At 32.7% G+C, this 72,089-nt stretch overlaps 1 protein-coding gene and 1 long non-coding RNA gene across 2 annotated transcripts; both read left to right on the top strand.

The window, feature by feature from the left end:
• Positions 1–37,353: 37,353 nt before the first annotated feature.
• LOC127711797 (uncharacterized) lies at positions 37,354–38,852 on the top strand. The gene is made up of 2 exons (XR_007986885.1): positions 37,354–37,441; positions 38,527–38,852. It is a non-coding gene; the product is annotated as an uncharacterized LOC127711797 (long non-coding RNA).
• Positions 38,853–49,776: 10,924 nt separating this feature from the next.
• Positions 49,777–56,793, top strand: LOC127711772 (toll-like receptor 8). The gene has a single exon (XM_052217895.1). The coding sequence runs from the start codon at positions 49,853–49,855 to the stop codon at positions 52,103–52,105; it is 2,253 nt and encodes a 750-aa protein (XP_052073855.1). The 5' UTR covers positions 49,777–49,852; the 3' UTR covers positions 52,106–56,793.
• Positions 56,794–72,089: the final 15,296 nt, after the last annotated feature.

Below are 72,089 nucleotides of genomic sequence, written 5' to 3'. Positions count from 1 at the left end.
GGCATATAAACGTTAAAAATATGCCGCACAGCCCTATATGTTGTCCTTTGATGAACTTTCCATTCTAGGTTATATTTTTTTTCAAAACTCCATAGTAAAAGTGGTACAGTTTAAGCCGTAAAAGGAGTTTCTACAGGAGATTGCATTGTCGATATTTAAAGACATGCAACCTATAAGGCGTAAATCATTTTAACATTTTAAATGATAACCTATAAGTTGAATTCCAATGGATTCAGTACTGATGTTACTCAAAATGTTTGAATTGCATATTCTTATTAATCGAAGCTTTCACTTTAATAATATTTAGGTTAAATTTGGCAAGTTTTCAAACTTTCTTCCGTTAGTTTAAGTCCGTCTGAAATAATTTCAAGAATCGATTGTTTATTTACATTGTACATTGTACAAAAAAGAAATGCTAACTGATATTTCTTTTTTTTTTTTTTTTATTCTTTATTTTGATAACTGTTTCCCATTTCATTAACCGTTTTCAACACGTACTTGCAAGAATCAAGCCACAAACATGCTTTGCATCTCAAATATGACTAAAGTATAGATATATATTGTTAGTATAATTATAATAAAAACTATAATTATCAAGTAAATTAACTGCATATGATTTATAACAAATGTAAAACAAAACGTAGTATTGCATACAAACATAATCAGACAAAAGCTTGTATATTTAACGAACAAATGTCGGGTTATTAAACCCATGTTAAAGAGTGTAGCACGATTGGTTTTGCGAAATGTACCATCAATGGCAGCCTATACATAAGCTGTCCATCATCAAGGTCCACTTTACTGAAGGAATATGCATCTGAAATATGACACTGGACGTTACAAAACGACAATAAATAATTTAATTAAAACTTTAAAAGTGACATATAAGGTTATCCTTATCGTCTTTGTTGGTATTGACAACTGGTGCTTATACTTTTTTCTGCAGGGTAAATTGCAATGTGTATGTATTAATAATTTGTAATTATCAGTCGTATGTGTTACAGCAAAATTTATTTTTCTATTGAGTGCTAGGGCCGGCCTTCAACTTCCATTTCAAGATGAGATATTCATACGTGTTTTATACCTCACTGGGACAATGAAATACAAATATATTGACCGGCTTTATTTATAAGTGCGTGAATGTATTCTTGTCTTTCGTATTTGCTTAATATGTGCTTTGTCTGTATGTTTTTTTTTTTATCTTTGTTGACATATTTGTTTGTTTTTATAGTGATTAATCATGTTAAGATCATAACACTATGTTGAGATTTTTACCTATTGTTTATGTTTATTTTGTTCACACATCGTTGTCAATATGATGGAATTTTATGTGGCTGTCATACAATTGAGACATTTATCTAGCTATAGAACCAGGTTTGATTCACCATTTTCTACATAATGAAATGCCTGTACCAAGTCAGTAATGTGACAGTTGTTATCCATTCGTTATATGTGTTTGAGCGTTTAATAAGTTCGGTATTTTTGATATTTTATTTTTTATTTACATGTATTACTTTTTTTAATTTCTCGCTGCATTGAAGACCTGTTGGTGACCTTCTGCTGTTGTCTGTTCTATGGTCGGGTTGTTGTCTCTTTGACACATTCCCCATTTCCATTCTCAATTTTAATGATAAAAGAAGTATGCAGGTACATTTTGTATATGAGCGTTAATGTAAGCTATTGTGTGCATCAAATAAATAGTACGTATATTAGGGCTTACGTAAGTACTTCGAGACAAAAATAAAGAATAAAATGTAATTACTTTTTTTCAGAATAATGCTCATTTACAATTGGTAATCTTTATTGAAAATGCTCTGAAGACTTTGTCATTTTTTATGTGCCAACAACCTTAATGTACCTGTTTACACTTGTAAAAACTTCATTAAAATGGATTTGAATACATTTTTGTCAATCGTTAGGACGTTCACATTAAATGCGCATCTTAAAAATCAAATGTATTTGACCTGAACACAACCCGACTTAATGACTAATTAAACATTCGTACAATAGGCTGGTCTCTCCGGATGCTGAATACTAGAACGTATTAATAAAATGTGTTTGTATTTAACATTTGAAAATTATAAGTTCAGACGATGATATTCACAATAGTTGGGACTATTGTGGTGTGTTTGTTTCCTGTGGTAAACTTGATGTCATCGTCCGAAGTTTTTCAGTTGCTTTTTAACAGATCCGACTTGCACTGACCTGTGACATGTGATTCGTACATAGAAGAGTCAGCAATCATGAGCTGCTGTGTGTGTCATGAAGAAGTAATAGAAAAGACTATGTCAACATTAAATGTAGTGTATGATAAAGTCTCGGATGAGACTGTTATAAATGAACCAAATGTGTTGCATGAGTTTTACAAAATACAACATAATTTCGACGGAATTCAGAAACTTCCTAATAATTTAAACAATTTTACAGGTATTGTTGAAATTTATTTCTCTTTTAACAAAATAGCAAACATAGATACTATTTCATGTGTAAAAGAATTGGAAATTCTGTCAATGTATCGGAATGAAATAAAGTATTTAAAAAATGATTCATATTTGGGAATGAAGTCTCTTCGCTATGTTGATCTTTCATATACTAGTTTGAAGTATATTGAACCTGGACTTTTTATGAATATAGATGACAGTCTTTTAAGGTTTGACGCTAGTCATAATCTACTGACAAGTTTGGACGTAACAAATATATTGGGGACAAAACAGCCTGCTTTTTGCAGAGCAGATTTCTCCTTCAACCAAATATTTAAGTTAACCAACAAACTTTTCTATGTTTAGTGGACCATTAAATTGGGGTCAAAACCCTTATTTGGCATTAAAAGTAAAATAAACAGTTGCGCCATGAGCGCATGATACACCCGTCGTATTTTCAAAGAATAAAGTTCTCAATGTCATATCAGAAATTTATAAAAAATCAAATGGAGGTTATCTTTATAGATATCAATCAGTCACCAAAGTCTAATGAAAACTGCTCATAGCACTTTAGAGATATTGTTCGAAAAGTTAAAAATCACCCCTTTTTTATGAATAAAATCCTATAAGGCGGAAACGTAAAATCTAAAATTTATAAAAATCGACTGAAAGCTTACAACAATAGATGAACTGAACTAGTATATATATTTGTTTAGGGGCCAGCTGAAGGACGCCTCCGGGTGCGGGAATTTCTCGCTGCATTGAAGACCTGTTGGTGGCCTTCTGCTGTTGTCTGTTCTGTGGTCGGGTTGTTGTCTCTTTGACACATTCCCCATTTCCATTCTCAATTTAATATAAACAATTCACCAAAATGTCAGGAAAACTGCTCAAATCATTTTCGAGTTATTGTCCGAAAACTGGAAAATCCCCCTTTTTGTAATGAATAAAACCCCATATCTCGGAAACATAAAATCTAAAATTTATAAAAAAAAAAACGAAAGGGGGCTCACGTCAATAGATATAAACAATTCTTTGAAGTTTCTTGCAAATTGGTGAAAGCATCTTTGAGTTATTGTCAGAAAACTGGAAAATCCCCCTTTTTGTAATGAATAAGACCCCAAAATTCGGAAAACGAAAAACCTAAAATTTATAAAAGACGAAAGAGAGCTCACGTCAACATATATTAACAATTCACAAAAGTATCATGCAAATTGGTTGAAGCGTTTTTAAGTTTATGTCCGACATGTTGACAACGAATGGACAGACGGACGGACGGACAGAAGGACAACGATATACCATAATACGTCCCTTAAACGTGTGTATAAAAACCATATTATAGGTACAAGTTTCAAGTTGCTTAGACTTCAACTTCATCAGAAACTATCTTGACCAAAAACAATAACTGATGCAGGACAGATGGAAGGCTGAAAGGACAAACGAACAAACAGACGCATAGACTGAAAAAACATAATACTCCTAAGTGGGCATAACAAAGCCAGCTATGATTGTGACATATGTTTATTTTATACGAAGATATAGACAACGTAAAACAAGTCATTAAAGTATACCAAAATAGATGGTAAGATTGTACATTAGCCTTAAAAAGCAACCTCTTGTTTTTAATTGAATGCATTCTCATTCAATTGTACATTTGTGTTACTAAAAATATCACAACTACATTTATATATTACGTTGCGGATCACTACTGTAAAACCCCTTGTACACAAATACTTTCAAACATGTTCACATTTTAAAAACAATTCTGCAAAACATGGTGCAGTAGGAATGGGTATTGGTTCATAGGAAAAGACTATCACTTTAAAATAAAAATTTGTCTGTTTTATTAGAGATTTTGGAATTGTAACATATCATTACTAAGGACATAATTTTCTCAAATTGTAACCAATCATAATTCTGTAAAAATCCTGTTAAATAATAAAACAATCAATATTGGGATGTTATTTATATGCCATTGAGTAAGTTGAAGCAGAAAATGACAGGCAAAAGATAGATGCTAATTGTGATGTGCCTAGTGGAGACCCAAAATCTCTTGTTTATTTTTTCTACCTAAGACTGGTAACAGTTGTTTTGAAATTAACTTATTTATAGAAGTAATATTATTGCATTTTCCTTTTTAAAAGAAACATTGCATTTATTTATGATTTTAAAGTCAATTATCATGGTTCATTGTTTTAAAGCTATTCGTCTCCTTAAATATTTTTTTGCATTTCTATGAATTTAAATTGATACATTAACCATTTGTTAACACCAGCAATAATAATCTATTTGTAATTATATTATATTGTAAGGAAGCTTTTTGAAAGATACAATTCGTTATTTGATTTCAAGACTTTTCTTGTACATATTATTTTATTTCTTAATTTGCCAAAAAATTGCCAAAAAAAACAAACTGAAATTTTATGCACCATATTTGCAGGAAATAAAGTTTATAGTATACCAGGTCTATCACATTATTTTAACATCACAAAAACAACAAACTATTGGACGGAAAACATGTATTTCCTAAAAAAACTAATATCTGCATAATTGATATGCATTCCTTTATATAGTGAATTTAAAATATCTACAATTTGCTGTAGTCCCCCTTTAGTATGCCTTTTTTTTAAAAGATGTCCTCAAGTGCTTTGAATACAAAATCTGTGACTCTTTTCACAAACAATCTTACGATTAAAAGCACTTGTTAGTCGTGCACATTTAAGTGTAACATACGATCAATTTTAGTCAGGAGATTTTTTTGTGAACAGAGCCCCTGTTCTATAAATAAAAAAAAATATTCTGTTCTGTTCCTTGGAAGGAAAGTGCTGAAGGAATAATTAATGTTTACAATTATCATTATTATTATTCTGAGTACACCTTTAAACACATATTTACTGCTAATTGTTCTTGAAATTTGTTAAAATTAAAGACACTTAACTCAATACATGACTGGAGCGGCTCCCCCTTAGGTCAGTCAGCGGGACCCCCTCCCCCCCTTCCTTATGAAAAGTTCTGGATCCGCCATTGACTATTGAACTGTAATTAACTCATTCATAGACTGAGGGAAAACTTTACCAAGAAATTAAACTCTTTCTGTCTACAGAATGTAAATTATAAATTCGTCTTAACATCAACTGAAGAAAAATAAAGTATAAACATGTAAAAGCTAGTAACTTTTTCTGCCCTAAAAATCTAATTTAAACAGGTTCTTAACTACATGTAAACTAATTTGTTTGAGGCAGACAATGTGAATTTCAGCTAGTAAACTCAGTTGTGAAACTTATATAGGCTATTTACAATATCATGTATATTTATGTAAATATGATATGTGGAAATCAAATCTGGAATGTACTCAAGAATAAATAAAATTGTGCAATGTTCAACAAAAATACGGGTCAAAAAGATTAATATAAATAAATTCTTTAACTGAAATTGAATAATATGATAAAAAGTGAATAAATATGAGCCCCATGTGAAATCCGATAGCAAAAAAGTATAGATTCTGTAAAGTAAGGTAGCGCTTAAGAAATGACCTTTACCAGGATTTTTTGTTTTATTATACTTGAACTTTTTTCCTTAAGTATACAGATAAAGTTAAACATAGGAAAAGATTCAATTTGACTGCATTACATGAAAATAAAGATGAAGTTGGACAATTACAAATATAAATAATTTTCATATTATTTTCACTTAGAAATATTCTCTGCTGTATACATTTCAGGATTGTCTCAAATCATCATATTAATATATTATAGAGAGCATGAAGACAAGACAAAATTAGAAATTAGTCTTGATTAAACAAACATTAGCAAAATTTTCTCCGCAAATATACAGGCATATTTGAATATTCAAGTAGTTCAACTACTGTATAACTAGCCCGTCAACACTGAAGTTGTGAGTTGGAATCGCAAATGTAGCAGGTGAATTTGTCTCAAGTCTAAAATGACTAGGAATATCAGTTTTTATACTAAGGTCGATGGTTCTCTCCTGCTTCTTAGCTCTTCCATCAAAAACTGGCCGCCACAAAAAGACATTGTGTTGAAAGTGTCGTCCAGCACTACAAATCAATCAATGAACCACTCGTTTATTATACAATTATAAGTAGAAGAAGAATAAACTACACATTGACGAAAAGAAAAAAAGATGAAAGTCGACAAAATGCTGTAGGTTACTGCAAATTAAGCAATACGAACCAAACTACAGAAAGCAATGAACTCAGATACTCGAGAAAGGGAAACATTTTTTGCTTTTAAACCAGATTTAATCCACAATTTTCTACATAACAAAATGCGTGTTCCATGTCAGTTGTATGAACGTTGTTTTGCAATAGTTTGATATATTCGAGCTTTTGAGTTTGACATTTGATAAGGGACTTTCCGATTTGAATTTTCCTTGGAGTTCGGTATTTTTGTTATTCTACTATTTGCTAGTGTTAATGTTTGAAACACACCTTGAAGATGATGATATCTCGGTGAGTTATAAATCGTTAAAAACATATTGACTAAAAGTACATTCTACCTTGAAGTCTACGAAACGTTTTAACAATTCACTGTTGTCAATTGTCATTAGTTTAAATCAATACTTTATTGTTAGGTTTTATTACTTTTATGCTCTTGATTGCTCTCACAGACAGCGTAGGATAAACGAAGATCATTATCATTAACTCTGGAACATAAAGATATGGTACTTTGAAATGGTTAGGATATTAATTCTCTGATTATTTTGATACTCAATAAGTTATTATGTGATTGCAATGAGAAAACAAAAAAATATCATTACGTTGTTTTAAAAAGTCTTACTTTGTAAAGTAAACATTAATGACTTTAATTCCAACATAAATCCAGGTGGTTCAAATAGACAACATATAGGTTTTAAAATAATAAAAAAAAAGAATAAACTCTAAAGTATTGAGATCAAATGTGTCGACAGGTTTTTATTTTTTCTAAAATAATGTCATAAATCCTGGTTCAAACAGACAAAATATGGGATTAAAAGTAATCAAAAAAGAATAAACTCTAAAGTATTGAGATCAAATGTGTCGACAGGTTTTTAATTTTTCTAAAATAATGTCATAAATCCAGGTTCAAATAGACAAAATATGGGATTAAAAGTAATCAAAAAAGAATAAACTCTAAAGTATTGAGATCAAATGTGTCGACAGGTTTAACAATTTTCTTAGATGATGTCGTGCTATCTTTGCAAATCAACTGATCTAAGATGAACGGCTGTTTAACGTCCAGGTGCAAATTAAATGCATATTAAGGACGAGAACATGCTAGTTCTATATGAATATTAACCCTGTTGTGTACTGGACCAATACACTGAGCCAGATTTGTAACTTGCTAGTTTACAAGGTAGCAGTCCACACCTTACCAGAACACATTATTCTGACTATGAATCGACCAGTCATTGCTTTTGCTCTTTTGCTTTGCATAGAAGCAGCAAAAAACAATTACACCATTTTTCTTTTCTTTGTTCCGATCGGGATTCGAACCAACGACCTCATGCACTCGAGGTAAAAAGCTTTCATGAGACCACCGATGCGATTAACTGATTAATTGGTGACCAATATCATTTATTCTATCATGTCAGGTAAATGCTCCTAAAGCACCGATCGTTCGTCTTTTGGGGGAGGGCGTGTGTTTTACATTTTGGTCTTTTTTTTCGAAAAACTGCCGCGATACTCGTGTAAACATTCAATATTGTAGACAACAAATCCCGAATAACTGCCATGCCATGCGTGTGAACATAACATACGATATAGCATACAACAAATCCCCCGAAAAAATGCTGCGATACTCGTTATAACATACGATATGACATACAACAAATCCCGAATAACTGCCATGACATTCGTGTGAACATACGATATGACATACAACAAATCCCGAATAACTGCCATGACATTCGTGTGAACATACGATATGACATATAACAAATCCCCCGAATAACTGCCATGACATTCGAGTGAACATACGATATGACATACAACAAATCCCGAATAACTATCATGCCATTCGTGTAAACATACGATATGACATACAACAAATCCCCCGAATAAATGTCGTGATACTCGTGTAAACATACGATATGACATACAACAAATCCCCCGAATAAATGTCGTGATACTCGTGTAAACATACGATATGACATACAACAAATTCCGAATAAATGTCGTGATACTCGTGTAAACATACGATATGACATACAACAAATCCCGAATAAATGTCATGATTCTCGTGTAAACATACGTTATTACATATAACAAATCCCCCGAATGAATGTCGTGATACTCGTGTAAACATACGATATGACATACAACAAATCCCGAATAAATGTCGTGATACTCGTGTAAACATACGATATGACATACAACAAATCCCGAATAAATGTCATGATTCTCGTGTAAACATACGTTATTACATATAACAAATCTCGAATAACTGCCTGGAATATTCGTGTATGCATAATTACGATTTAACATACCATAAATCCCGAATAAATGTCGTCATACTCGTGTAAACATACGATATGAAATACAACAAATGCCGAAAAACTGAGGCGATAATCGTGTGAACATACGATATGCCATACAACAAATCCCGAATAATTGTCGTGATACTCGTGTGAACATACGATATGACATGCAACAAATCCCGAATGACTGCCTTGATATTCGTGTAAACATACGATATGGCATTCAACAACTCCCGAATAACTGTCGTGATACTCGTTTTAACATGCGATATATTTGGAGGATAAATGTTACCCAGACACATCATTCTGACTCCCGTCCGACTAAGTTTCGCTTTAATTCCTAAATGCCGCGTCCTTAGCAAGTCTTTGGTTTGACCTGGCGGGGTTGAATACACGAACTACCACAATTGAGGCGAGCAGGCTACAACAAGACCAACGTGGCGGCTGAATTGAATAAACAAAAAGTTGTAACACAAGTAGGTACCGCAAAAATGTGTAAAACAAGATAGAATCAGTTTCATAACAGCGTGGACATGACCTTTTCTTGGTGCGCTCAGATTACAATGTATCAATTAACTTGGTCAGATTAGGTGAATGTTCGTCTGTAACGCCCAGTTGTCATATCGTACGTGTTGTAGACATTTAAACTATGGGGTCGCCAAAGGTTCTAAAAGCCTAAATCAAATAATACGAATAACTAGCAGAGGACTAAAGCTTGTGTGTTGATTTAAATTTGGAATACTTAAACTTTCTTTTTTTCTTCTCGTCCACCTGCATATACTTAACTCTTTTATTCTATTCAAATTCCTATTGGAAAGCCACTGACAGACTGAGTGATCGTAAAATCACTGTTATCGATAGCCGATGACAAACAAGTAAAAGGTAAATGAATCAGTATTATAACCATGATAAGTATTGCGGTTGTCCATGCTGTCATGAAAATGATTCTATGGGGTATTTTATTATGATGAATAACACTATGAAATAGTTTTCAACTTCCACCAAACTTCCGATTTGTTAAACCCTTTAGCATCATACCTTTGAGGTCTAGTGGAAGATTTCAGTTAAATAAATATGAATTCATAGTTATTCCCAGTTATTGAGTGTTAACTAAATCACAGGAAAATATTGGTGTATGTTGTTAATTCCCTTAAAAAAAGTATTGTTAACAATAATATATAGGATGGTTTTATGAATTTTTTTTCAAATTTTCTTTTCGCTTTGATTATTTCCCTATGGTCAAATTCGCCAACAAATCTGGAAAAGAAATAGGTAGATTAAAGACTATGTGATAAACAGGACAGTACAACTTAACTTCAAAAAAAACAACACTTTAAGATAAAGCAATAGAAGGACTTTGACGAGGTTCTCCGTCAGGAACGTCAACGTATGCTTTTTGGAATACACACATGTAATGTCAAATATGAGAGGTGCTGGGCATTTGGGAAAAAAAACACATTTATCTGCTATCGATAAGACCGAAGTATTACCAAACAGAAATAGAAAGTTAAAAAACGGGGATAGTGTATAGCCTGATAATGATAATGGTGAATCAAGAGAGAAAAGAAAAACTTTTAAGTGAACTTATTTCAAATTTGTATTTAGAAGTTGGATTATTTAATATAAAAAAAAAGAACATTTAGTATGATTGCCAATGAGACAAATGTCCACAAGAGACAAAATGACACAGAAATGAACAGCTATAAGTCTCCGTACGGCCTTCAACAATGAGCAAAGCCCATACCGTATAGTCAGCTACAAAAGGCTATCTAATTCATTTACAAAAAGGAAACGGAAAAAACAAATATGAAACGCAACAACGAACTATAAAAATAAGTTGAAAAAGGCTTAACTCATCAGATGGATACAAATAAAAATACAAATAACAAAAACACAGAGTGGACGTGGGTGGATAAGTTTAAGTTGTATATAAATTAAAGACTTTCTTAAAATTATATGAAACGCTCATTATTTTTCATATTTCTTCTTTTAGACTTCCATCATATTACAATGCTTAATATTACTTCAAACAATAGGAAACTACTATTTATTATATTACCCTGTATTTATTTATTTACTTAATGGCCGTGCTGGTTTGTCCGATTTCATTTATTCAATTGTGTTTTGTACTTTTATATCTGATATTAGTAATACCTTTTTAAAATACGTCATATCTGAATAAGTCTTCAGTCAAACAAGGAAATAGCTTACAAAGTGTGTACTTTTGCCTTGCTTCTAAACTATTTTAAAATTATACTAAAGTGCTAAACGAAACCTGACATGTCACTCATGGTACACAAAAGTATATCAGACTTATTGATCGAACGCAATTCAAAGTCTAACATTTATACAAGTTTGAAAGATGGGACTGAATCAAGCCTCCTGGTCACAGACACTTGTTTCTATCCATTGGAAGGTCGAGCTTTTATTTATATGGATAGTCGACCTTCCAATGGATAGAAACAAGTGACTGTGCTCCGGGTGTGGGATTTTCGGTGGCATTCGATTGTGTTCTGCTCTTTGGTCGGGTTATTGTCTCTTTGACAAATTCCCCGTTTCCATTCTCAATTTTATTTGTGACAGTCTTTTGTTACTACTACTAAGAGTCATATCTAGTAAAATTATTTCTGTTAAATAGGTTGCGTCTTCCTCAATTATATGGGACACAACGAAACAGAGTAAACTCCGCCATTACTATTGACTCATAATTGCCAATATGATGACACAAAGAAAGATAACTCTAGCTGATAGTTTGCCTCAACATAATTTAAAAGTGAGTTTTTCTTTACAAAATTTTAAATTTCAAATTTAGATCAATTGTTTTATGAACTGAAGTATTCAAATTCCATTGAATACCCATAGATTTCACACTTATATACATGTACAATGTACATGTCTACATGCATATGTGTAGACATCTTCAATCTTTTAATTACCATGCTAAATGTTTTGTTAACATCTGAACTATAATAACTATTCGTCTTTGATACATTGATAAAAGAAAATCTGATTTGTTCCTATGCGAAAAAGACAACTCAACAAATTTAAAATTATAAAAGTATCACCGTACTCTACTGGCAATGTACTTGAAAAAGTACTATTTTCAAACCATATATGAAGCTGGTTTCACATAGAAGACACAACTTTTTAAAAGCATCAGCCGAATAATGACGATATTATTTTGTCTGGAGGATAAAAAAAACCTTACACAGAAAAACTAAAGACTAAACAATCGAAAACCAGATATGTATTTATATCATTCATACCTAGCTACAATGTAAGTATTAAGGATTGATATTTTACTGTCCAAGGTGGGTGGTTTTGTCAGGGTACCCTGTCTTCTTCTGCTAATTAAAACTGACCGACCGCCATAGTGTAGCTTAAGTCGTTGCAAAGGGAGTTTTATATTAACTAACAAAAGAACAAAAGAACAAAAAACCAAACAAACAACACGTTTAATTTTCAAAAATATACTTTGCAAAACGAAATACAAATAATTTTCGAATATGATTTCTTAAATCCAATGGACGAGTAGATTTTACAATTCAAAATATTAATATGAATTGATGTAGAATTTCGCCATCTCGACACTTATATCATGGTATACTCGTAGCCCGTGTATATTGGTAGTAGTTGCTAGAAAACATTGGTACAAGTAGCAGCACGTTAATGTTTTTGTTTTATTTGAAAGAATTTTTTCAATTGAAAGGCTCAGAAAATTTTTCAAAAAGGATGTTAGGATTGGAAGCCATTACAATGCAAACCAGATTAACGAAACCTATAAACGGTCAGTGCAAATAATAAAACTTTTGTATTCAATAAAAATCGCATGGAACATTTATTCATTCTAAATAATTCTAAATTTTAAGTCATTTGTATTCCCATGTCAGCCTGGTACAAACATGTAACTTTGTCGATAATATTACAATTAAACTATTTATGTATTATATAAAATTCAATAACGGTGAACTTTAATAATTTAATGAGTTTTTCTCACAATACAAATAATTACTGAATCGGAAAGGAAATCTTTAAAACAAAGGTGAATGTAAACATTGTAAAAATAATTGATAATTTTTACAAGTATATACTGACGGACTTAAAAAGCGCCACACACATGTTGGTGATATTCCCCACAAATCATGTGTAATCTTCATATCAATGCTAGGCATGCATACGATACTTCTTACCGTTAAGAAAAATTCAATACCTAACTTTCCTGAGGTAATTGATTTTAGAACAAAATTCTTTTGTCTTCGTGAAATATATCTTTGAATCCCAACCATACTTAAATCAATGAAAATCTTAATCATGCAATTAGAATGTTGCAGATGAGAATAACTAACGATAGACAATTTTACATCAGACATTTCCACTTTCAAAATCAGTCCTAGCAACAATAGACAAGGCAGGCAGAAATGTCCATTAATAACCAGGTCGACTTGTAGTATCACAATAAATACGATACTTCAATACAATTTCTTTACGTAGCGCTATTTGAAAGAAAGATTAACGACTGTAAGTTAAAAATCAAACCAAGTCTTCGGTTGTCATTGTAGATAGCTACAAAGTTACCTATTTTGAACAGTTTAACCATTTAAACCGCATTGTTGCCTAAACAAAGACTGTAATTGATACGACTATGGTATAATCACAAAGTGAAAACCTGAACTCAAAACACCCTCAACAGAACTACCCAGTTTTTTTGTCAATGAGGAGGACCATTGATCATGATTGGATACAAAACAAGCGAACTCCGAAACAGCGGTTACGTCCTCTTTACTACGCTACGTTGACGTTAACGATAGTTTAGCAAAGCAACGTCACCACTGTTTCGGAGTTTGCAAAACAAGGGCGCTTTTAACAAAAATTCTTACGAAAGAAGAAATTGATCGTAGGTCATACTGCAGGAATGGTCATGACTTATGACCATGGCTTCCTTAGATTTTTTTGTGAAATGAGTCGCAGATTTTCAGTGCACACTACATGAATTCAACCATAAACTTGACGAAATTAATTCAACTTTAGAACTGTAACTTCTAATAAGACGATGAAGTTATGAATACAATTTATGTTTGTATGTGTGTTTTGCAAGAATTGGATGATTCAAAATTAGCACAAAAAAATAATAATGTTTTTAAAGTCTGTCAGTATATTTATTTTATGAATAATCTACAAAGTTTTTTATAAGTTATAGAGTTGGATCTTGTTTTAACTTATCTACATACAAAGGACATGGTTTTGAAGGACAGGTGATACAGATTCGAGTTTGACATTCGTTGAGGAAATGTTACAACCAGTACACTAGGTACGTTCTTTATATTTTGTTATTTTATGGACAATTAGATAAACATTGTACTTAGTCAACGATCTTTCTCACTAGGGCGTTGAACCGTTAAAAAATCTATACTGCACATAATGAATGAATTATTTATACATTTAAACAGTGTACCAAAAAGTAAAATCACAAAAATACTGAACTCCGAGGAAAATTCAAAAAGGAACGTCCCTAATCAAATGGCAAAATCAAAAGCTTAAACACATCAAACGAATGGATAACAACTGTCATATTCCTGACTTGGTACAGGCATTTTCTTATGTAGAAAATCGTGGATTGAACCTGGTTTTATAGCTAGTTAAACCTCTCACTTGTATGACAGCACAAATATTAAAAATAGAAACAGTAAGAACAAGTATCAATAAATATTGCGGATAACATATACTCTTCACTAGTATGATCTAAACTAGATTCTACTAAAACAATCATTTGAACCTTTTCATTTATGGTTTACTTAATTTATATGTATTAGAGTTTAGTGTGACGTCCATTTTCGCTGAACTAGACTAAGTATACTGGTACATTTTTTAAGAGGCCAGCTGAAGCCCGCCACCAGCTGATGCGGGATTTTCTCGCTGTGTTGAAGACCCATTGGTGGCCTTGTGCTGTTTATGATTTTTGTTCTTTGGTCGAGTTGGTGTCTATTTTGACACATTCCCCATTTCCGTTCTCAATTTTATTTTAAATGGTCTCATTTAAAATCATACCACTTTTAGACGTCTTTTTATGTTATACAAATTAAAAACCGAACCCTGCTTGTATAAATCAAATGTCGCAAGTTAAGTATTTACAACAGCGACTGCGTAGTTATACAACAAAAACGAAAAGCACTGTGCTATTTTTAAAATAAACTTGACGTATGATTATAAAATTTCGAAGTATACAGGTAATGTATTTATAACAGAGACAGCAATTTTTTAAAACTTAATCTATTAGTATTGTAATTATGTTCAAATCTCGTCCGCTGTAATTTGGTGTACATTAAAACCATTTCATTGGTGTTGAAGCGAGGCATCTGTCATTTTGTAATTTAGAATTTTCTACTACCATAACATGCATACAAATTTTGTCAAACTTTCACATTTCCATTTTTGAATTTCAGAAAATGTTCCTTTGCAAGGACGTGATTACAGGAATACGAAATATACGCATACTAAAACTATTTTATTCCTTATTTGCAATTTAAATTTTACTCCTGGTTGCAATCTATGCTATTTATGGACAAATTAGAGCGTTGCAAACAAACTGCATTAATCCACCAGAGATAGCAGATATTTCAAAGGAGAAATCTTTTAAGCATAACGTACCTTTCAGAAAGAATTTCAAATACCCATTGGAAATAGACGTGCTCCAATTATCACGTTAAATCCATTCAAACAACACGCGGGAAAACGTTAAGATAATAAATCCACATCCGTTAAGCTACACAATATTACCAAAACGTAAATGCAATTTCATATTTATCAGAAATCCTGGTTCTATATGTCTTAGATTAATGTATGAAAGGTCAATATTGCGTAAAAACTTCATTCCGATAAATGTATCGTTCCTCAAATATTCTATTCTGTTTCTATGCATGTTAAGAGTATCTAAACTTCGAACACAAGAAATATTGTCAATTATTTTTTTATCTCATTGTAAGTAAAATCTATTTCAACAATTCCTGTAAAATAACATATGTTCACTGGAAGTGTTTTCGTCTTTCTAAATCTGTGTATTATCTTGTACTGAATGTTCAACACTTTTGGAACTTCTATTGTAGGATATTCCGTTTCATTATTGTGCACAATATTTAATGTCAGTAGATTTTCTGGTGTTTTTTGTACATGACACATGCAACAACTGACCAAACGATATCCATTACAGAATTTGGGACACAGTAAGTCTGTTCGGTTGAACATAACTTTAAATATGTCGTCAGTATCTAACAAATCCACGACATTTACAAGCCTCAATAATATCAAATTTAAGCAAATGGACTTCATCATTAATTGTTAACCCAGTGTCCTCAAAATGGATTATGCGTTTGATAAGTATATAAGATATCACATGTATATTAAGTATATTATTTAACATCCGGAGAGTTCATTTCCCCCAGACACCTATATGACCTTATGACACCTATATGACCTTATGACAATTACTTCTTAGACTCATACTAAATGACAAACTCATTTCAAACAGTTAATCGATCGTAATAATTTTATGTTACAGTAATATGAGTACTTTGTTACTTGTTATTGTTTGTATGTCCATGTTGTTGTAAGATAACATATTTTACATCTACTGGAAAATGCAAAAAGTCTTATTAAAACCTCACATTTTTATTGCTCTGAATAGGCTAGATGGTCCGAGAACACAATTATTTCGTAGTGCATTTCTTTTAGACAATAAATGAAAATGAAAAACATCCCGCCTGCGTTTTCTCAATAATATATTTACAGTGTGTTGTATCACTTTTGAGTCAAATTATATCGAATTATAGAAAACTTCATCGGCTTTAACTCAAAATATGGACAATTTTATGTTAAGAGGGTCTTGAAATCTTTTGACAGCTTCCGAAGTGCTAATTTTTAACCTTTTAAGGTGACTCACCCCAATAAGGACCCCCGGTAGAATTTTTTTATTTTCACTTATTTTGTAGATTTTTTTATGCTAAATCCAAAAATGCAAAGAAAAAAGGGGGTCACCAGGCTCGTTTTCCCCTCAAATGGAAGCGAAATGTGCGATTTTGACCCTATTTCCAAACTGTTCCACCCTTTCAACAATAACGGCTACATCAAATTCAAAGACTTTTAGAACCATGTCAGTATAATTATTATGTGACAAAACAATTAAATTTGAAATGTAAACGTTCCCCTTGGTTGTTTTAGGATTAAAAATCCTATTATTTTCAGATTTATGTCTAAATTTTGCATATTCTAATTTCAGTTTAAGGCTAAAAATATTGGTTAAATCGATTTTTCGTAAAATTTCCCCGGTAGATTTTTTTTAAAAACGGATATGTCAAAGCTATGAACTTTTCGAGCATTTTAAGGTACACTAAAATGGGGATCACCAGGCTTTAAAAAAAGTTACGAGCTTTTGTTTAACCCCTCTACCCCATGAGGTCTGATTTCAAAGCACTCCATTAATTACTTTCTTGTGAATTTTTTATTGATGTCTTTAGTAAAATAATGTTTGTAATTATATCAATGGACGATAGCTGAGTATAAATGTGATTACCATTTTACTGTTTGTTTTAAAAAAGCGAAATTTTTATTATTTTGGTGAAATACGGTAATTTTGTCTGGCGCGAGTTGCTTCCCTCTATTTTGGCGCCATAATCGGACAACAGAAATTTCAGGGTCGCCATTGTTGAGCAGCATACTGCACTGATAAATACGACCATGTACATGAATAACAGACATAGTGGCGAATAAACAACGATGAAGGTAGAGTCATTACATAAGAAAACATAGATTTTAATATATGAGACAGCCAAATGTTATCAGTATCACGTAAAATACAAAGTGGGGGGTTATCTCAAAATACTCGCTACTGTAGAAAATCACTGCTGAAACCTTGCATGAACTAAATTTCTGTTCTATGTATAATCGTTATGGCTGGTATCTTATTTATGTGTTTATTTGATCCTTAACTGTTAAGTTGTAAACATGTATAGCCTGTTTTGAAAAATATCCGTGTCAAACAGTCAAAGAGGAGGGGATGGTCATTTTCAGAATCAACAGTTACAATGTCCTTTATGCGCTACCGTTAGCCTCAAATGAGTCTTGATTTTATATCGTCATTCGTAAAATCTAATTTCGTAGCCACGTTATAGGGTCAAATGGAGTAAAATATTTATCGTTAACGTCTAATGACTAGTAATGTGGGGTACTCCATAACTTCCCTCGGACGGGGGTCCATGATTCCCACTCCCTATCCCCATCTCCCATCTCCCTTCCCTTTTACTGTAAAATTTTCTCCTCTTACTTCTACTTCCATCCCCCTTGCTCCCAGACAAAAAAATGGCAAAATATATTTCCCAGATTATTCATCCCCCCCCCCCCCCTTCTTTCGAATTCTTGCTCCTTTCACCCAAAATCATGTTCGCTCCAATTCACGTTCATCCCTTTTACATTCGCAACCCACACCTTCGCACCTTCAGTCTGTTTGTACCCTTCCTTTAATTCTAAATCAGGCTTTTGTTAGAATAGTTCTATAACATGATAAAATAAAGATATATTAAGTTTATTTTTATTGTTTAAAAATAAAAGGACTCACACAGATCATAGGGTCTTTTCTATTTATAATCTTCACAAGATTTACTTCTACCAAACTAGTTACTTTTGTTTTCACTTCAGATCAGGCTAACAAACGGACCTGCACATGGTACCCCCCTTTTCCCGCTTCCTGATCTCTCATTCTCATGTTCCTTTACCCCTGGCCAACCCCTCAAGGGGTTCAATTGTTTTGATTGTTTTCTTGAGAATATAAATGGCCTAATTAGTAAATTATAACCCCTATAGTACAAGGCAATACATTTTATTGATGGATTCGTCTTGATCACAATTTGTTTACAAGTAAACCACCCTGGCAGTGAAACAGCATGCCACGAGAAGTCTGTATTCAACATATATAAAAACAAAATCACTATTTACACTTGCTGTGCATGTAATTTTATTTTGTTTGCTCATTATTGTTGCCACATATTCTTTTTTTTTTACGCCGTAGCGGAGGGGGCATTAAGTTTTACCCTTGTCTGTCTGTATGTACGTCCCAAAATTGGTTTCCGTTCTCTAACTTCAGTTTGCCTCAACCAAATGTTATGAAACTTATACACAATAATTATTACCAACAAACACAGATCAAGTATGAATTTTTTTTTTTTGTGGTGTCACTTTTACTGTTCTAGAGTTATGCCCCTTTACAAATGGAAAAATTGCTGAATTTTTTGTTTCCGTTCTCTTACTTTAGTTTGCCTCATCCAAATGTTATGAAACTTATACACATTACTTATTACACATTACTTATGACAACAAAACTCAGATCAATTAAAAATTTGAATAGTGTCACTCTTACCGTTCATTAGTTATGTTCCTTTATAACTTTATATGCAAGCGGGGGCATCATCTGTTTCCCATGGACACATTCCCGATTTATTTAAAATATGAACTACATTATGCTATTAAATGTCAATTTTAGGCTTCATGTACATGTAAGAGGAAGGAGTGATTTGTTGTGAAAGATCCTGGAATGTTCAACTTTACATGGAAACAATTGGCACAGAACTAACAGAATTTACACTAGAAGCCAGTATCATCTTGTCTTGCAATTGGGAACTATATGTAAAGTGCTGAAACTTAAGAACAACATTAGAAGCCAAGATCAAAAATACTTGGAACTACATGTATAATCAAAGTACTGTCAGAATCCATATGAGAGAACCCAAGATCATCTACACTTGGTGTCTATATGCAATGTGTTGTCAGAATCCACTTAAGAAGCCAAGATCAACTATAATTTGGAACTATTTGCTTTAGTGCTGTCAAAATCCATAAAAAAAAAATACAAGATCAAAAGGACCTTCTTTATCTACCTGTCCCAATGATGAATACAGATTATTGAGTCTTTTAAAAAACACTGATGAAGAATATTGATATAAAAATAATGAGAATATAGAGCTGATCAGCTAATGATTGTACATGATGTATACATGTCAACAATTACTTTTATATGGAAATTAACAATGCTAATAAATGTTTTATAAATTTGATCTCATAGACATTTTAGGAATAAAAATCAAAAATGTTTCAAAAAATGAATTTTAATAGAGCAGAATTATTTTTTTTTTCTGTCTGTAGTGAATTTTCCTGCAAACACGATTCATGATATGCAAACTGCATTATATGTAGTTGTCTTTAATACAGAAGGTAGCTTTGAGATTTGGAAATTTTGGAAATCATAATACCAAGTGGCAGTTGTGGTAAATGCACATGCCTTTGCCTCATCTTTTACCTAACCAACCCCTGACCTGAATGGTCACTTGGATTTTTTTACATCATTTGGCATTTGTTTTCCATCCATATGCTATTCAGTTTCTATTTCAAAAGTTATATTTTCTGGATAAAAGGAGAAATAAAATACAGTTTTGTTCAATGAGACAGCAACCAAACAAAACAGCCAAAAGAATTATATATTGTCTGGGAAAATTTGTGTCTCACTTACTGACAACATTTTTACCTACTGTAAATTCAGAAATTATTGCGATTTTTGATGAATGGACTAAATTGTTTAATTACGAGTTTAATTATTGCGATTACAAAAAAATCTGCATAAAGATCTATAATTCAGTTATCAGAATGCAAGTTCTTATTATTGCGATATTCACTCTGTCGCATTTTTTGCATTAATAAAAACCTCACAATAATTTCTAAATTTACAGTATCACAATGATCCAGACTAATATTGTTTTGTAAAATTAAATATGCACTCAAATTGATACAGATTGCAACAAAGATCTCAACCTCATTTCATGGATCAGTGATCAAGGTTAAAGTTACCTGATTAAGATAATGTTAGCAATAGGTCATTTGTCAATGTCATGTTTTTGTGTTTTTGTTACTAAAAGTACATGTAGTAGATAAACTATATGTATGCAATGATTCACAAATGTAAGGAGTACATGTCTTTCTGGCAGTTGTCATTGACAACATTTGCGCAGCATGGTTCATTGGCCAATGGTAAGTCCTCTTTTAACATGCTAAATTGTGTTATCAATAGATCATTATATTTGGTGTATGGTATGATTATTAAATGTATATATTGAAATAATAAGTAAAAAGATGTGATATAGTTGTAAATGAGACACTCCACAAGAAACCAAATAACACAGAAATAAACAACTATAGGTCACCATACGACCTTCGACAATGAGTAAAACCTATACTGCATAGTTGGATATAAAAGGCCTCCAAATGACAAATGTACAATTTAAAACAATTCAAATGAGAAAACTAACGGCATGATTTATGTACAAAATAATGAATGAAAAACAAATATTCCTGTCTTGCAGGGTTTATCTGAACTTAACCTGATTTTCAAGGTTTTGTCTGTTACTGGTATACTATGTATATGTTTCAAAATATTTGGTTGATGGGATGATTGTAACAGAGGCGGATTTAGGCGGAGGGCCCATTGTTTGATTATACAGGGTATCACTGAAGCATGACTGTGTAAGGCTGACTTGGATTGGCACTTCCTATATTCAAGGTGATAGGACGTGCCGCTGGAATAGGTCACCTTTTCAAGCTTGAAAATAGTGAATAGGTCAGGAAAACTATCAGAAATATATGATAAGGTCAATAAAGTTTTCATAACTTCTTCGTCTGTCATCTTTCTTGGTGTTCCCGGGTGTGATTTTATCAACCGATTTTTCTCTTTTGACACTTTGGTATTCTAGTCTTACATTACACTACACTAAACCCATGCATTATGGGGAAAAAGTACATTTTTACCTACGCAATATATGAAAAGGGTGGGGTAACAGAACCCCAGCGGCACCCTCTATCAATTAAGTATTGAAGTCCCCTCCCTCCGAGGTATTTATACATCCAGCTGTATGAACACCCTGTCATAGCAAGGGATTATCTGTCAGATTAGGGAAGTCATATTTCTATACCCATGTTAACCCTACGATATGAAAATAAGGAGATGTGGTATGATTGCCAATGAGACAACTATCCACCAAAGTTCAAATTTAAAAGTCAATATTATAGAAAATTAATTTCATCTCCATATTATCATCATAGGCCGATAATTACGTTTCTTTGCAGCTAGCAGGTGGATCAAACCAGTGTTCACACATCATTAAAAAAATTTTTGCCGCAATGACACACTCCACTTTAATTTTTTGAAATCAAGAACTTTCCATATTAGGTCCCCTTTTGAAAAAAACGCATATCAAAAAGTAAGACAGAAGTTAAAGTTTGCCAATATCACCGACTAATATAGCGTCCTTGTGTACTGGGCGGAGTTTTTAAAATTACAATCCCAGCTTTTCCTGAATCTAGTTAGTAGTATAGATTTTGTTTATATATAAAAATTTAACTGGTAGTGTTTGGAACTGCCCGGGAGACTGCTGGTGTGTGTCCTAGACAAAATCCCGACTTGGTCAAACCAAATATTTTGCGCTTCTCCGCAAAGCATGCGGTATTGAGGGATAAAAGCATAGACCGACATATAAGGTCGGAATACTAGTAAAGTCCCGGTTACTATTGACCAATTTTCATCTACATGATCAAAGGTGAAAACTGCAAATTATTGAAGTGTCGGGGTTTTTTCTGCGTAAAACAAATAATCAATTTAGTGAAATGTGTTGCTCGAGTTCCGTTAGTCTATAATAATAACTCATTCTTATTCAATTATTTTAGTTATTACGCTGATATTTCCTCTTTTTTTAATGCGAACTCTGTTGGCATATTGATAGATACAAAAGAAAATAGAAAATTAAAAAAATAGCAAAATAAGTAAAAGTAAAATATCATAAATAGAAAACATTGGCCCGGAGGTCTCATCTTATTGGACTGGAGTTCCAAAAATCATAGAATCATGATACGAGAAAATTTGTTAGATATTTTCGTGCCCATTATTTGATAAAGTATATAAATCTTTGAATAAAAATGTTATGTGTGACTGTCAAGTATTTAGTCTTTGTTTGAAAATTGTAATGTCCAAAAAATTTTTTGGAAAATAAAAATACTTTACTATTATCAAATTTTGCAGTGTTAAAATATTTCACATACTCCGGAATTGTTATGGTAAAAAATTTTTGGCAAATAGAAAATACGTAACTATTATCAAAATTTTGCAGTGGGAAGCTATTTCACATACTCCGGAATAAGATCCTACCAATACTTGGAAAGATATTTCAAGTAAAAAAGAGATTTATGACAGTAACAAAATGTTATAATACGCCAAACGGATAAAACGGTTAAAAGCTCATTAGAGCTTATGTTGACTCTGTTTGTATACTTTGCCGACTCTAAATAAAGCTTATTTATTATTATTTATTTATTTATTATTTATAGCGAGCAGATGAACCCCGATGCCTTTATACAATAGCATACTATATGGGTTTTACTTGTTTTTGAAAGCCGTAAGGTGACATGCAGTTGTTTACATCGCTATCCTTTGTTTACGGTTAAACATTGCGTCATTACCCAGTTTGCAAAATATTTTCATATATATATATATATACTAATACAAATACATCTAATTGACATCTTTTGATATATTCAACCAGTATTTAACTGAAAATAAGGTGAGGGTGCGAACGGATCCAAGGGGCGAACGTGTATGGTGAGAATGTGTTTTTGGAGCGAACGCACCAGATACCGTCGTACATGTCAATATTTATATTTTCTTTTTTTTAATGTTATGCTTTGATATATCATGTATAATTCTGTCCTTTTTATGTGAAAAATGAACAAACCACTCTGTATTTCTGACCGTACGTATTTCCCGTTTTGTAGAACGTTTTGCATGGTTTGTTGACATCGGGAAAGGGTGCTTTCATACACGCCCTCGTTCCAATGTCTCAACCCCTCAAAGCGACCGTTTCCAAGGCGCTCGTCGTTAGAAACATGCGTTAAAATATGCGCACTGTTAAAGGGCCGAGCCACCTTAAGCTGAACCAAATCACTACTTTACTTTAAAATTCATGACCACAATTTTTTTACAGTGTAATTTCATCCCCCTACTTGCTATTTAAGGCATAAAATAAGAAGAAATACATTTGGAAGGGGTAAAAAAAAAATTGGCAAGTAACACATTGTCCACACTAGGGACTTTATTCGGGACGATAATTGTGTTCCCGGACCCAGATAATGTTATATTCAAAGGGTACTCAATTGATGTTTAAAACCAGCATTATTTATTATTCGAAACTGCAGCAAAAGTAATAGTTTGAAAATCCATATAAGTTTAGGCGTACAAGTTTAAAAATGCACTTATGTTCCTGATGTTTGTTGATAAAATACATAAAAAGACATGAAATCCTTCAAAGTACCCATTTAATGCATATGTATATATCTATAAGAACATTATCGTAACTCCTCTGAAACCACATGTGTGCTACAAATTTAATGATTTTGGAGGTAAGATCTAATACAACCTCACCATGGCAACGAAATGTGTGATTTTCACATATTTTTTCCGTAATGTGCGTAAATATTTAAACATGAAACAATATTATAATTTTATATTACGCTATCCTAAATACGGAGGAAATGTAAAACATATTGGTTTTCAACTTTTTTGCTCAGTCGCATCAAATTTGTCAATAACAATATGATGTAAAACGATGTGAATCTTTAGTCGTTAATTTTTTTATATATTTTCTTATCTATTTGCCTGAACTTTTTCATAAAATGTAATTGTAAACGGTTTGTATTCATATAGTCATAACTACTGTTGCGTCAAACTGTTCAATCTCGAGGTTTAACTATGCTCAGTTAACAAATAAAACATTCTGTGAAGTATTATAAATATAGAGTTTTCTCTCCTGAGATTACTTATCAGTCAGACTGTTAAACAATTCAACAGGAATCATGAACAGTAGTAGCCAGCAGACATTTCGCTGTTGCACATGATACATAGCAGTGTTTTATTAAAAAATGAGTATACGACTGAACAGCTCAAATATATGCAAATGTTTTTCTTATACATGACAATTTCCCATTTATGAATGTCTTCGGAAACCTACAATACACGATGAATTTCATGTTAACATTGTTGAAACTGGGGAAAGTACGGATAATTCTATTAGATCCCTCAATTTTTCAAACTTCAGAATTACCGTCATGACAAGATTTCATAGGAACAGAATATCATTCCAAAATCTTCTAAACCAAACAAGCCTCAATAAATATGTCCTCCAATCTTGACATGACAGAAAATATATGAATTTCAACCATGTTCACGACCTGTCGGGTTCAAAATATCGTTATTGATTACATACTATTCAATTCATATTGTCTTGACACAATAGGGATAGGTGCGATGATCTCAACCCTCAGATTATTCATACCATTTTCAGATCTTAGTAAATAAAAAAAAAATTCAAAGTCATAGTCATAAGTGACCTCCTCTACAGAAGAACTCATTATTGCATGTTCCTACATAAACCCGTGACAATAAAGTTTCACAATTTTAGTTTGATTCCTTTACGCCATGTAAGAAAGATAACGCATCTTGTAAATTTAAATGTGTTTTTCTTGTTGAAAGCTAAGTTTAGAGTCAAAGATATTTCATGTTCTGGTTGGTGTTCGTTCAATTATACTACTGGTCTAATCATAAATACGAAGATGTGGTATGAGTGCCAATGATACATCACACCATCTTAGTCACAACGTATAAAAAGTTAACATTTGTAGGTCAAAATATGGCCTTCAACACGTAACCATCGCTCACACCGAACAGAAAGCTATAAAGGGCCCCAACATGACTAGTGTAAGACAATTCAAATAGGAAAACCAACGGTCTAATCTATATGAAAAACAAGAAAAGAGAAACACTTATTAACAACACAAATAAACGACACTTTTCCATGGAAAGACCTAATGGTTTTGTTCTGATTATTTTTTTTTTTTTTTTGTATATGGTTTCATACAGTCTGTACGCTTTTAAAACTGACCCTGTTTAACCGAACACCTTTTTTTTAGTAAGAGTAATCTTCCCAAACACTGATTTTCTTGTTAATGGATCTCCTTTGCAACCATAAAAAAAAGCGCCATTTTTTTTTTCCCAAATTGTTCGTTATATAGTCAGAATGTTCCGTTTTATTTTGACTGAAGCGTTACGAAGACTCCATATGAGAGTTATTCCCCCTTATGTATTTGAAATAAGTGATATGGATTTGTAACTTGTAAACCATAAGTGATAGAGACCTAGGGTGTTTTGATTTGAGGTCTTTGGTTCACTAAAAGAAAAAATTAGATCTAGGTCAAAGGTCAAGGTCATGTTCTAAATTTTGATTTTGGCTTGTTATTATCTTATTCTCAGAAGCAGTATAAGATATCGACAAAATATTTTTACTTAATTCTTATATGCGACATCTCGTTACACATATTTTTTTGTTAAACGGGTACGTTTACAGAAAATTTGAGTTTTCTCCACTCCGATATTTAAAACTAGCTGTATGGTGATATAACTCATTAACCATGTATAGTAGAGACCTAGGATCTTTTGATTTGAGGTACTTACTTTATGACCTTGAAATTTAGGCCAAGGTCATAGATAAATTTGACGTTCTAGATTTTGACCTTTGATTTAACTTCTATTCTATTAAATTTGGAGACCAAAATTTTTCAGACGGTTTGTCTCCTAGACGACGATCATCTGAGATATTATATAATAAATAGTTGGTGTATGAAATGTACTTTATAACTTCATTTAGTAATTGTTTTAATAGCTTATTTAATTTAACCCTAATTACATTCCTGTAGATGGTTCTTTGCCGTCTTCGTTTGCACCATTAAAAAAAATATAACAAACTCGAAGAAATGTGCTTAATCGTTAGATTGTTTTCTTCTTCTCTTATTGAATTCCCCCTTTCTTGGATCATCCGTATCACACAGGAACAGAACTCGCACCACTGAAGAAATGTTATAAATCATCAGAGAGTTCTAGATTGTCTTCTTTTAGCTATTTCTTCCGTTCTCGGAACACCCGTATCACACAGAGCCAGTAATTGACTCGCACCTTTGGAGAAAAAAAGAAAAAAGTTTAAGAAACAATAACTCAAGCCGTATATGATCATAAACATTTCAAGTAGCTTCAAGACGCGCACGCGTGTGTTTTTTTCTAGTTTTATTTATAAATGATAGAACCATGTGACTTCCTGCATAAGTTGCAAGCAGTATGACCTTGAAAAAGCCAGCCATAAGTGACCCTGTGTTAACCGGAAGTATCTCTATTTTTTTACTTTTTACTTATTTAATATGAAAATATATAGAACCTTATATTTTTGAAGTCAGTGTAAGTTAAACTGTCATATCATACATGTTATACCTGAAGTGACAATTTTCAACCCGGAAGTAACAAATTATCTCACTTATTTTAAAATAAAGTGTATAGAACCCATATATTTTTGGAATCAGCTCACAGTTAGCTATCATCTGACATTGGAAATGACATTTTAAACTCGATTTTTATAATTTCATATTTAAAAACATGTTTTTTTGGTGGAGAGACCTTCAATTGTTCTCTGAACAATTGGTTTTTAATTAGAACAGTAACTCTACGCATGATAAAGATTACAAAATCTATAGTTTGTTTAGGCCGGTAACCCATCTTAATGTGAAAAGGCTGTGTCAAACCCATACACATATTTGAAAAAAAAAATTTTATACTACGTCTGATAAAATATATACACATGGAAAAAAGTATTACAACACCAAATTGAAATTCAAATTAAAAAAAACACTGTATATTGCTTTATGATATAATTTATTGAAATAAAACTTATTAAACATTATTTAAAGATCACCTGAGTTTAATCAATAAATGTCAACTCGATATATTCATGCAGCTACTGTACCTCTAGACAATAAAACAGATGTTTCTATCTTCATTGTTTTTAACACTTTAAATAATAATTTTTTTTTAAGTTATGTGATTGACACCATGTAATGGGTCCTCCACAACTCTCAACTGCAGCAAGATGGCAGATTATCAGCATGAGAGAAGCAGGTATGTCGCTGTGACAATTGCACGCATTGTTGGTCATCACCATTCCACTATGAGTCGTTTTGTGAATCAAAATCAGGCAAACAAATGACCTACCGAGATCAGTAAGACCCACCATAACATCAGCTAGGGAAAACCAAGCCTTATGAAGGTTGGCCAGAAGGAAACCTTTTGCAAATAGTACAATCTTAAAAAACAGTGGTTGCCATACAGGAGATTGAAAACAGGAACTGTTCGAAGTCGACTACTGGTTATTGTGCAATAAGACCATTTTGGAGACCTTTGCATACGAAAAGACATAAAGTTGCCCGTATACGACGGTACAGAGCTCGCCAACGTTAGAAATTAGCATCTTAGAGGAAGATCCATTGGTCCGATGAAAATCGGTTTATCTTCCTTGGCCTTGTCGTGGACCGGATTTGAACCATTTGGAGCATATATGGGACATTATTGGGCGTAAAGTGCACGAAAACATCTCCAGTTCAAACACTTCATAAAATAAACAATGCTCTTCATCATGAATGGTTGCGGTTACCTCAGCAACAAATTGTCGATTGGTGGTGGCATGATAAGACGCTAAGAGACGGTTATCCGTGTGAATGGAGGCTGTACCAAGTATTGATTTTTTGGCGTACAACGATCAATCATGATGTGAACAATCATCTTAAGATTTATTTTGAAATGTCTGACATTTTGTTGTTCGATTACAGTAAAAGTTGTAAAATGCATTTTTTTTGTACAAAATTACTTCATTTTGTTATCAAAATTTTGGAAAATTAAAACTGTTTTTTCATACATTTTTTAATTCGTTTAAATGCCAATGTTATTATTAACAATGTTTCAATATTATTATACAAATATTTGATCATACTTTATCTTAAAAATGGAGGCTGATTTTCCAAGGTTTAAAACATCAAGGTGTTGCAATACTTTTTTCCATTTGTATATATTGATATCGAAGTTGTCAGAATTTATCGAGGGTCATTGCTTTAATGTTTTATGCTTATATTAAAACAATATCAGTCTTTGCTGAATATTGAGAAAAAAAACGTAATTGAGTGCATACATATTGATAGCTCTTCTGATACACGAATGTACGTAGAATTCCACAAAGTTTTTAGAGTACTGCAATTTCCTGGAATCTGCCTGAGTGAATTAAACAAGATTTTCGAGTACGTCCTTGTCACGGGAGGTTCAGGTATAAGATAATGTCAGTGTGTGCATATATCAATTTAATTAAATGTCTGTTCAGCTTAAAATATCAAAGGAAACTATATTTACCAAAGTGCTTATTATTGATACGTAATGATCAAAAACACGGCATTAGCACTATTTGATCACAGCTTTATTACAAAACTACACCATTATAATCACTCATTAACATTTCAACTGTTACGGTTTTTATACAACCGTGGCTTTTAAATATTCGGCTTTAAACGTTCCTGATGAAGTTAAATTCGGAAAATCGTTACGGACGCATGAAATTGTTAAACTATTGTTTTCATTTTTTAACTTAATTAACAATAAGAAAATATAAAGTGATATTAAAGCGTAATATGTCTTATTAAACACCGAGCAGTCCGACCCCAAGTGATCCGCTTATAGAACTGCAATGAATCCGATTAGTTAACCGATAAAACGAAAGATAAGTATTTCTATGTTACAATTAGTATACAATTGATTGTCTAGTCAATAAAATTAAAACAACACTTTGTCAAGATCATGCGTGTTTGGTGTTTTCCTGGATTTAAATTCACCAAGAACGCTTAAAGCCATATATTTGAAAGCCAAGGATTTGTCAGAGTCATTGGGAGACTTAATGTGTGTTCATAATTGTGTAGTTTTTTTAATAAAGCTGTGCTGATGCCATGTTTGGATCATAGCGTATCAATGATAATCATTTTGGTAATATAGTATTTTTTAATAGTTTTAACCTAACAAGACATAACTTGTACATCGATATAAATTCACATACAGACACTATGTTAAATATTTTAGGTCACTATGACAATGGCGTACTTGAAATCGAGTTTAAACTCATATTTCATAACAAACTCGTGATTGTCTTTCTAACATTGTCGAAGAGACTCTAGGTTTTATAGCTTAATATCGTCCTGAATATGCATGAAATATTTGCCACTGGACGTTAAGCAATCAACAATCAATAATAGCTTAATAGTACTCAGAATCCCTCTATCAAGCAAAACAGATATGTAAGGCAAGTTGTGATATATCATTGTCATCGGGAAATATATTCCCTATATGCAGACCCTGCTGGAATATTGCAACACAGTGATGAAAAGTTAGCAGTTGGGAAGACGAACTCATCTATTTTGTCGTAAAATTTCTTTCAAATCAATCCTCAGTGAATTTATTTATTGTTTGAGCATAAAAAGAGCCTTGGTATTCCCGTTTGAATGGTTTACATTTTATCATTTTTTGGTTCTTTGGTATCCATCTAGCAATACGATATGAATCATATTCATTGTTTAAGTAAAACATAATGGTACCGGGTTTACCGTAATACAGCATTCCAACAATTAGTTCACTTCAGTGATGTGCGAGCCCAACAAATTTGCAAATCAACCCCGTAATAAAAAATAGAAGAGCTTAAAATAAATCCTTTTAGTCATATTTGAAATCGGTAAACTACACCAGCATGACACTGTTAAACGGAATAAACATAATAATGTTTCCTTTCAATTATTCAATCAAGGTGATCAACACAAATTTATTCTATAAATAAAGTGTCATATGTTTATTTATTTTTTGTATGATATAAAGCCTTATTATTGGAAATATCTTCTATGTATACATATATACAAATAGTGAGTTCCAATAATTTTAGACAGCTACGCCATTCTGGTACATTGACATTTCGTGCCAAAATATAAAATATGGCAAGTAATATGTTTCACAGTACCTTCTGTTATTCTATGTGTACTTTGTGCAGTTTATATGATGTATGCCTAAGGTTGTTATGACTTTGGTAAATATAGATCAATATTAATAATTTTAATTCGGATCAAGTAATATCGTGTTCTTTGAAATTGTCTTAATAGAAAGCAGGATGTTTTTCAATAATATTTTAATACAATCGTAGACAACGACTTTATATTTCTAACAGAATATTTTAATTCATTCTGTAAGAGTTCATAATCATCCGTGAGCATTATCATCTCAAATAATACTTTGACAGATTAGAGAAATACAAACGAGACAGGTTTGGTCTATACTTTGAACGTATAACGTTTCAAAAATATTATAATTTGATTCAACGTAATCTCAGTTACATGCCTATAGCTAGTAGTCAGCACTTCTGTGTTGACATTAAATATCATTGATATGGTCTAAACTTATTGTTTACATAACTTTGAACTTTTCGATATGATTTTCTAGATTATAATGATACTAATGGAGTTGATTATCTTATCTGTTCTTTGCATAACTTTCGGAATTTTGGGTCCTGAATGCTATTCGTCTCCTTTTTTCTTTATCTGTTTGTTATGTTTTATTTTTCTCGAGCGTCACGGATGAGTCTTGTAAACAAAACGCGTTTTTAGGGTACAAAACCGTAATCCTTATAATTCTTGTCAATTGCAGATTATCCGTTATCTGTTGAAAATGCCTGTACCAAGGAATATGACAGTTTGTTATCCATTAGTTTGATGTGTTGAGCTATTTATTTTATTTTGCCATTTGCTTAGGAACTTTGCGTTCCGAATTTTCCTCGGAGTTCGGTAATTTTGTTATTTTACTTTTTTTTATATTTGAATAAACGTATCAAAATGTGTCCATTACTTAATATGCGTTATTGAATGTTCATATAAACTTGCACATACAATCATTGTTCTAACGCTAACAACAGATTGACACACAGACGACAATATAGTAGATGTTCTATATACTCTTGAGTTAATGATTTACACAATTGTTTGTTAGAGGACCATCCCAAACAATCTTGTATAGACTCAACAGAAATATATCCATTAATCATGCGAAGTTTTGCTAGAAGTGGTTAAAACTTAATAATACAAGTTCTTTTAACGTAAGAGTTTTAAATGAAAAAGGTGACGTAAGCAATCATATTGCTCTTTATAAATCACATAACTGATCGTCTTCAATTAATATGAAGTGAAACGGTCAGTAATGCAAGTACTCTGACACTAATAAACTCATCACATATACCAGGATTAAGATATTGTACGCTAGATGCAAGTTCCGTGTAGAAGACTCATCAGTGACGCTCGAATAAAAAAAATAAAAATAAATAGATAAAAAATAAAGTAAGCAGTTGAAGAGCATTCAGGACCAAACATTCCGAAAGGTTTAATAAAGGCAATCTATTCTATGGTTAAAACATCCGTAGACCTATATTTGAAATATTCTGAGTTTCGTAAACGTTTGATTTATACTTATGACCATATCAATGTAAACTCATGTCATCGCAGAAGCGCTGTCAATATAATAATAAAAGTATTATTGAAGCCCAAAAGATTCATAGTATAGATTAAACCTGTCTCGGTTGTATGTTTATATTAACTCAAAATGTGTTTTAAAACGATAACTTACACGGATGTTAATGAACCCAAAATTAAAGTCAAAGCACGACAATACATTGCTTAAAGAACGAAAAATGAGATATTTCTTTAGAAATGGAATTGTCATTTGATATTTGCTTTAATTGTTTTACAACATAATTGCTTGATTGTATAGATATTTTTAAAAACAAAACACGGATATTAATTGATCCGAATTGATCCAAATTGCAAACAAACACATACACAACAGTTATACAATTAAAAGTTCAAAAGAAAAACCTATGGTATAATTTCCATTTTACCTGCCAAGACGGATGTAGTTAACCGAATTTAAATATAATATAATTGATTTTCTAAAATGTTTGAATAAGTTAAAGATTTTTAAATATTTTGGCTTCGAACATCACTGATGAGACTTAATTATTAAAATGTGCATCTCGTGCAGTAAAACTGTTACACTTAATATTAAAATTATTTGTATAGAAAGCACATAAAATCGGCCAAAACCTTCTAAAATGTGTCTTAAAATCGTCAAATCTCTAATTCTACTCCATAGATTTTTCTTAAAAAACTATATGTTGTTGATAAATAAATTTCCGTTTTAACGATCCAAAATAAAGATAGAGTCACCGACTTCGTTTTTACGGTGAACATCATACCAAGTGGTGTTTTATGTGAAAAAAATCCAATAAAACGTCGAAATAATCCTAACGGCATCGCGTTGCAGTCCGTAAAACGTTGATTTTTTACGTTTTTCACTACAAAAAAGGTAACAAATTGATCATAAGACAAAAAACGAGATCGGTGACCATATGTTTATTTTATATCATTAAAACAGAAATTTATGTATCAACAACATATAGTTTTTTAAGAATAATCTATGGAGTAGAATTAGAAATTTCACGATTTTAAGACAAATTTTAGAAGGTTTTTCGCCGATTTTATGTGCTTTCTATACAAATATTCATTCATATTGAAAGAAATCAATCTGTAATATTTCAGATAATAAAAGAGATAAATGCATTATTTTTTCGATTTTCAGTTGCAGTTCAACGAGCCAAGGTTGCATGCAAAATTTTAGCAAAATCTGCGACATAGCCCATTTACTGTTCCTTGACCTTAAGTAACACTTTCTTAAGTACCAACAAGTTGAAACGTCGTAGTCTTAGAACCTAACATGACTTACAAGTGAATAATGTTGGCAGCAAGAGGGTGTTGGGTAATCATTTTAAGATCGTACACACCAGATGACCAAGATGTTTCTTTTGTAGTAGTAAAAAGAGGTAATATCGCATGTTTAAGTCTTTCCTCTGCATATTGTAACGACATAGACATTTTTCACAGAGATGTTCTTAATCAAGGTTAGTGTCACACACCATAAAATAAAATACAGTAAGAAAACTATGTTGATACTCATAGTCTCATTCCGCTAGATAATACACGATTTGTTGTCGCACCTTTACCCCTGTCAAGACATACGAACAAACATTTTTCGTCAACTTTGTTGATGCTCATATTTCTACGTCTCACTCAGTTAAGTTTTTACTCACTTTTTTGACGTGCTAGGTGCTAGTCTATTTGGATATACACTGTTGATTAACATTAATCTAATCTCACTTCGGATGGATAACAACTCTATTAATGCTCATAATATTACTCCATTTTGTGATTAAAACTTTAATGATGTACCTGATCTAACCAATTTTGTATAACAACTCCGTTAATGCTCATAGTCTCAATTCGTTTGTTAATTGACACTTTGTTGATTTTTAAAGTCTTACTCCTTATGAATATTCTTTCTTTGTAGATTCACCTTTTCGACAAAATATATGTTGATGTCTCTCTCTTTTTGGATGTACTTTAATTGTTGATGTAAATATTTTTTCCTGTATACCTTGTTTAGTTGGTTCACCTATTTCAACCACGGTTTTAGATGTTCTCCGTTGATGCTCATAGTTCCATTCCATTTGGCAATACTCTCAAGTTGATGATGCACCTGTTTGTTAATACTCACTATTTTGTGTCATCTATTTTCATTCTCATGTTGGATTCTCTGTTCATGCTTATAGTCTCGTTCCTATTGGTGATTCCTTCTTTGTAGAAACCTCTAGTTTCACTAAGTTTGGATATACTTAAACTCCCGATTCGCATATCCACTCTTCAGTTGCATGACAACTCTGTACATGTTCATATTATACTAGTATCTGCGATTTGTGATTCCTACTTAGTTGATGCGTATATCCGCACTTTGTTGTGATATACTTACACTGTTTATTCACATTATCTCACAACTTTGTTGATGGTTATAATTTTAGTTTGTTTGATAATTACCACTCTGTTGATGGACATAGTCTTGTCACGTTTGGTAATACTGACTTTGTTAACGCATCAAGTCGCAATCTGTTTCGATAAACGTATACTGCTGATTCAACTGTTGGTTCTCTTGTTGGATATAAACTGCGTTGATGCGCATTTTACCACATTGTTTAGAGATACCCCCTCTGTTGACGCATCTAGTCTCACAACTTACACTGCTGATTCACCTGTTTGGATATCAACCCCGTTTGGTGCACATAGTCGAATCCGTTTTAGGGATTCTTTCTATGATGAAACCTCTAGTTTCACTCTGTTCGGACTGTTAAACTATACACCTTATCTCACTTCTGTTGGATAACAACTATGTTGATGCTCATATTTTCATTCCGTTTTGTTTAAACTCTGTTGATTGATGGTCATAGTCTCACTCCCGTTGGTGATTGCCCCTTTGTTGATGCTCACAGTCTTGCTTTGTTTATGGATACTGATATTGTTGACACATCTAGTCTTACTCTGTTAGGATTTACATAATGTCGAATTTCAGAGTCTCACTCTGGAGACTGTAACTGTGTTGTTGCACCTTGTCTAGTATGATTTGAGGTAACCGATACTTACTCTGTTTATACTCGTAGTTTGGAGTTGATGGAACTCTGATTGATTTTTTTCTTGTTTTATAGCTATAACTGAAATTAGAACGAATGTTTAAAGCTCCTTCATTATTGCATAGTTCACCAATCCCCGTTGTTGATACACCAACCAAAATCGCACAATACGCCAATCCATACTGCACCATAAATCATTTCTTATTCAAAAATATATCCTCGTTTTTGTTTGAGTAAATGCGATGTTCCAAGTTTATTTTGTTTATGACTTTTATTTGCCTCGTCATAATCGATTCACGAGATTTGGACATCTGTAAAAAAACAAATGTAGACTTAATCTATATTTTGACCAATTAAATAATAGCTGGACACCGGTATGCTAAATTTACTATTCCTAAATATTCATGCATTACACCATGGTTTATAACGTACTAGTATCTGGCATCATTAAGTAAGCAATACTCGTACAACCATGCATACTTGGATATTTTTGTCGTTACATTTATGTCTTTATGTCAATAGATGTGGTAAGAAATGAACAATAGGTTCTATGTCTACTTAGCTAGAAGCTTTATATGATAAATAACGTGTTATTTACCGAGACGACTAATATCGTGGCATGATGAATAAAAAAATAGCATCTACATTTTAAGCTCTTTTTGCGCTCTTGGGGTAAAAAAAGTTTGTTTCAATAAATTTCAGGAAAATTTTCATCTTATGTTATTTCGGTAATAGCAAAACGCATATTGCATGTTTTGAGGGAAAATTGAAGAATTGTAAAATAGAAGGATTAAGAAGAATTGTAAAATAGGAAGATTAAGAAGAATAAAGATCATTAATAAATCTTTGTTTACCTTTTATTTAGTGATCCACAACTTTAACATTTAAGTTGGTCGATTTTGTTTTACTTTGAAAGTCATAAATCTTTTTAAAAAGTTTACAAATATGTACGTGCCCATAGCGTAGATAATTTGTATCCTTGTATCTATTATGATTTTATTTGTTATTACATAAAACCCGGATCATTCTTTTGTTATTGATTAATTCAAAACACGGTTATAAATTCAAATCTTTTGTTTAATTCGCTGTTATTTGTCTTGTTTTGACAATGAAATAGGTATTTAAGTAATGAATTTGATATTCTGTCAGTTGACTGCATACCATAACACAAATGTAGTTAACACTCGCATTTAAAGAAATGTTGTCAGATTTGTGCTTTTCGCTTTTAGTTGTTATATTAGTTTATAATTCTAGATCTTCAAGTGAATCTTTAGATCAAGATCGGATATTGGATAAATTAAAACATTTTTTTTATCAAGAATTTCGGAATTTAAGTTTGGAGAAGCCCTCAAATGGTACAGGACTAATTTTGCCCTCAAATGGTACCAGACTAGTTTTATCAGACGTTTTACAAGAGAAATTTGGACGTGGTGATTTAAGATGTGACTCCTTTTGTTATAGCATAGAGTGTTGTATTTGTAATATCCATGAGGAGTTCGAAGTAAATGGTCTCTTACTCGCAAAAAATAGGAATGATAAAACCATACTGATTCCTACTTCACCGCTCGCCCGGACACATCTTATAATCAGTTCTAATCAAAGTTTCCACAGTTTACCTAGTAATATTTGTGATTATCCGACCATTTTCAAAATATATTTACAATACAACAAAATCAAAGATATCGATCTTTTATCATGTCTTGAATTACTTGATACATTAATACTACATCATAACCAAGTGGAATACTTTAGTACAGAAATATTTCTTAACATGACTGAGATTCGTGTAATTGACTTGTCTCATAACAGACTGAAATATATCGAACCTGGATTTTTGATTAACGTGAATGGAAGTTTGTTTGAATTTGATGTGTCATACAATCATATTACTACCATAGATATTACAAATATATTTTGGTCACAGTTACTGCAAATGTTTCACATAATTCTATACACTCTTTGACAAACGAACTGGAATGGAAAAATCAAGACAGTTCCGTTTTTTCCAGGAAAGGATCGGTAGATATATCGTATAATAACTTTACATACTTTTCGATTTTTGATGAAGAAGGTCTAAACATTAAACATGCAGGAAAATTATATTTTTGGGTCTTTCATTTGGAAGGAAATCCTTGGATTTGCGACTGTAAATTTTATTCAATTGCAAAACCATCTAAAACAATTGTTAAAATTTATAATGATGTAAATGTTTTTTTAGTTTGTGATTCTCCGATACAACTTAAGATGAAAACTTTGACAAACATCATTGCTAATTCCGAGCTGGATCAATTAATTTGTAACTTGTCATTAGCTGAACGATGCCCACCACAATGCAACTGTTTTTATCAGCCAGCTTTAGACAATAGAACAGTCGTTGATTGTGCTGCCTCTGGACTCACACGTATTCCGTCAGCTCTGCCCTTGTATGACCATCTACAAATAGATTTCACAAACAATAACATACGAAATTTAGAAAGGATAGAACAGTTTGGGTTGAACTTTTTTGAAAGGATAAATAAACTTGATCTTTCAAATAACCAAATTATAACCATTTCGGATCTAGTGCTATATCGTTTTAGAAAAATACAACTGGTCAATTTGACAAGCAATGCAATAAAACTAATTCCAAGGTCATTGCAGATGCTGAAGCCATGCCAGATTGCTTTAGGACAAATTATTATGAAATGTGAATGCCAGGATCTTTGGCTGAAAATATGGTTACCGTTGTAATACCAAAGCTGTGCTAGAAACACACAAGTTTTGTGTGAACACGATGGACTACTACGTTCTATTACTGAAATGGAAGAAATAGATCTTGGCTGTTCTGAGACAAATAACAATGCCTCGTTGTTAAACATTTCGATATGCTCAGCATTTGCTGCAGTGATCATGATTGCATCGATTATATTTAAACTAAGATCTGAATTGTTTATATTAACAAGATCTTTTGTCAACATCGTAAAGAAGCCAGTAGCGCCAAATTGTATAAAACACGACATATATATTTCTGCAAATGAGGATGATCCACTAGTTCGAAAATGGTTGTTAACTTCTTTTGTTCCTTATCTTGAGAAAAAAGGTTTTGATGTGTTTTTATTTTTCAGAGACAGTGCATTCGGAGCCCCTCGAGAACAAGAGACGATTGATGTCATGTCCAAAAGCCGTAATTTTATAATACTTCTTAGTGACATTACCAATGGCACTCAGGAGTGGAATAAGAAAGAATGGAAATATGCTTGGAATTATTACAAATGGGACTTCAGTCGGAACCTTATTGTCATCAATTACGATTTCGTAAAATGCGATGACATTGTAAAGAAGTTCTTTCGAGGGTTTTTTACTTTAAGAAAGGTCATTAACTTCTCGAACTTTGATAACAATATTAAAGAAGATATTTTAACATTACTGAAATAAAAAAAGTCTTTATTACTGACGAATTACTGTTTTTTTTCCTGCCAAAAGAATTGTTGAAGTAAAATAAATTAAAACGTTTTAAAGTTTTCTTGTATTTCATGAGTAGTCTCTATGAAATAAGTGAGGTGAACGATATCAAAGGTATCGTTGTTCCAAAAAAAATGGCAATTCTTTGGCCTAAAGAAAGACTTACGAACAAACGACAATCACCATTTTACAAAACACGACATAAAAAACCAAAGACTGAGCAAGACGAACCTCTACGATGGTTATCACGGGTGCTGCCCCAGAGGGTTATCAGATCCAGCTTCATATGCGACATCCGTCGTGTTGCTCCTTTAAGATGTGTTAATAAGTTATATGACCTGATTTGTTATCACGCAATTGACTCTCATCTAACTCAACACAGCATCAAATTCGTTGCTTTGATAGGAAAAGAGTAATGTTGGATATACGTCACTGAGACCTTATTATTCGAATATCTAAATCATTGGTTTTAACCATATTTATACCAAAAAGTAAAATCACTAAGTTACTGAACTCCGAGGAAAATTCAAAACGGCAAGTCCCTAATCAAATGGCAAAATCAAAAGCTCAAACACATCAAACAAATGGCTTAAAACTGTCATATTCCTGACTTTGTACAGGAATTTTTTGATGTAGAAAATGGTGGATTTACCCTTGTTTTATAGCTAGCTAAACCTCTCACTTGTATGATAGTCGCATAAAATTCCATTATATTGATAACGATGTGTGAACAAAACAAACAGACATGATAGGCAAACAAATTAGGGGACAGCAGTCAACATTGTGTTATAATCTTAATCAGTATAAAAACAAACAAATATGTAACAAAGAAGCACAAAAAGGCATATAGACACAGCACAGTAGCAAAAATGAAAGACAAGAATACAAAAATTTACAATAGCACAATAGCACAATGACGCGATGTTAAAGTACAAAGCCACGTCATATGTAGCAAAGAAACACAAAGGCATATAGACAAAGCACATTTTTACAAATTTGTACTCTACATACACATGTTTACTATTCATGCACCTTTCGATTATAGAGCGAATAGTCGAGTGCCACATTGATAGAAAACATTATATTTAGAGTAAACCTATGGCAAATTGGTATACATATGGTACAAATAAATGATGTTTATTAGAAATCGGGGATTTATGATATTAAGGGGAGGGACCATGTGGACTCAACAGCGGGTCCTGTTATATTTACCCTGCCCACTTTCTCCCTCCTATGTCATGTTGAATTTTATGATTGTTAAATAGAACAGTGCTCCAAAAATTGGAAAATCTGCAAGGAAAGTGAAAAATTACTTGTACTGACCAAGTTTGATTTTGTCCTGGTTACCACAGCATTGACAATAATTAACCTACATATTTAATCTGTTAAGATATAAGGATCGCATATTAAGTTTTTTATTCAAGTATCTTCTGTACCTCACCGTTTTTGATGCTATAAATTAGAAATATTTATAATAACTGATTTTTGCTCGCAATTTCGTCTAAATATAAACCCATTTTAACTGGTTCAAACACATGCTCGCGTCACAACTTTGTGATATGCCACAAACTTTATTGTCTCGTTCACCTGTTAATTTCTTTGAGTACATAACATAGCCCGAGACAGCACAGTCATACTTGAACTCATGATAAACCAAACGAAGTCTTTTCTCGGTTGTGTGGATATGTTTTCCTTTCTTAGAGTAAGGAATCACTATTAGCAATGTTTTCTATTAAAATTGAATTAAAAAAAAAACTATTTGATTACTAGGTACTTTAATTATAAAACTACAACAGTCTTTTATTATACCTATATATGTGTCACATGACAACGATATGCACTTATTGTCGTATTTACGTCATCCTTCCTCGTTTGTGATATAACAAAATTAGACTATTTACAGAATCAATAATTACCATGAAGGGTATTAAATGTTGAGCAAAGATCTGCCGAATAATATGAAGCACATGCAATCAACTTCACTTTTTGTTGGAACTCGTGTTTCTTAGTCTATAGTCTTGTATTTAGTATTTGTGATAAACATTGCTTTTTTCTAGACAGCTGAAAATCATAGATACAAATGTTGTGTTCTATGTCACGAAATATCTCCCTTTCTATAGAACATTATCAATGTAACAGCACAAACACTTACGTTTTTCATGGGTATTGATATTGTTTCCTCTTTTTGACATTTGCTGATTGCAACTAATATATTTTAATTATTCTTCGAAAATAAAGAATCAGTTTAGACGTCTTTTAGAGACTCAATTCAACCGGTTGAATAATAATCATATATTTTATTGTGATTGTTATGTTTATAATTATATGTTTAAGGTAAAACACGACGAGAATAACTTGCCGAAACGATATTCATGGCAAAAAAAGAAAAATAGTTTTATTTTAACACCAATAAAACTATAACAGTGTTATATATGTGATTTACACTGCAAAAACATTCGACTTAATGATAAATTGTTGTCGCCTCTAGTTTTGTTAGGTTCTTGTGCACTTTGCAACTACTTGAACAACTTCAATAAATGTTATTATCTGAAGTGTTTACGATCAAGATGGTATGAAGTATAATACTTTAAGCAATTCAAACTTTTGTGTATCATTATAAATGTAGAAAAAATACAGAAAGTCTTCTTAGTTAGCTTGATATATTTCTTTTGTTTAATATACAGCCATCTGTAATGAAAACATATCCCTAAAGACAAATAACTTGAAAAGGAATGAGAGAGACAAATTTTAGGAGACTGATTATATTTATTCATATATAGAAAAATAATACGTTAGTAACTAATTATACAAAATAATATTCATAGCTGGTATTCGTTACATAACTTAGTTTGTAACTTAATATAACGGATACTGCGTCAGAAATGGTGATTGGTCCTCATCAATTCAGAAAGAGTATAGATTTTTTTCCTATTTCTTTTTTTAAACATTTTATCTTGTTTTGCTAGAAGGATAGTTAGTTCGTCCTCTATCGACTTCTAATTGTCCAATTGGTAGAAAGGCGCCCAAATATCGCCTTGCAATTTCATCATCCCTCAGAAGGTCATAATTAACAATGATTATTTTCCTGTTCCCTTTCAGATCAGGTGTGCCGGGCATGCATGTTTTCATTCTTTTTCATTCCAACGAATTTGTCCCTGGTATTCTTTACTAAAAATGACGATACAGGTTCGAGTACTTGACATCACCTGTGTCATTTCCTGTTCCCGGGCTAATCCCTGTTTACTGTCTCTGCAGGGCCAACACACCTTAAGCATTTTATGCTCTTCTAGATTTGGAAGTTAATTCGATGTCAATCACAGACGAATCTTTTCATTTTTTTCATTGCACTGCTCGCTATATATACGTCGTAACAAATTTAAAATAACAAAGGACATAAAGTCTCCCTTAAATATTTTATGAATTTTCGACCAAATATGAAAAATATTATTACTGAAATTAAACATGTTAAAGTAAAACGACTATAAAGAACGCAGCAGCAATTATGGTACTTATCCATATGAAATTTGAATCTGTTATTCTACATCTAAGGTCTTTCTGTGTCATTATTGAAAAGGAAATTTATTGTCCATGAATCCGGCACAACACTTGTACATTTTTGTTACATTTAGAATCACTCTTCGGAAGCTATTTTTGAAACCAAATATCTTTACATGTCATTCCATTATTAAAGTGTCCAGATAAATCTTGCAAGGATTAAGTTGTCCAATAGATCTGTGTAATGAAAAAATATTGTTTCCTTTTAAATCTATTTCCGCTGTCCTTAAACGAAACAAATGTGAGCTTGGTAATACATGAATGTTGTTGTTTGAAATATGTCACATGCAATGGTGTGTGTGAGATTTTATAAAGATAAACCACATGAAAGAATACGCCTGTTGTCATTTTAGTTGCATTTTATATGATTTATCAAATAATAGAAAAGTGAAAAACAAACATGTGTTATCTGTGACTCAAATTGATAATATCTCAATGGAATTCTTTATAGTCAGCATAATATAGTTACTAGTATACCGTTATCACACTAGGCCACGATCGCACTACGATCTCTGAAAAAATGCAAATTTTGACGATCGTAGTGCGATCGTGTAGATCGCAGTAAGGTCGTGGTACGGTCGTGGTACGGTCGTGGTGAGGTCTTCATGAAACGTGATGAGCGTGGCCAACTTTGAACATGTTCAAAACAATCGTTGTGCGGTCGTGGCGAAATCAGATCGTAGTAGAAGCGTAGCGAGAGCGCAGTAAGGTCGTGGTAGGATCGCAAAGGTCGCTGTACCATCGTAGCGAGAGCGTAGCAAAAGCGCGATTCTAGTCGGAGAATTTGCGCTACGATCTCACAGCGACGTTACTGCGACCTCACTACGGCTATACCACGTTTATACTACGCTGTTCAAGACCATACTACGATTCTAGCACACTCATGACGCTCGTCTTTCGACCTAACTACGTTCATACTACGACCATTTTGAGTTCTAGCCATGCTCGAGCTAATTGTTATTGTCACATAAAATATATAAAAGCGCTCCAGGTTTGTTTGTCTGTATGCATTTGGACCTCATGCCCCTATTTCCCAACAGCTGAATCATGCTTGACAAATCTGTATCATTCCCAATATCGTCATTTGATCTTGATGGATCAGCAATACGTTGTGATTCAGGTAAGATTGGTTGATTCGACATCTCATCTGGATCAGGACTCGTATCAGATGCCCCTCTGAGTCTACCTCTATCCCTACAACCACGCCTACGAGTTCTGGTAGATTTTGGTGGTATGTCTGTGTTATTTCCAAGAATTCTACGTATTAATGAAAGTTAGAAGGCATGGAACAGTATGCATATGGAACATGATGCTGACGTTATTGCTGAGAGCGTAGTTAGATCTCGATATGAACGTGGTAAGATCGTAGAATGATCGTGGTAAAAGCGTGCTATAATCGCAGAAGAAGAGTGGTAAGATCGTGTTGCAATCAGATAAATCGCGGTATGGTCGTAGTGAGCACGTAAGGAGCGTAGTAAGATAGTGATAATCGTAGTGAGGTAGCAGAATAAGCGTGGTGAAAACGTGGTATAATCGTAGCGGAATCGTTGAAGAAGCGTAATGAGGACGTAGTAGCATCGTGAAAACAACGAAAGTCTACATTTTCATGCCGCTCAAACCGCGACCTCACAACGATCTGAATTTTGTTTTTTTTTTTAGAATGCGGTGAGCGTGGTGCTATCGTGGTCTTTTGTGACGGGGGCATTTAAAGGATATTTTTCTACAATTGTGCCATGAATACATGTATATCGATGATGAACCTAAGTGCATATAAAATTGAGAATGGAAATGGGGAATGTGTCAAAGAGACAACAACCCGACCATTGAGCAGACAACAGCCGAAGGCCACCAATGGGTCTTCAATGCAGCGAGAAACTCCCGCACCCGGAGGCGTCCTTCAGCTGGCCCCTAAAAAACATGTATACTAGTTCAGTGATAATGGACGTCATACTAAACTCCAAATTATACACAAGAAACTAAAATTAGAAATGATACAAGACTAACAAAGGCCAGAGGCTCCTGACTTGGGACAGGCGCGGTGAGCGTGGTTCGATCGTGGTCTAGTGTGACGGGGGCATTTAAAGGACATTTTTTCTACAATTGTGCCATGAATACATGTACACGATGATGAACCTAAGTGCATATGTCTACCAAACCATCAGAATCCTCGTACAGAAAAAATAATTGAAAATTCTTTACCAAACCCTTTAGAAATGTGTTACCATCAATGTGTGGTACTTTATTTTGCCTTTAATTTTGTTTTCATTAGAGCGCCACTGATGAGTCTTATTCAACCAAAACGCGGGTCTGGAGAACACAATTATAAGACTTGTTTTTTCATGCGTTCTTGTTGGACATTCATCGATGATTTATTTCGCAAGTGGACTTTCTAATTCATACAATCTCGGATGTGTTTTTCTCCATGACACAGGACAATTAATGACGTCAACAACACCATAAACAAGCGTCATATTTTTACAAGATAGGTAGACATAAAATGCAAAAAGATTAAATTAAACTAAATTTTTTTCTCGAAGTGTTGAACAAATTTTCTCAAAACGAAATATGCATATACAAACCATTACACAATCACTATAAACAATGTTATTATGAACACTAAGTCAAATGGCTAATTATTCTTAAACATACAATAATACTATGTAACTATAAAAACTAAAGGGTCAAAAGATCATGGTCAATTGCTGATTTTTTAATTGTGCTAATCGTTTAGACATGCATCTCTCTCAAGCATTTTAACCAGTTAGTTTCTTCTGATAGTTATAGGACTTATAACGAGTGAGAATTGGATATCATTTGATAACAACTCGAGTTATCTAATTTCAATACATTAATAAACGAGTCTCGGCGAGTTTATTATCACTATTAAAATTTAAAGAAAAGAAAGTTGATATTAAGTTGTTAAAACCTATTTCTCTCCTAGTAAACAATCTTGTTATGTTAAAATAATTTCTACAAATAGTTGATCTAGTCTTTTGTACACACAAGTATGATTTCATATGTCCTGTTCCGGTGTCAAACTTTTAAAACATTGGACATTTTAAAACTTTTGTAAGATTCAGAATGTAATAAAATTTTACGAAAAGAAGATTTTCATGTGAAAGGTGTGAGTGTTTTGTTAATTATTGAAAACATCGCAATCAATATGTTCATTGTTTTTACGTTTGAAAGTGGCCAATGACACAACCAATAGCCAATTGAAATGTCTTAATATCGTCTCATGGTGCAGGATAAGCCAATACGAGATACCACAAATATATATATGTTATTTATTGTCAAGTTTGATATTTAGATTGTTCATCTCAAAGTCAGGTTCTACACTACTTTCAAGCCGTGTTGCACGTTGTTCGTTCATGATCATGTTGGAGTCGTGAATACACTTCTTCCTTTATAAGTCTGTCCCTTTTTGAAAAATTTATTAAAGTATGCATTTTTAAAAATGCTCTTAAATATTTGTGTGCCTAACAATAATTTTTCGAATGATATTACATATTTCCATTCTTTATTAATCCACATTTCTGTTGAACTTTCACAATCCTGGGACAGCAAAATTACGAAATTAAGATTATATCAATGGTTTCGTTCTCACGTAGTCGCCCAATCTGACAATCTCGATAAGGAAAAAACACACGGAGTTTTTCTTCTTGATGAAAAGGGGCAAATGAAGACGTCAGCCAATGTCACAAATAAACGTCATTTTCATTGCAGGATCTGTAGATATCATATGCATATACGTCTGATGGAATTACTATCCCTTTGCAGTACTTTAGAAATGTTCGTGTCATTATGAAAAGTTCAAACCGGAGGGTGTATATAAAAAGCGATGACCCAATTTACTTCGATATAAACGCTGTTGACGAGCTGAGTCTCACAATATTTAAAGACACTTACGCGGTTGACGCACCAAATCTCAGTCTTTCCTTATTATAGTAAACATATTCTGTTGATGAAAAAGTTTCCCTTCATTAAGAGATAACTACCCTGTTGATGCACCATATCTGACCGTGATGAATATCCTTATTTCATGAAATGTTTAATCCTTTAGAAAAACTTCACCTCTTGATGCACCTATTTTTTTTTTACTGCTCGGTTTGGAGATGTGTTCTCGGTATCTGCCTCTATTTACCTTTATTTCATTTAGCCTCACAGCTTTTGAACAAACGACTAACTCTTTGTTTGCACCAAAGCTAGTTCCTTTAGAGATACACATTATGTCAATACACAAATGGTCACTACATTTGGATAGTGTAACACTGTTTAAATCCATTTGTTGATTAAACTATGAAAACACACCTAGTTTAACTCTGTTTGCAGATACTCATTTGGTTTGGTTCTCATTCCTTGTGTAAAAATTCATACGATCGAAGCCCCTAGTTGTACTCTGTTTACCACAGAAATAACTTACTCTGCTAACGAATTTTGGTTTTGTTAAACTCTCTTGGTTAATGCAGCGAGTCTATCTCTGATCCGTTCGTAGATAATTGCTCTGTTGATACACCTTATCTACCTCATTTCGGATATGATTACTGTTGCTTAACCTATTCGCACTTTGTTGGAGATAATTACTCTGTTGATTCACCTATTTTAACAGTGTTAAGGCATCTATTCTCATATCGACTTATTCTCACTCTGTTTGAAAATACATTGTCTTTTGATGAACACAGAGAAACTGACTATCATATCCTGATTCCCTAAATCTCTTTCCGTGTAGATCTTTTCAAAATTGCTCAGTTGATGCACATGGTCTGCCTCTGTTTTGAAATACGCATTCTATTGATACATCTATTCTCAGTATGCTCGGAGATACTCCTTCTGATTCTTATTCTGTACCTATACCTTTTCTTACTCATTATATTTATGTATTTAGTCTCATTCCGTTTGGAGATATTTATTTTGTTGATATATGACTCAGAATATTGAAACACGCTTGTTGTTGACTATAACAATTAAACAGTGTCAAGATAAAACTAACTACCGCATGTAAATTTTACGACGATTCCCCGGCTTCCTTTTTGCATACTCAACTTAAAAAAAGTTATTTTTCTGCTGGTCACAAGAGTTCCAAGTGTTGAATATGATGTCATCCCTTTTTAAGTTTTACAGACGCCATCACTAGTTGGATGACAATAATTGGATATCCGTTTCACAGATGCTAACAAATATGTTCCTAATGTAGTAATTATAAATACGTACCCTTTTCCCAGATGTGACCTACCCAATTAGACTTATAACCGGGTTAATAATAACATGACCAACACGACGGGTGACACATGGAGCAGGCCCGATTTACTATTCCGGAGCAACTGAGATCACCCCAATTTTTGGTTCAGTTATTGTTGCTCAGTCGTTAGTTTTCTATGTTGTTTCATGTGTACTTTTGTTTGTCTATTGGTCTTTTTCCTTTTCATCCTTAAATTTTCTGTTTATTTTTTACATATGAGTTTCATGCCCCTGTTGTATCTTTCTCCCCTCTTAATCTAGATTAGTATCAAATACTGTAACGAATATAACAAAATATTTTATTGTGTGTTTTTCTATGTTGTGATGTTATACTATTGTTTCAGAAAAGGGAGAAGGTTTGGTACCATTAAAACGTGTAATCCCGCTGCAAATGTTTGCACCTTTCCTAAGTCAGGAATCTGATTACAGTAGTTGTCGTCTGTTTATGTAGTTCATACGTGTTTCTCGTTTCTCGTTTTTATATAGATTAGACCGTTGGTTTTTCCGTTTGAATGGTAATTTTTTGGGGCCCTTTATAGCTTGCTGTTCGGTGTGAGCCAATGCTCCGTGTTGAAGGCCGTACCTTGACCTATAATGGTTTACTTTTATAAATTGTAACTTGGATGGAGAGTTGTCTCATTGGCACTCATACCACATCTTCCTATATCTAGTGTTTGACTGTTTAAAGTCAGGATTGCATGTGTTCCTTGTATTAGGTCATAATACTAGCATAAATACACCATTAAAAGTTAATCATAAGATACAAGATCGTAAACAATATTGCACATTTCGTTACTTCTCGCCTGTATAAAATCTATTGCATATGAAAATATCGTATAGATAGTACACGCTGGTATAGTTTTCAAATTTTAAGCCAGTTTTAATGCTGTGTATGTATCGCATAAATTCTTGATTTGCTGCAAATGCATTAACAGGCAAGGGTAATTATTGATAAAAAATTTATTGCTGTGATTCATACCTGACGATATGTCTTCAGGTTAAGATTTTTTAACTGTCGGTAATAGTTTTGCTTGTTTGTCTGATGTAACAATCTGATTTCGATCAATTGCAGTGATATATAATAAAATTATTTGACTGTTGATGTCCATACTTGCTGTTTGTTTAAAGACATTTAATGATGTATTATAGCCATTTTGTATACGGTACCTCGGTGACTAAGTAGTTTGAGTAGGTTAACTACTGTATCCCTAGTCTGTTAAATGTTTAGGGGTGAAAGTTTTCCTTCCGAAGATCGGGTGTTCTCTCCGGCACTCTTAGTTCCTGCACCAAAAGTCGAACTAAACCTGAACTCCACGCTATATCACAATAGTGATGAAGCAGCGTTAAATACCAATCAATCAATCAATCAATCTTTCAATCAATCTTTGCATATGAGGAAATAATTACACTCGAAAAAAACGTAATGTGTGAGTAAACTTTCCCAATCTTACTTCGACAATAATATAATCAATAATCAATATACTTCATTTTAAAACAGTAACACTATACTTATTTTAAAACACTCAGACACATAAAAATGTGTAACCAGAAGCAAAATACATAATCATATTGATGGTTACTACAGAATAATCTTGACATAATCATGAGTGAAATTACAATATTTTAGCTGACTTTCCAATTTCTTATATGCTAATTTCCTATGTTTTTAACAATAACAGACAGGCACTCAAATAGATAGTGAAATTCATTTCAATGAGAGTACAAATAGAATTATTCTTGTTATTCCAGATTTTATTGTGTTATACTCGGTCAAACATAACTCGATCGGTTTTGTTAAACTGTGTCATTAATCCTTTGAACGCAAAGACACATGTGCATTATGTATACCCCTAACATAGACAAATATGTATTATGTATGCCCCTAACTTGAAACAAGAATCACCATTTCGTATAAAATTGAATAAAGACCTTTAAAAAAGAAAAGTGTGTTTATACAACGTTTTTTTTTTCTCGTGTTAACAATAAGATATGTATTTGATTTAAACGATAATAAGAATTAATTTTGAATTTTTGCCAGCTAACAGCATACAAAATTGAAATCATGAATTGATCTATGTTATTTTTTCTTTGTGTTGAAATAAGATATGTGTTTGATTTAGTCAAGGTAGAAGAAATGATTTTAAATTTCTTGCAGTTAGCAGCATACAGTATTTAGGTAAATTCATTTATTGGAAAATGTCAGAATTGTGCATTCCGTTTTTGATTGTGATATTATGTAGTAATGGTTCTTTCAGTGAATCTTTAGACGAACAACTTAAATTGATGTTCAATAGATCGGATTTACGTTGTCCTAAAGAATGCGAAACCCAAGAATTCCTCAACGAAATGAGATTTGAAAATAGTATGGAATGTTGTACATGTACGGCTGAATCATTATGGATAGTTGAAGGAAATGTAAATGGAAAACTAAATGATACTTATGTTGGACATTTTGATGTCTCGTTTGTCAAAAATGATATTGAATTGAAAGTTAAAGACCATGATGTTCATTTCTATAACTTGATCTACACTTACGGAAACCTCACTGCCGTTCCAATTTCAGTCTGCAATTTTAATACAATTGTCTACATCGACTTGTCATTCAATCAAATTATAGATATCCGAAATATCACATGCTTGTCTCTACTAGATACATTACTTTTGGCGGGAAACAAAATACAATCTTTGAATGCTGAAGTATTCCATGAATTTAAACATCTCAGAAGAGTTGATGTTTCTTTCAACCAAATCACCGAATTGGAACCGAAGTTTTTCCTATATATGGAGGGTAGTATGTTTCATTTTGATCTATCGTATAACAATATGACAGAAATCGACGTCACAAACATGGTTTGGACGAGACAAATATACTTCTGCACTGTTAACTTTTCTCATAATGCTCTGAACGAAATAACAAATCCCTCAAACTTTTCATTTCAACCAGAACAAGATTTCGGCCGTGGGGGATATCTCGACTTCACATATAACAATTTTAGCCATTTTTTCAACTTTGAAAAAATCGGTTTTCATGATTTGAAATTATTTGGAAAAATGCAATTTTACAGTTTCGACTTTCAGTATAACAACTGGATATGCGATTGCAAATTCTATCCATTTGTATCGCAGGCTACTATTAGTTCTTACATTTTATATGCAAGTCATGTCAACTTCAAATGTAACAGCCCACCACAGTTTAAGAATAAAATTATTAAAAACTTCCAGCACTATCCAGATTTACTTATCTGCAACATTTCAATGTCTGCAAGATGTCCTCACAAATGTCATTGCTTCTATCAACCAAGTCAGGACAAAACTGTTGTCAATTGCCGTACGAAATTATCGTCGAAAAAATTTCCGTTAGTTTTACCAGAATACCAGAACTTAGCTTTAGACTTTTCTAAGAATTTAATTTCTGATCTAGATAACCAGTTTGAAAGAACAAAGAATTACACCTCCCGAATAAAAGAAATCAATCTTGAAGGAAACAATATCGAAAGTATTTCGGAATTTGTTGTGTCTCAGCTAAAAAGTACCACGATGATTAATATGAAACATAACCCGATAACAAGTATTGATATGTCCCTAAGAAACTTACGGCCTTGCAATGTTCAGTTAGGACGACTAGATATTGTTTGTACATGTAACGATCTTTGGTTCCAGAGTTGGCTACCGTCATCAACAATGCCTTGCTATAATAACACATGGATATTCTGTAAGACCAACACTGGTTACAAATCTATTACTCAGATTACAAAAAGCGAGCTAGGTTGTACAGAATATTATCATCTTAAATGGTTCAACTTATGTATTGGAATCATAGTTAGCCTTGTCGTGATATTCGCATTTACGGGCTATAACTTCTATATTGAAATTTATATTGTATGGCGACGCTTTTTAAGAAAACTTAGCAGGCCAGTTTCTAGAACCTTTTTTCAATATGATGTCTACATATCTTGCAATGAAGAAGACGATGGACTTCGTAATTGGATATCGAATGAGCTTTTACCGCATCTGAACGAAAGGGGACTTAAATCTTTTCTACCGTATCGCGATTGCCAACCTGGTAGACCACGCGAAGAAGAAATAATTGATACCGTATCGAAATCTAAAAGCATTCTCGTTCTTCTAAGCGACCTACATCATTTAGAACGTGAAAGCACGAAAGCTTGGATTTCTTGTGAGTGGAAATATGCCTGGTTGAATTATCGAGAAGATTTTTTGAAAAATGTTATTATCATAAATTATGACTTTCTATATAATCGTGATGTTTCTAACAGGTATATACAAGCTTTTATGAGAGCTAGTACTTGTATTGATTTTTCTAACTATAGAAAGGATATGTGGTCGTCATTAAATTCTTTGCTAGGACTTTCTTCTCCGAGTTATGGATTTAGATATCATCGGTTTCAAAACAGTCTGGATACAGCTGCGATTTATTTACAAACTTGATGTCGGTATCAATCGGTTTTCAAATATTCACTTTTTACAGTTATCTTTACAGTTTTTGTACATGGAAAATTAAAGTTAATCACCTTTTTCTATGAAGAACAAGATGATCGAGTATTAGTATGTGTATATATAAAATAGAATATAGCAAAGTGCTCTCGACCAATCAAACTGTAAAATTTGGTGTTCATTAAGTATGAAGAATGAATGTAAACATGTTTTAATTAAGGTATAAGAATATTATTTTAACCTATTTACAGTTTAAAAAAAAAAGAACTTATAGAAATGAGTCACAACTGCCAGATGCACATTCATCAAATTGACAGGATTATTGTTAAAAGTTCAGTTTAGAAAATATGTTCGAAGTTTACGTGTGCAATATATTTGGTATCATTTAGGTTATTAGGTGAATATTTTTAGAACTTTAAAATTCCAAAATAAAAATAGCTAACATCAAAGCAATGTAAAAGACGAAAGAAAATAAAAATCACTTCTTCTATTAAATTTAACCTTAATCTTTAGCCAATACGCTTACCAAAAATCCAATTACTGTATCCGCAGTAAGAAGGAATAGCAATTTCAAATATACCGGTACATACATGAGATCAAACATCAAATGTATCTTTTCAATCTTCAAAAACGTTTTCTTTTAATTGTTAAATTTAAGTTAATTAAGTAGCATTTGATGTAAGATGCTGAAATACAATTGGTTTTAGAATGCGCTATAGTGTTGTATCTGTTTTTTGCAGCAAATAAACAAAAAGACAATTCACACTCATACTCACAATTGAGAAACTCATACAATTTCTACCATTCCATTGTACCGTTGTGTCAACTTAAGTCTAAAACACATTTTGTTAGAATTTCCCAAACTAAAAGTACATTTGTACGTCTTCACATCACTTAGACTAATATATAAGTAAAACACATAAGAAAGGAGTCATCGATTAATTATAAACATTGCACTAACAATGGAACAAATTCATGAATAAAACCAATCAAGAGATCATTTGAGCCTTGAGCACTTTACCATATTTTAAGTTTGTAAGAGAATGATTATCCCTTTCTTAATGATAAGTACTCTTTAATGCTCGTACTTAATCATCACGAGAGAGATCATCATTCTATTACATATACACAAGTCATATACAAGTCAGATAACAACCGATCTATGATTTTGAACTAAGAAGAGTAATTGAATGTTTGTGCATTATTGTACTAGGTTAAAACTACCCATTTTCATTTCAAATTTCAATTTTATAAACTTTCAAACCATCTAAATTTAATTTGCTAATGCGATCTTAAAAATAAGACGTTTCAATTTATACGGTTTCGCTTGCTGATCAACAAATCAAACCATCTTGTGGTATACTATTGGTTAGGTTAGGTGATTAAATGATAAGGATTGCATTCAAAGTTTGATTTTATTTGCCTATGATTGGTGTTATAAATATATTTTTATATGACAAACATCTGGAATTTTTTTAACTGTACAGTAAAGAAACACTAATCAGTCTCACGGTGTTGACAGATGGTTCTCAACTTTTGCTACATATCAATTTTACTAAGAATATATCAAATGCTTGAACAACTTAATTCCGGCATTTAACATTGTACGTAAAAGCCTGTTTCTATTTCAAATTCATATTATACACACAATGAATATGATGAACTTTGTGAGTTGTTATCATTTTACCCTTCAGCATTATCATCTAAATTATTTATATCATACTCATTCTGTTGTTTTATTTCATTTTAATTCAATTAAAGATCAAATCGTTTCTCGTGTAAGCAAAAACATCAAAGTATGAATTATTCTGATATTTTTATTAGTCTCCAGGTTAAATGATTGTTAAAAATTGGTAAACTAATATATGTAATATAAATATAAAAAGATATGTTAAGTAAAGTGTTTGTAAAGAAATATGAAATAGAACACTGATTTGAATGAGTGCCGTTTTGTTTTACCGATAACAATCATACAAAGGTACATGTGATATGCATATTCATATGGACTTTAAGTGAAAAGACAAGTTTAATAAACAGCTTTTGACACAAGCGGTCAAGGTTGTCACTTCAAAATAAGTGCCTTTTTATATTTCTTTAGCGATAATTTTGATAAACTCCTTTAAACCTTTTTTTTAATGTATATTACAGAGGTTGCATTGTTACTCAAATATTATATACTGTTGGAAACACAATTATATTCCCAATATTTATTATCGTTTTTGCAAGGTCTCTATTAGATCCATTAATCATATTGTGGACATCAACGTTAAGAGTTACAATAATGCATAGAGACATAGCTACCTACTCGTTCTTCAATGATCTTTTGAATTTTTAACAATGATAACAATGATCAATGCTGTTAAAATAGAACAAAATTGTCCCAAAACTTAAATGGGGCATAGGACTTTTGCTTTTGGTGCCATTATAACTTGGTATGATGTATTTTATGCAGTGCTTTTCATTGTAATTGCTTAACATTTGTAGCAACGGATAGCTTTTATAGCTTCTTCAAGATAATTGTGTGTCTATATCTATATTCAAAGTTCAAATTCTTTCATGTACTATCTCTGTACGACATATATTTTTAGTTTATATACTGTAATGATTATAAATGATTTATTTTTTTGGGGGTAAAAAGGTTTTCTGTTCTTATCATATGTGGTATTCATCTGAATTTGTATGTGCTGCAAATGTTCTGAATATCACACCGTGACGTTACTACTTTTTTTGTAACATTTTGATATACGATATATAATTGAAATCATTGAAGTTTTAAAAGCAGAGAGGGCAGATAACTTTCCGTTTTATGACAATGAAAACCTTTTGGCAGAGTCGTTCATTCCCTAAGCTACTGTTATCACCAATGTAAAATGTTATGATATCTTTTATTGTTCTTATCTGAATGTAATTTAAAATTTGTATTTATGTTTTTTTATTGTGTTTTTTTATGGTGGCGGTGTTACTTCTCAATCTATGTACACTATTTATATTTATTTAGTGTTGGATTATTGCATAATTGGTCTCATGATTTGTATGGTATTATGATGAATAATTTTTATACAAAAACCTTGAATGGTATATGTTTTCGAGTCTTTCATGTATCAATATTGCTGAAGCGAGGTATCATCTGTAAGTAGGTCATGTCACAATTACATTTGGCTGATCATATTTAGAATTATTTACCGCGTATGCCTAAGCTACTGTTATCACCAATATAAAATGATTTGATATTTTTTATTGTTCTAACCTGAATGTAATTTAAAATTTGTATTTGTTGGTTTGTTTATATTATGTTTATTGATGGTGGCGGTGTTACTTCTCAATCTATGTACACTATTAATACTTATTAAGTGTTGGATTATTGCATAACTAGTCTCATGATTTGTATGGTATTATGATACATAATTGTTATATACAATCTTGAATGGTATATGTTTTCGAGTCTTCCATGTATCAATTTTGCTGAAGCGTGGTATCATCTGTAAGTTGGTCATGTCACAATTACATTTGGCTGATCATATTTGGAATTTTTTATCTCGTATGCCTTACGTCAGAGAAAAAAGTTTGGCAGACAAACAGTTATGTAAGAAATGTGTGTGAATAATTTTAAATAAATCTTAATGTCAAATTTTGTTTTAGACTTAATGTCATATTGGTAAACTTTAACTATTTAGACAGATACAGCAGTTGATTTTCTCTTCCGTTGTCAAATTTTCCTCTTTTGTGAATCTAGTAATCTGTATAAAGTCGATTCTTGGTAATTATAAAGCTGTTCGGGAAGTTGTTTCTTTTTTCTTATCTATATCTTTGTATTGATATTTTGTTGAGATCACAGATATGATTTTAAGGAATTTTTATTTCTTTCAAAACGTTTTAAAACTAAAGGAAGGAAATTAACCAGGATATTTAAAGTCTTGTTCATAGCGTGAATATATATCATTATCACACAGGAACTAAGAATTTAGTAATTGTACTCATCACGTTTAGAATTTGTGGCACGAATAATCATGTCAAAAATGGATCGTATATTAAATAATAAAATACAATACAATACAAGACAGAAAAAAAACGTTATTCTAAAGTACAGTTTTATCTCAATTGAGAGCTCTATATAAAATTCTTATGTATAAATCATATAAAGATTCCATTTGTAATATGCATTGCATGTTTTCTTTTAAATTTACTTGAATTTTTGTTTGATCAAGTTTTGGTAATTTTTTTCCTTTTTTTTCCATTACATGTAGTTCCGAGCAAATAGTTCTAGAGATCAAACTGTCACAAGAAGATTGGTTTTAACGTTATTTTGTTTTTTCCTTTGAAACCTTAACTAAAGAAACCATGATACATGTGTGTTACTTTAAATTTCTGACGCCTTCTCGTCAAAAAATTGTCTGCTTCGGTTGGTTAACTTTATTTTAAGATATATAGCTGTATACTCCTATTTTCACACACATCTTTGAATTTCAAATGGACAATATGTTTAAAATATTTCTAACATTGCGCGTCTGGTATCTATGATGAGTTGATTTACAATATCAAGTGCATTTTATTCTTAACACTGTTTAATAATTCATGAAAATCTTACCATTATAATATAAATTGTAGAAAAAGACACTACACGCAGTAACTGTAGAGACTTTTGGTTTTTGTATAAATATGTCAATAAATATTACATTTTATTACTTTTCATGTATTAATGTTTGTCTCTTCGTTATTTCTCGGGTTTTTTTTTCCAATTGCATTGTCAGTTTCTTTCGACTTATGGGTTTGAATATCACTTTAGTATCTGTTGTGTCTCTTTGAAGAGGTTTGCTACTCTGCTTCATGATAACACTTTTTTACATATATATATAAAGGAACTAAAAAAGGCAGATAAAAAATTAAAGGTCCGTTGTTTTTGAGATATAAGCCACTGAATACTTTGAGGGAATTGATGGTCTCTAGATTTTTCTTACATTTAACAATTGTATCTTTTTTTCTTTCAAAAGCTATCTAAGAAGAACAATGATTTTATAAAACTTTTTAAAAATCTTCTTGAATTTTATGTTTCTATCAACAAAAAAGTAGGAGTTGGCGAGCAAACATGTTTACAACATTGAAAATCAAAAGATTCCGAGTATCTGACAAAACGTCATGACACATTCACTCACTCTCATTCGATATTTTTTATCTGGTGGTGTACTTAGTCTCCCTCTGTTTGGAGTAAATTACTCTGTTGATGCACCTGGCCTCACTCCAATTTAAGATACTGAATCTATTGGTGCAGCTGGTTGCATTCAATGTATCTTATAATAAAATCTTTTGATGCATTTTTAACCACATCAACTTGAGATACTTGCTAGGTTGATGCACCAAGTCTTACTTCGTTTTAAGATATATACGCTGCTGACGCTCGAGTCCCACAACGTTGGAAAGTTTTACGCTGTTGACGAGCTTAGTCTCACAATCTACGGAGACACTTTCCCGGTTGACGCACCAAATATCAGTCTTACCGTATAAACATATTATGTCGATGAGAAATTTTCTTTTCGTTAAGAGATATTTTCTCTGTTGAAGCACCATATATTATTGCGACGAATGTATTTATTTAATGAAACTGTTAACCCTTTCGAAGACACGTACCCTGTTAATGCATAAGTTATCTCTCCGTTTGGTGATATTTATTAGGTATCTTCCTCCAGGTTCACCCTGTTTTACATCATTATCATTTAGCCTCTCAGCGTTTGAACAATAGACTAACTCTGTTAAGTCCCTCTGGAGATTATTATTATTATGTGAATGCACCAAAGGACACTCCGTTTTGAGATACTAACACTGTTCATGCACCTTGTCTTAATCAATTTGCAGATAATAACTATGTTAATCATGTTAATATACCTAATCTAACTCTATATTTGGAGATACTCAATTTGTTGATTACTTAATTGAAACTTAGACGATTGAGGCCCGTAGTTTCACTCTGTTTAGCACAAAAGTAAAATTACTCTGTTGACGAATCTCGGTTTTGTGAAAGGCTCTTAGTTCAGCAAGTCTTACTCTGATCCGTTCAGAGAGTTTTGCACTGTTGATACATTTTGTCTTACTCAGTTCGGATATGATAACCCTGTTTCTGAACCTATTCGCTCTTTGTTTGGGGATACTGACTATTCATCTAGTCTCAATCTATTTTAAAATGCTTTTTCAGTTGATGAACCACGATTCCCTACATCTTACAATAATCACAGTACAAGTGCAGTTATTATCACACTGACTCAGTCTTACTCTATTTGGAACTACTTTATGTTTTGATGCCAAGAGAAACTGACAATCTTGATTCCCCTCGCTTCCTGTGTATCAAGTAACAAACTTATTCTTCTGATACATTTAGTCTCCTTCTGTTTGAAGATATTTATTCTGTTAATGTCCCTTACCTCATTCTGTTTAGATATACTTATTTTATGGATATAATTAGTCTCATTCTGTTTGAAGATACTTATTATGTTGATGTCCCTGGTCTCATTATGTTGTGAGATACTTATTCTGTCGATGTCCCTTGTCTCATTCTGTTTGTAAATACGTATTCTGTTGATGTCCCTAGTTTCATTTTGTTCGGAGATACTCATTATAATGATACACCAAATATCATTCTCTTTTGAGATACTTATTCTAAATATACCCCTTATCTCATTCTGTTTGGAGCCACTCATTCTATTGATATAAAATTGAGAATAGAAATGGGGAATGTGTCAAAGAGACAACAACCCGACCATAGAGCAGACAACAGCCGAAGGCCACCTAGTTTCACCCTGTTTGGAGATACACATTCTACTGATACACCTATTCCCATTCTGTTTTTAAATACTCATTATATTAATACATGTACACCTAATTGACTCTTTCCGTTTGGAGATACTTTACCCATTGATACACGCAGTCTCAATCTGTTTGGAAATACTTTACCCATTGATACACCCAGTCTCAATCTGTTTGGAAATACTTTACCCATTGATACACCCAGTCTCAATCTGTTTGGAGATAAATGTCGAGAAGACCGCAGGACCGGCATCGTCGATCTCGAAGTACCATTGTATCCAAGTTCGACGTCACAACGGCGACGTCACCTTATCTTTTGTTAGAAACTAGTAAACGTCAAACTGCAAAGCTGTTGTTTATTTTATTAGAGTGAGATAATAAGAAATCGTCCCCACATTTATGGCGCCGTGACTAATGGAGTTACCGAAGCTTATATCGATTAGAACGGACATTCGCAGTGCCATTACCAGACTTTTATGAAAATTTGCCGAAGCAAAAGAAAGTTCTGAATTCAACAGAGAGGAGCTGTTAGCCACATATGAAAACTTACAACAAAAGAAAAAGTTACTCGACACACTGAATGAACAAATTGTGAAAGCGTTGGAAACAGAGAATATAGAGACGAAAATCGTAGACACAGATGAGTAAACTACAAATTTTGTTACTAAACTGAGACATTTTAGGATATTCATAGATAAAACATCACAACCTTTTTCCAATCAAACATCTACTTTATCTTATAAAGTTTTAAATGTAGACAGTCCACCGTTAATCCCTACTACTTCACCCGAAATATTACAAACAAATAATGTTGTCCCGTCATTGCCACAGTCAAGTGATGCCGCTCGAAGACAAGTCAAATTGCCACATCAATTCCTACGTCAAGCGTTGCTGTCCTGTCCGCTATATCTAGCAATCATCGTTTGCCAAAATTAACATTACCGACATCTAATGGCAATATCTTAGAATGGCCAAGCTTTTGGGATTCTTACGAATCAGCAGTTCATTTCAACCCAACATTGACAGCTGTTCAAAGGTTTAATTATTTGAAGGTCCAATTAGAAAACGAAGCCGCTCAGACAATTGCCGCATTTTCTCTAACTAACGCTAATTATGCCGAAGTTGTAAATGTTCTGATAGAGAGATTTGGATAGACTCACAAAATTACACAAGCACACATACAAGCGCTACTTGATATTACGCCATCCCGAAATGACCTCGTAAGCCTGAGAATTTTTTACGACAAAATGGAGAGTTTATTCAGAGGACTTGAATCGCTTAGACAGACACAGGACTCGTACGGTAATTTATAAGCCCCAATTATAATCAACAAACTGCAGAGAGAAATCGGAAAACATCTCGCTCGGGAGCATGGTACGACAAATTGGCTATTACGAAGTCTTCAATGATGTATACACAAAGAAATACAAATTATGGAAGCCGGACAAGTTACACAGACGTTAATTATAATCATTGCATTGACAATAGAACAAATTCTTGAAAAAAAACATCACTTTACAATATTTTAAGTTTGTAAGAGAAAGATTATTCCTTTCTTAAAAATTTAATTTTGGATGTAACGCATCTGCTGATTGGCTGACAGTGTTTTGTCTATCAGGTCATAGACGGCTTAAAATGGAATTTACAATTAGATTATAAGGAATGACTGTAATATGTTTTTTGTCTATTCAAAATATTATTAAGAATGTGGTTCACACTTCAAAATATCCCCCTACGCGGATTATTCAATGTGCACTATGTTAATGATGTTATTTCTTCATATACAGAAACAATATTACAGCCATTCCTTAAATGATAAGTCCTCGTTAACACTCGTACTTTCTCATCACGAGAAAGATCATCATTCTCTTACATATACATAAGTCATCTACAAGTCAGATAACAATCGATCTGTGATTTTGAAATAAGAAGAGTAATTAAATGCAAGTGCATTATTGTACTAGGTTGAAACTACCCATTTTCATTTTAAATTTCAGTTTTATCAACTTTCAAACCATCTACGTTAATTTTGTGGATGAAATCTTAACAATACGGCGTTTCAGTTTATACGGTTCCGCTAGCTAATTATCAAATCGAACCATCATGTTAACTGATTATATTATAAGGTTGCATAAATAGTTTAATTTTCCCTGCCTCTGATTGGTGTTATAAATATATTTTTTTATATGAACAACATCTTTAATTTTTTAACACCATGATTACAAAAGCACTATTCAGTCCTACATTGACGGATTGTTCTCAACTTTTGTTGCATATTCATTTTAATAGGAATATATCAAACGCTTGAACAAATTTATTCCGGCATTTTACATTGTACGTAAAGACTTGTTTCTATTTCTAATTGATATTCTACACACAATGAACATTATGGACTTTGTGGGTTCTTATCATTTTACCCGTGGGAATTATCATCTAAAATATTTATATCATACTCATTTTGTTGTCTTCCTTCATTTTAATTCAATTAAAGATCAAATCGTTTCTCGTGTAATCAAAAATATAAAATTATGAATTTTTCTGATATTTTAATTTGTCTCCAGGATAAATGATTGTTAAAAATTGGTAAACTAATATATGTAATATAAATATAAAAAGATATATTAAGTAAAGTGTTTGTAAAAATATGAGATAGAACACTTATTTGAATGAGTGCCTTTTTGTTTTACCGATAACAATCATACAAAGGTACAAGTGATTTTCTGTAAATATATGGATATTCATATGGACTTTATATGAAAAAAATACAAGTTGAATGGTTTTACACTAGTAATTTTTTGGTGCCCTTTATAGCTTACTGTTCGGTGTGAGCCAAGGCTCCGTGTTGAAGACCGTACTGTGACCTATAATGGTTTACTTTTATAAATTTTGACTTGGATGGAGAGTTGTCTCATTGGCACTCATACCACATCTTCTTATATCTATTAAAAACCTACAACGTTTTAGACAAGCGGTCAAGGTTGTTGCTTCCAAATAAGTGCCTTTTTATTTATTTAGGGATCATGTTGAACAGTGACCTTTCTTACATTTAATAGGTTTCATTGTGACTCTTTCAAATACTAGATATTGCTAGAAACACTATTATATTCCAAATATCTATTTTCGTTTTATCAAGTACTCTGTCATATTCTTTAATCATATTTTAGAAATCAACGTTTAGCGTTACAATAATGCCCAGAGACAGAGCAACCTAACATTTCTTCAATTTAACAATGATAAAAATGATGCTGTTAAGATTAAACAAACATTGTCACAAAACTTCAAAAGGGAATAGAACTTTTGCATTTGGTACCATTATAACTCGGTATAATGTATTTTATGTGGTGACTTTCATTGGTATTAATAAACATTTGTAGAAACAGATAGCTTTTGTAGCTTCTTCATATTGATTGTTTGTCTATCTCCGTATTCGAAGATCAAATCCTTTTATGTATCATCTCTGTTCGACATAATTGTTTAGTTTATGTTTTGTAATGATTTTTTTTTTTTTGGGGGGGGGGGGGGGGGGGTAAAACGGGTTTCTGTACTGATCATATGTTGTATTCATCTGAATTTGTATGTTCTGAATATCACACAATGACGTTACTACTTTTTTGTAACATTTTGATATACATGTATAATTGAAATCATTGAGTTTTGAAAGCAGAGAGGGCAGATAAATTTCCGTTTTATGACAATGAAAACCTTTTGCCACAGTCGTTTATACCATATGCTACTGTTATCACCAATGTAAAATGTTATGATATTTTTTATTGTTCTAACCTGAATGTAATTTTAAAATTTGTATTTGTTTTTGTTTATTTATTTGTATTTTGTTTATTGATTGTGGTGGTGTTACCTCTCAATCTATGTACACTATTTATACTTATTTAGTGTTGGATTATTGCATAACTGGTCTCATGATTTGTATGGTATTATGATAACTAATTTTTATATACAATCTTGGATGGTATATGTTTTCGAGTCTTCCATATATCAATTTTACTGAAGCGTGGTATAATCTGTAAGTTGGTCATGTCACAATTACATTTGGCTGATCATATTTAGAATTATTTACCGCGTATGCCTTCCGTCAGAGAAAAACGTTTGGCAGACAAACAGTTATGTAAGAAATTTCTGTGAATATTTTTAAATGAATCTTAATGTCAGAAAAAAAAACTAAAATTTTGTTTTAGACTTAATCATGTTAATTTCAAATTTGTAAAATTTAACTATTTAGACAGATACAGCAGTTGATTTTCTCTTCCGTTGTCAACTTTTCCTCTTTTGTGAATCTATTAATCTTTATAAAGTCGATACTTGGTAATTATAAAGCTGTTCGGGAAGTTTTTTTTTTTTTTTTCTTTTTCGTATCTCTATCTTTGTATTGATATTTTGTTGAGATCACAGATATGTTTTTAAGGAATTTTTATTTCTTTCAAAACGGTTGAAAACTAAAGGAAGGAAATCAACCAGGAGTTTTCAAGTCTTGTTCATAGCGTGAATATAAATCATTATCACACAGGAACTTAGAATTTACTAATTATACTCTTCACGTTTAGAATTTGTGACACGAATAATCATGTTAAAAAATTGATCGTATATTAAATAAAAAATTGTCTAATAAAATAGAATACAATGCAAGACAGGAAAAAAACCGTTTTTCTAAGGTACAGTTTAATCTTAATTGAGAGCTCTATATACAATTCGTATGTATAAATTAACTGAAGATTTCATTTGTAATATGCGTTGCATGTTTTCTTTTAAATTTACCTGAATTTTTGTTTGATCAAGTTTTGGTTATTTTTTTTCCTTTTTTATTATTTCCATTAGTTCCGAGAAAATAGTTCTAGAGATCGAAATGTCACAAGAAGATTGGTTTTTAACGTTATTTTTTTCCCTTTTATACCTTAACGGAAGAAACTATGACACATGTGTTTTAGTTTATATTTCTGACGCCTTTTCTCGTCAAAGAATTTGTCTGCTTCGGTTGGTTAACTTTATCTTAAGATATTTAACTGTATACTCCTATTTTCACACACATCTTTGAATTTCAAATGGACAATATGTTTAAAGTATAACTGGTATGTATAAAGTGTTGATTTACAATATTAAGTGCATTCTATTCTTAACACTGTTTAATAATTTATGAAAATCTTACCATTATAATATGAATTCTTTTGTAGGACAAGGCACTACACGCAGTAACTGTAAAGACTTTTGTTTTTTGTATAAATATGTCAATAAATATAACATTGTATAACTATTCATGTATTGATGTTAGTCTCTTCGTTGTTTTTCGTTTTTTCAATTGCATTGTCAGTTTCTTTCGACTTATGGGTTTGAATATCACTTTGGTATCTGTTGTATTTTTTTAAAGAGGTTTGATACTCTGTTTCATGATAATACGTTTTTTACATATATATGAAGGAACTAAAATAGCAGATACAAATTAAAGATCCGTTGTTCTTGAGATATAAGCCACCGAAAATTTTGAGGGAATTAATGGTCTCTAGATTTTTCATACATTTAACAATTGTATCTTTTTTCTTTCAAAAGCTATCTAAGAAGAACAATGATTTTATAAAACTTTTTAAAAATCTTCTTGAATTTTATGTTTCTGTCAACAAAAAAGTAGGGGTTGGCGAGCAAACATATTTACAGGATTGAAAATCAAAAGATTCCGAGTATCTGACAACACGTCATGACACATTCACTCACTCACATTCGATATTTTTTATCTGGTGGTGTACTTAGCCTCCCTCTGTTTGGCGTAACTTACTCTATTGATGCACCTGGCCTCACTCCAATTAAATATACTGAAATTATTGGTGCAATTGGTCGCATTCAATATCTTATAATAAAATCTATTGATGCATTTTGAATCACATCAACTTGAGATACTAGTTAGGTTTATGCACCAAGTCTTACTTCGCGTTAAGATATATACGCTGTTGACGCACCTAGTCCCACAACGTTGGAAAGTTTTACGCTGTTGACGAGCTTAGTCTCACAATGTATGGAGACACTTTCCCGGTTGACGCACCAAATATCAGTCTTTCCGTATAAACATATAATGTCGATGAGAAAGTTTCTTTTCGTTAAGAGATATTTTCTCTGTTGAAGCACCATATATCATTGTGACGAATATATTTATTTAATGCAACTTTTAACCCTTTCGAAGACACGTACCCTCTTGATGCATAAGTTATTTCTCCGTTTGGTGATATATATTAGGTATCTACCTCCAGGTTCACCCTGTTTTACATCATTATCATTTAGCCTCACAGCGTTTGAACAATAGACTAACTATGTTAAGTCCCTCTGGAGATTATTATTATGTGAATGCACCAAAGGACACTCCGTTTTGAGATACTAACACTGTTCATGCACCTAGTCTTAATCAATTTGCAGATAATAACTATGTTAATCATGCTAATATACTTAATCTAACTCTATGTTTGGAGATACTCAATCTGTAGATTACTTAATTGAAACTTAGACGATTGAGGCCCGTAGTTTCACTCTGTTTAACACAAAAGTAAAATTACTCTGTGGACGAATCTCGGTTTTGTGAAACGCTCTTAGTTCAGCAAGTCTTACTCTGATCCGTTCAGAGAGTTTTGCACTGTTGATACATTTTATCTTACTCAGTTCGGATATGATTACTCTGTTGCTGAACCTATTTGCTCTTTGTTTGGAGATACTGACTATTGATCTAGTCTCAATCTTTTTTAAAATGCTTTTTCAGTTGATGTACCACGGTTCTCTACATCTTACAATAGTCACAGTGCAAGTGCAGTTATTCTCATACTGACTAAGTCTTACTCTATTTGGAAATACTTTGTATTTTGATGCCGAGAGAAACTGACAATCTTTATTCAACTTGCTCTCTGTGTATCACTAAACAAACTTATTCTTCTGATACATTTAGTCTCCTTTGTTTGAAGATGTTTATTCTGTTGATGTCCCTTACCTCATTCTCTCTGAATATACTTATTTTATGGATATAATTAGTCTCATTCTGTTTGAAGATACTTATTATGTTGATGTCCCTAGTCTCATTATGTTGTGAGATACTTATTCTGTTGATGTCACTTGTCCCATTCTGTTTGTAGATACGTATTCTGTTGATGTCCCTAGTTTCATTTTGTTCGGAGATACTCATTCTATTGATACACCAAATATCATTCTGTTTTGAGATACTTATTCTATATATACATTGTCTCATTCGTTGGAGCCACTCATTCTATTGATACACATAGTTTCACTCTGTTTGGAGATACACATTCTATTGATACACCTATTCGCATTCTATTTTTAAATACTCATTCTATTAATACATGTACACCTAATTGACTCTTTCCGTTTGTAGATACTTTACCCATTGATACACCCAGTCTCATTCTGTTTGGAGATAAATGTCGAGAAGACCACGGGACCGGCAACGTTGATCTCGAAGTACAATTGTATCCAAGGTCGACGTCACAACGGCGACGTCACCTTACCTTTTGTTAGAAACAAGTAAACGTCAAACTGCAAAGCTGCTGTTTATTTTATTAGAGTTAGATAATAAGAAATCTTCCCCACATTTATGGTGCCGTGACTAATGGAGTTACCGAAGCTTAAATCGATTAGAACGGACATTTGCAGTGCCATTACCAATTTTTACAAAAATTTGCCGAAGCAAAAGAAAGTTCTGAATTCGACAGAGAGGAGCTGTTAGCCACATGTATAAACTTACAACAGAAGAAAAAGCTACTCGACACACTGAATGAACAAATTGTGAACGCATCGGAAACAGAGGATATAGAGACGGAAATCGTAGACACAGATGAGTTTACTACAAATTTTGTTACTAAACTGAGACATTTTAGGATATTCATAGATAAAACATCACAACCTATTTCCAATCAAACATCTCATTCATCTTATCAAGTTTTAAATGTAGACATTCCACCGTTTATCCCTACTAGTTCTCCTGAAATTGTACACACAAATAATGTCGTCCCGTCATTCAGTCAAGTGATGCCGCTCGAATTTTAATAGAGACAAGTCAAATTGCCACATCAATTCTTACGTCCAGCTATATCTAGCAATCATCGTTTGCCAAAATTAACATTACCGACATCTAATGGCAATTTCTTAGAATGGCCAAGCTTTTGGGATTCTTACGAATCAGCAGTTCATTTCAACCCACTATTGACAACTGTTCAAAAGTTTAATTATTTGAAGGCCCAATTAGAAAACGAAACCGCTCAGACAATTGCCGGATTTTCTATAACTAACACTAATTATGCCGAAGCCGTAAATGTTCTGATAGAGAGATTTGGATAGACTCACAAAATTACACAAGCGCTACTTGATATTACGCCATCCCGAAATGACCTCGTAAGCCTGAGAATATTTTACGACAAAATGAAGAGTTTAGTTAGAGGACTTGAATCCCTTAGACAGACACAGGACTCGTACGATAATTTATAAGTCCCAATTATAATCAACAAACTGCCCGCAGAAATCAGAAAACATCTCGCTCGGGAGCATGGTACGAAAAATTAGCTATTACGAGGTCTTCGAAGAAGTATACACCAACAAATACAAATTATTGAAGCCGGATATTTACTACGATTGTATTACAATATTATTGAATTACATCCTGCTTGCTTGTTTAGATATTTTCAAAGAACGCGGATATTAATTGACCCGAATTGATATTAATAAGAATCTTTATTTACCAAAGTCATAACAACCTTAGGTATACAACATAATAGACTACACAAACTATACATAGAATAGCAGAAGGTATTTAAAATAACTTTGAGTTGATCACCATAATAAAAAAAATTGAAAGAAAACACTGTGAGATATTTTCCGTTTAACTTTGTCATGACGGATGTAATTAACCGAATTTAAATATAATTGAAAGGATTGATTTTCAGTTCTTCAACTTTGTATTAAGTTTTTATTTTCAAATATTTTGGCCTCGAACATTACTGAAGAGACATTAATTGTTGAAATGCGCATCTGGTGTAGTAAAACTGGCACCATTAATATTTTTATTCTAACAATGAGCAAAGCACATATCGAATAGCAAGGTAGCAATCACAGAACCAAACAGTTACAAAATGTAAAACAATTCAAACGGAAATACCAATGGCCTGATTTATGTTCAAAACAATACACTAATTTCACTGAGGGTCGGTTTAAAAGAGAACTTTACGCGAAAAGAGATGATCACAGCTTCCCAATTGTTAACTTTCCATAATTATGTCACAATATTCCGGCAGCATTTGCTTATGGAGTATATAGCTCCCAGTTGATACGATATTTCATATCTTGCATTCCATTCCATGTGCTTAATAGAGAGATTCTGCTTACACGGAAGATATCAAACCAAGAGTTCAAAGTTCCATCACTTGGAATATTTTACGGACGCCATCACAAGTTTGTTGACCGTTATGGAATATTTGTTTCATATAAAACGACGGATATGAACCAATTGTTGTAACCAGCATCCCGTCCGTTTGCATCGAAAATGACATCACCGATTTGTACTTATTTGAGAAAAACGTTGGGCGATACAATGTAAGCAGAATCTGCTTACCCTTCGGGAGAACCATATATAATCCGGTTTTTCATGAGGTATGAGTAAACCGATTCCAGTGAGCCATGTCCCTTACGAAGAGAAAAGAACTCTTCCCAGGACTTCCGCCGACGTCTCTTAGTTCGTTTGCGTTACCGCACATTGCCCATGAGGATCAAACTCGGATGCCGGGTTCGGGAATATTAACCCGATTCCCAGGCTTTTTTCTCATTACATGTCAGTAGATAAAATAGTGTATCTTTGTTGTGTTTTTTCGACTGTTGTTTGTCTTTCGTTGTTTTTTTGAGTTTTGCAATGGCATTGTCAGTTTGTCTCGACGCTCATAAAATAAAGTCAATATATGCACTGATAAAGACAATTTTCAAAGGTAGTTTTACAGTTTTAAATAATAACCTTTACGAATAAGTTTATTCAAAACAAAATTTACGGGATCAAAAAACAACATCAGCGTAAAAACTTGGATGTGATACTAGTATTCATTTGTAATAAGGTTTCTCACAGCCAAATTTCGTAACCATATGCTTGTACATGTTTTATCTAGGAAAGAATAAAATAAAGTATTTTGTGGTTGACTTTTGAAATAATTCACCATTTATACGTAGATTACGTTCATTAAAACTTGAAACGACATTACAGACACTGCAAAATTGTACGGGTTCAAGCTTTTTCATCCTCTGTTGCCGCTAGCATAGATAAGAGTCTCTAAACAGCAAAGGTGATACAGGTATCTTAATTTGAAGATGATAAAATGGCGCGAAAAAAAGTTGTGGTAAAGTAACAATTTCCAAAAGTACTCACAAATTGACACGTACAGAGCTTTACAGGACTCACAAGTGAAAAATCTCGGCAGCAAGAGGATAGTGGGTTATCATTATAAGTTTTGCACATCAGATGATCCAGCTGATAAAGACGTTTCTTTGATGTTGCCATTTTACATGTTTTAGTAGAGAAAAGACATTTTGCTCAATGTTTTATGTTTCCTTCACATATTGTAACGACTTGGAAATTATTTCACAGAGATGTATTTTATAAAGGTTATTGTCACGCACCAAACAGTTGTCGTTAAGGTCAAATACTGAGACAAAATTACCGTTAACGTATTTGGCAATATTATTCTCATTAGTTGTCATGGAGTCACAATGATGACCCTTATATTCACAAAATAACATGATAACATGCATATTTGTCTCGTCCTTTCAATGTTCTGCACTACATTATTATCTCTATGATAACACATATTTTCAGACTTTTTCAGACTTTTATTTAGGGCGGGGCGGTTTATAGTTGGCCGACTGGTCTGAGTAGTTTACCAACTTTATCAGTGGCTTGTCAACACTGTTGTTGTGAGTTCAAACCCAGCACGTGGTTTTCGACTCTATTTCATGGTTGATGTACCTAGCCAATCTCAATACACTAACTCAATTGATGTACACATTCTTACTCGATTGATGCACATAGTCTCACTGTTTAAAGACACTATCAGGTTGCTGCATCTAGTCTCACTCTGGTTGGAGATACTTTCCCGGAAGATACACTGAGTCTCACATTGTTTAAAGATACTTACTCTGTTTATGCATCTAGTCTCATTCTGTTTGGAGATACTAACTCTATTGAATCACATAGTCTCACTCCGTTGAGGATTACTCACTTTTTGATCACCTACTATCACTCTGTTTGGTGATACTTACTCTGTTGTTTCAATTACTTGTATTCTAACTCCAGTTTAAGATCAACTCACATGTTGATCATAGTCTCACACCGTTTAATATTACTAATTTGTATATGCACCTTTTGTCAATCTGTTTGGATGTACTAACACTTTTGATTCACATGTTGGATATAAACTCCGTTGATGCACCAAGTCTCACTCTTAATAATATTTGATTAACCCATTTCCACTCCGGTTTAAGATATACTCTGTTGATACTCATAGTGTTATTTCATAAGGTAATACTCACTTTGTTGACGAACCTTTTTTCCCCTGTCAAGACATACTTACAATGATGATTCGCATGCTCATATTATCACGTCTCACTCAGTTTGGTTATATTCATACTTTGTTGATGCACTTAGTGTCAGTCCGTTTTTGATATACACTGTTGGTTCACCTAATCTCACTCCGGTTGGATAACAACTCTGTTGATGCTCATAGTCTAACCCCGTTCGGTGATTCCAACTTTAGTGATGCACCTGATCTCACTCCAGTTGTATAACAACTCTGTTGTTGCTCATAGCCTCATTTTTTGTGTGTTAGTTGCCACTGTGTTGATGCTCAAAGTCTTACTCCGTTTGGATATTCTTATGTTGTAGTTTCATCGGTTGGATAAAAACTCTGTTGAGGTCTCACTCTGTTTGAATATACTTTAACTGTTGATTCACATGTTGTATGTAAACTGCGTTGATGCAGATAGTCTCACTCTTTTCGGTATTACTTGTTTAGTTGATTCACCCATTTCAACTCTGGTTTAAGATATACTCTGTTGATGCTCATAGTTCCATTCCATTTGGTAATACTCACTTTGTTGATGCACCTGTTTGTTGATACTTACTATGTTGTTTCACTTATTCTCTTTCTCAGGTTGGATATAAACTCTGTTGATGAGCATAGTCTCACTCCATTTGGTGATTCCTTCTTTGTGAAAACCTCTAGTTTCACTATGTTTGGATATACTTAAACTCCTGATTCACATATTCTCACTCCAGTTGTATGACAACTATGTCGATGTTAATAATCTAACTTCGTTTGGTGATTCCTACTGTGTTGATGCACATATCCTCACTTTGTTTTGATATACTTACACTGTTGATTCACCTTATCTCACTTCGCGCGGTTGGATAACAACTTTATTGATGCTCAATGCTCGTTTGTTAATTACCACTCTGTTGATGGACATAGTCTTGTCACGTTTGGTAATACTGACTTTGTTGACGCATCTAGTTTCACTCTGTTCGGATATACTTACACTGCGGATCACCTGTTGTTTATCAGGTTGTATATAAACTGTGTTGATGCTCATAATCTCACTCTGTAAAGGGATACTCCCTCTATTGACGCATCTGTCTGGATATACTTACACTGTTGATTCATCTGTTTGATATCAACTCCATTGATGCACATAGTCGAATCCGTTTTTGTGATTCCTACTTCGTTGAAACTTCTAGTTTCACTCTGTTGAGATATACTCAAACTATTCACCTTATCTCACCTCCGGAAAACAACTCTGTTGATGCTTATATTTTCACTCCGTTTGGTGATTCACACTTTATTGATGCACCTAATCTAACTCCGTTTGTTTAAACTCTGTTGATGGATATCATAGTCGCACTCCGTTTGGTGATTGCCACTCTGTTGATGCTCATAGTCTTGCTTTGTTATGGGATACCGACTTTGTTGACGCATCTAGTCTCACTCTGTTAGGATAAACTTACACTGTTGATTTACCTAGTGTCACTTTGGTTGGATATACATTACTAAGTATGTTGATTTTCAGAATCTCACTCCGTTTGGTGACTCCAACTTTGTTGAAGAACCTTGTCTTTTAAGAAATAAGATACCGGGTACTTACTCTGCTGATACTCGTAGTG

This window comes from Mytilus californianus, unplaced genomic scaffold, assembly GCF_021869535.1.
Source record: "Mytilus californianus isolate M0D057914Y unplaced genomic scaffold, xbMytCali1.0.p SCAF_8, whole genome shotgun sequence".
Lineage (NCBI taxonomy): Eukaryota > Metazoa > Mollusca > Bivalvia > Mytilida > Mytilidae > Mytilus > Mytilus californianus.
Note: the sequence above shows the minus strand (reverse complement) of the source record. Positions and strands in the feature narration are given on the sequence as shown.

Excerpts from the sequence above, each read along its gene's own strand:
- LOC127711772 (XM_052217895.1), top strand. The coding sequence starts at position 49,853 with ATGTCAGAATTGTGCATTCCGTTTTTGATTGTGATATTATGTAGTAAT.